Source organism: Adelges cooleyi, unplaced genomic scaffold (genome assembly GCF_023614345.1).
Source record: "Adelges cooleyi isolate 19-005CV unplaced genomic scaffold, UGA_ACOO_1.1 ACOO_flye_CR_arks_rails_tigmint_CR_PRNA_376, whole genome shotgun sequence".
NCBI classification, from domain to species: Eukaryota; Metazoa; Arthropoda; class Insecta; order Hemiptera; family Adelgidae; genus Adelges; species Adelges cooleyi.
Genome location: NW_026096053.1, coordinates 12,123,491 through 12,187,110, shown reverse-complemented (window position 1 = coordinate 12,187,110; position 63,620 = coordinate 12,123,491). Strand labels below are relative to the sequence as shown.

The window sequence follows — 63,620 nt, the reverse complement described above, 5'->3', positions numbered from 1 at the left end:
AACGCCAACTTGTATCACACTATGTTACGTTAAATAGTAAATATCGTTTAATTGTCTAAGAAGGGGAAATGGATGTTCTACAGATCTGATAAAAAGTAGACATACTGATTTTTACAGTCACAGCATGTTGTTGTTGGGTAAACGGCATTTAACAAAATTCAATAAAACAGAGCCCTTGTGTTTTACGCTCTTGATTTTTATATTTTATTACATAGTCTTTCTAAAATATATGTTACACCTAATTGATTTCAAAAGCTGTTTCTTCCATTCATGATATTGGCAACTGTACAGCCATCAGACAACCAGACGTCCACCCTCATTAGACCTTTTTAATTTTTTCTCTGTAGCTTTATTATGTAAAATGTATTCGTTAGAACGGTGTATTGTTGACTATTTTTCTTGTTTATTATTCGTTTTAGATGCGACTTAACTATGTTGTACAAAAACGAGAAAAAAAACAGAGTACATCACTGTGAGTGTTTTTTTTTTTTTTGGTTTCAAAAAACCTTAAACATAGAAGATTAGCTATAAAACGAAAGGGAGAGTTGCGAAAATGATCCACCGGTTCCCGTATTGATTATGACGGTTTTCTTAACACTATAATTTATCTTTTCTTCGAACGTCGTACTTACATACTTAATTATTTTCTTCTTAATAAATCAATACTTAAACAATTACACCACACCGGCATTTCCTCGTACCCACATGGAACGGACAAAACTCTTACTCGTGACCTCGCGTACATTTTTGCTTTTTTATTTTCATTATATTACAAAATAGTGTTAATATAATTATGTTTGGTCTATGAATTGCTAGCATGTAAAATAGAAACACACGCCGCGCACACATAGTTATAATTCAAAGTATACACACTATTCTTTTACCGCGACGAATTTCTGGTTTTTTTTTTTCCGTAACACCTACAATGAATGCCCCACAGTGGAAGTGTTTGTGCAGTTTTTTACCGTTTTTCTGTCGGCGGTGCATCGTCCACATTACAGCTGAGTAAAAATAAAAATAAAATAATAACAATAATAATATGTATTTTATTATATAACGTTGAATTAGCAAAAGAAAGTTATGCCAATAACAATAATATTAATCAAAATGTGCGTTACTTGTACTAGTATGAAACTAGATGCATTGTCCAGCTAGTGTAGGGCCTAATTATTACGAAATCCGACCTCCGGAGCCTTAACATTTTTCTGGAATTCAGAAAAACAATACGTTTAATCAAAGCGCAAATATTGCCCAGTCGTGTTTCGTCACGCCATTAATAAGTGTGCGTATAAATATTATCAATTTCATGCTAGATCGGTGGTGGTGTGTACGCGTACCTACTTGTCAAGGCTACATCATTATTATTATTTTTCTAATAATTATTACTGTTTCTTACATTATAATACACACTGTCATGCAGCCGATATACACCGTCTTGTACACCTATACAACGGTTTAACGCCAAGCAAATTTTAAATAGCCCTACTAACCCGATTAATATCCAGAACAACGACACGACTTAAATTTTATTTTGTTTTACTTAAAAACGAAAAACCTTCCAACGGTGACGTTAATTGCATTAGATAATAATATAACACCTATTGATTATTATTATAATCAATTTCGGAATCGCTGCAGGTAATAATAATAATTTTTTTTCAAATAGTTGTACACTTATAATATGCAAAAAAATCAAACTGTAATTTTCGTATATTAGCTTTTAAACCAAATTTGTTTTGTCCACGCGTTAAAATAATCGGGGAGAGCTTTTTGTTCGTTATTTTGCAGCTAATATATATTTAAAAATATTGTTACAATATTTTCAAATACTGTCAAAATATTTTCGTATTAAGATTTTACCAGAAAATAATATATTGTACATTTAATAGTTATACGAATTATTTTCAACCATCCTCAATAAATGTTTTCGAAAATATTAATGTTTTTTTATTTTCATGTGGGTTGTTATGATTTGTCGAAGAAATTAGTTTTGTTTTTAAGGTACAAGTAGTGCATACAAAAAAATGTTGTTTTTCATATTACAATTAATTTTGAACCCTACGCTATACATTAGCGCAAATAAGTATAATTTCTTTAATGGTTCGTTGCAAGGGATACAAAGGGTAAGAAAAATGACAAAAACCCGTATTCAGTTAAGGTTGAAAACGATTCTTTATTGACACATATTATGTTTCTATTATTACACGGTGTGTTCTCAAACAGAGAGTGTAAATGTTTGGAGACAAAAAATGTAATTAAATTAGTAATCGAGACTGCAATTTGTTTTTTAATTCTCAGGAGATTATAAAAAATAAAATAAAATTGATTAACTAAGTTCTTAATGACGAATCGCACCATTTGAATTATTAAAACGTAAGTTTCGACATCTTTTAATCTTGGACACGCCGTTCAATGATCTGTCGGTTCGAGTCTATTCCATCGTATTTCGATCGAATTTGTTCTTTTTCTCTCTCTGTCGTGAAGTTCGAGTAACATCATACGGTAACTCAGGGTCTAACGTATAATACACATCCTTGGACACTGTTGCCGGAGTCGAAGACACGGCCGTAACCGACGACATACCTCCTTGAAGATCGGCTGCCGTTTGGGGCGAACTCAGAAACGATTTCATGTTTTCCGGCATGGTCGACAGTAAATTGTCAAAGTTTTCATCGTCCACCGTATCTTCGGGTTCCACTACTTGATAACCGTCGCGAAAATCACCGCCACGCTTGTGTCCGCCTTTAGACGTATGCCTATAGCGGGCACCGTCATAGTCTTGGAAACCGTGACCAGCAGTCTTGTATCCGGGCTTAGTGTGGTCACGATGAGCGACACCGGGCTCGTGTCCGCCTTGGTGCTCGTTCTCGCGGCTGTAATCTCCGCGATGGGATTTGCCTGGGTCATCTTTACCGTGCTTGTACTCAGATTGTTGTTTGTCGTGTCCGCGGTTACGCTTAGGCGTGCGACCACCGTGTTTGTTACCGCCGCGGTGCTTGCCCGAATGGTGATGCGCATGCCCGACGTGCTTACCGCCGTGATACCGACCGTGACCGCGGTTGCGGTTCTGACGACTGTGCAATTCGTGACTATGACCGTGGTTGACGTGGCCGACGTGTACGTGGTGGTGGACTATTTCATCGCCGTGCTCGTTTTTTACCGCTTTGGGCCCGACTTGCTGAGGTTGGGCCATTTTGATTTGATCAGCAACTACCGGCGACCCCTGTTCGGGAGGTTTTTCTAAAATTTTGTAAACGGTTTTCGTGTGATGAGCATGCTTGATGAACATCGGTACAGTAATGATGACTCTTTCGTATCTAAAATAACAACAAAAACGTGTGTTTAATAACTGTATATTTTTGACAATATTGTCAAATGTTTTTACACACTCATAATATGTTGGAAACACTGTGACAACATATTATGTACTTGGACAATATTTTACAACAAACAACGTTATGGACAATAATATTAACAATGTTAAATCGTTGCGTGGAAAACAAATTTGAATGCATCCACACAAATTTTGCTGTATCGGTGATAACAACCTGTCACATGTCAGTCACAACTAATCAGTGTGTGTGTATTGGTGCAGTTGTAATCGTCCACGGATATTACAGGGATTCAAAATGAAAACTAGTTGTCTGTAGATTGGTTTTCAGTTAGCGCTCGTGTCCTGGGGTAGGGGATTTATGGCGCGGTGGTTTCCCGTCGCCAGTCGGGTGGTCATTCCTCTCTCCAGACGGTTACTCGCCTAGCAAGAGAAACGGCCGGTGACCAAGTTTTCGAATAACGGCTAGTGCGTAGAAGCACTGCTGCGTTCACCCACTCGGCTACGACCCAACGACAAGTATAATATTAAACTGTAAATATTATTTTTTTTGTTGTTTTCAGGATTCTTTTCTTTAAATCAAAATATATAAGAAAAAAAAAAAACAATAATAACAAGTTGTCAAAGTATTATACTTAAGTTTATCTGCTTAACACATTAACTACCATTGGTAGTGCCAGCCAGTTCAAGTGGTACCCAAAAAATCGAACTGAATATTGATTACTGGGATCCCTACCCTGACAGCTAAAGTGTTAAAGAATGAATAAGATATTTAAAAATAAAGAACACTTCGCCGCAAATAATAATAAACCTTGGCGGTATTTTTGTAGCAACGCTGCCAAAAATGATCATCATCGTCACCAGCAATCATAACAGATTAAGTATCTGTTTATCAGTTTAATATAAATATTTACCTAGTTTAATTGTATTGTTAATTTTGTATATAATTTGTCGAGCTAAATATTTTATCTAAAAAAAGGTATATAATAAAAAAAAAAATATATTAACTACGTTAAATTATGTTAGACTAAAAACTATTAATTTAAGTAGAAATTAGAGTTAAATATAAATTTCTGTTAATTAAAATGTTACAGAACATAATACTAACTTAGTTAGTATACTTTAAATTAATTTTAAGTATTCTCTTTAAATTATATATATAATAGAGAAATAAATTGGTAATTAATATAGTTAACCCAGACTCTGAGAAATTATGTTTTGGTTAGGTAAATTGTAGTTACACGATAACTAGTCAAAAGTTTTAACTGCGTTAATAAATAAATATTATCGGGTATTTAGCCAACATTTTTTCTAACTGTAACTTTTATAAAACTAAGGATCCTAGTTGAGCCACGAAACCTTTAATATAGGTACCAGCTGAATGACAGGTTAAAAATTAATCTCATTTTTAATCACAACAATAATCCTTATTATTAATAATTTATTGTGGTTATTTTTTCAAAACTATTCTCTTTAATACTTGGTATACGTTCTAGGTTCTATGATATTATTCAGCCTATTTTAAAAATTAAACCAACGTACGTATTTAACACAACATATTTATTTATTGGATAAAGTTGTTTATTTTTTTTATTATATATTATAAATACAATTTTTAAAAACGTCTAGAGTATAGTTTTATAAAATACACCTGTCATAATTTGTTAAATAATTGTGTTACAATATATTCGTATACATTATATGAATATATAACCCCTTTGTTAGTGTAATATGTTGTATGTATAAATGAGTTATTTTTTTATAGATACAAATTATCTATAATTATTATGAGTTCAACTAACCTTTTATACTAAAATATTATTGGCTCTCGAGACAAAAAATTCTTAAAAGGAATAGTTGAAAATGTATAGAAATGTATAATAATAGTTATATATTCTACTAACCCGTTTGTAAGTTTGATCTCTACCATGTAGTTGAATATCAACATCCACCATATCGATAGTGACATCTACAAGTTTGGGGAGGAAACAGAAACAATATTAAAATGTATCTCTAACGCGCTATAAAAATATATTTACACTTTAGAAGTTTAATTTCGAATATTAATATATCTCACAAGACAAGTGGAAAACTTTGAACGCAACGAGATCACTGTCAACGACACAATGTCCAGCATTTCCATCGGGATGTAAGATTTTTCTTCGATTTTTCCCAACTCCCGGAAACGTACAATAATTTCTCTTCCTTACTACGGACTTAGAACAACACAATAGGTAACAATATTTACTGTTATATTTTGTGCGATTGTTTTATTTTTTTATGCTCTGGGCCGACCCATCCTTATTTCGTTGGCTGTGACGAAATCGTAAAAAAAAAGTTTACCGATTTTTTTTTACCGCGCGTCCACCATGGGCTGTGTATACATTATATACATCTAAATAAATATATAAGGCAATATCGAAAAACACCTACCGTCCGACGATCGTGCAAATTCTATATTGCTGTTTTTTTTTTTTTTATTATTGTCATTTTCATTGCACTCGACCAATTATACATAGTGCGTTAAATTTCATTTTATCTTCGATGCGAAAGTAAAATAGTAATGACGATCTCACACATTCTATTTTTAGTTACAACATAATGTGTGTTTTTATATCTGACCACTTAGTTAACTATCAAATACTATTTCTATCAGATTCTATGATTAATTTGCCGCTATGGTGTATTTTGTGTGATTTTCGGAAGAATGTCCAAGGTTTGATTACAAAAAGGCTGAAGTAAATATTGCTTACCTAAATTGTCTATGTAATAAACGGACTTTATGATCGTTTAAATTTTTATAGGGAGGTGGTTAATATGGAATTCACAACCTAAAATACAATGCTGCTTTGATGGCCGAAAAGTTGAAAAAATTCTAAACTAGGGGAACCCTTCGAACAAATTTGCCAATATTTTTAAACTTCAAATTTTATTCAGGCCATGATCCAGCATTCTTATGAGTCATTTATTCCTATATGTGGATTTAACATCATAATCCGAAAATCAAATTTCCTGAAAACCCATTCCCCTTTTGAAGGATACGATTTTTAAACTTTATTTTAGGCATGATTTTAGGGTGTAATAGTTGAAAATCATATATAGACGAGCTGGCATTGTAACATTTCAGTATTTACACATTAAAACACAAACAACATTTACTGAGAAAGAACTGGGATTTTGGTAAGTTTAAAATTCGTCAAGCTGTCATTTTTCTCAAGTAGTCGAATCCAGTCAAAATTATTATGGGATGTCTTTGCGGCATCGATGAAAAGCTTCGATGCGAATCTGTTAGCAGCACACTTTTGTATAGTTGTGCTGGACTTTTTTCGAATTTTGTCTCTTCATCCGTTCAGCGCGGCGCGTTTAAGCGATCGAGGAGATTACTATTATTATCGAGGAGGAGATTTATTAAAAAATTAAGTGCCGGCGCGTTAGCGTTGCGGAAACGGTCGGCGGGGTTCGTTGTTTAGCGAAGATTGTTAAAAAAAAAAAAAAAATCAATCATCGACAAGACGTATCCGACCGGGGGGATTATCAGTTTTGCAACAACCGGGTGCGTTGCAAGCGTTACAGCACCAAATTGACCGTTTTTATCTATAAACAATAACGGTCGGACAGGGTTTAACGTAAAAATTGTATCGGTGGAGATATGTAACAGCGGACAGCAATCTCAACAGCGGCGGTTACGTTCAGCAGACCATACCCCATCTACGGCGGTATTTGCGGTTGCGTAATCGTCGGGACCCGATTGACGCCTCTCGTCGGGTGAAAGTAAAGGTAATTTGCTTCTCCGTTTTTCATTTGGATTTCCCGATATCCGTGTCAAGGTTGACAGTCGGCCAACATATACCCACACGCCTTTACCGCCGGCCAGCACCACCCCGTATATGTGCACTGGTTAGGTCCAGACACAATATTATTATTACCTACGTGGATATATGTGAAAATATAACACATAAAGATAATGTTATGTCGAGACACTAGAACGCGCGTCGCATGCCGGAAAAACGTTACGCTTGCGACATTTGATGTGGCGGCCAATTACGTACAATTAACGGCTGGCACACAGTAGACGTACAGCGCACGTAAGCAAGTACTATGTACATAAGTACACCCGTCGTGTTTCGCCAAAAATCGTTACGCACACGATAGGTACGTTGATCGAGTGTCTGGTCAACGCGTACACATAACATAACAAGAGTAGATGTCGGTACTCGAGTAACGATTTTTTACAATTTTTAATCAACGTTCGACAAATTTGACAACAACGGGATAAAAGGCTGTAAACATTTGGCCGGAAAAACCCACAGACACACCATAAGCATGCAGTTAATAAGTACACCAAGGTGGTGTTCGGATCGTTTTTGTTTTAGAGATAAAAACCGCCCTACTCAGCTGTCCTTTAGCTAAGCTAGCTTAGAAGCGAAGGAGAAAGAGGGGATTGTGGGACAAATGCCACTGAGTCGCTTTCCGTTTTAAGTTATGAGACCGCTATATATTATATTATTATGTTCGCGTTGCGCGGATCGGTTCTATAAAATAAAAATTGGGGATTTTTAAATATTTATTCTGTAGACCGACTTTAAATTTGCCTTCTAAAACAGAACATGTCCAGTCCGCATCTTACGTATGTAATGACTTTATACTATCATTTATAAGCAAGTTAAAAAATTATTCTTATGTTTGTACAATAATTGTTGGTAACAATTACTTAACAATATTCGTTGTATTCTAAATAGTATTAATCTTTATATAGATAGTAAAAAATTAGTTTATTAGTAGTAAGTAATACAATTATAAGTTATTTAAAACTAAAAAAAAAAAATTATTTAAATGTATAACCGCCGTGCGCTTCATGAGCAAAACGCATTTAACGTGATAGTGTAATCATTTAATGAGCTAAATAATGTCCATTTTGTTTAGTTGTAAGATATTAATCATTAATTTATTAGTTATCAACATATGTTAAAAATGTTAACTCATGACCAGAGTACATATTTCAAATAAGATAATAAATAATATATAATATATAATACGACGAATTATGTATTTATGTGTATATAATTAAAAATTTGAATATTCATGAATAATAGCTATAACAGCTAATAATAATAGCTATAATAGCTAATAGCATTTTATTCGATTTATTACTTAACAAAAAAAATTTAAATATAACTTTTCCGTCTACCACTTGATATAATTCACTTTTTCCATCTCCCTTCCGCATTCTTGATACTTAATTTTTATGATGCTAAAATTGTATGCAACATAAACTTTTATAAATATTGATTTATACTCTTTGATTGCTCATCATTTTCAAGGTCTCATTTTAAGCAGTTCTCTGTTTATATTGTTACTCTTCTCCGGATATCTAGCACTATATTTCCCGGTTGTCTCTTGCTTACAAGCTTATAATAAAAGAATTTCTCAAATCTTTCGCGCAACGTAACGGTACTATTGATTGCATAAAAAAAAAGTAATTCCCAAGTGGTTGTACAATGGTTCTGCCTTACGGGTTGTACTTCAACAATAATTATAATAGAAACTGAATAAGCCCTTACCAAATGAGCAAATTTTTAGACTGGCCACAAAATTAAAAAAATATATACGTATTTATCATAGATCTAACAGCTAATTTAATTATACCACATTGTTCCAGAAACCCAAATGGGGGAACGGCCCAGCGACATTTGCCCACCGGTTTGCCGGCCCACGCTGCCCATTGGTCGATAGTCTATTTCCTTAAGAAATAGTTCCTTCTGCAGTTTACGGTAAGCAATTGCTATTATATTAAAAAGTGAGTTCTTAATCTATTACATTAAAAATTGAGTTTTTAATCTATTACATTAAAAAGTGAGTTTTTAATGCCATTATTTTTACACGAGCAAGGATTTTTTTTATAAAAATATTCACAATAGTAACTCTAAAATTTCTATTTTTACCGTTGATATTATTATATTTTAATTTAAACTTGTTTGTACTTTGGATATAAAAAAAATTAAATCACAATTTAGTAACTTAAGGAAATTTAGTATTAAAACATCAATATTTTATGAACTCACTGGGTAAGTTTATAATGTTAAAGAGCATAATTTTTAAAATAATAAACTTAGTGATATGGATTTTTTAGAATATGTACAAAATAAGTTTAACCTAAATCAATTTAGTCAATATTTAATATTGACCCTTTCAGTCTTCCTAGGTATACATGCCAACTAATGCTACTGTATAACATTGTTGGTACTTAAATGTTTTAATTTATGTAAATTTCATTGTTAATATTTTTGTATTTTCAAAATTATAGTATACAGTTATTAAGTAGTAAACCATTGGAAAAATATCACTTATTACTAATCCATTTTCTGTGCATAACAATAATCATAATTACATTTATCATAGTTAAAATTATTTTAACTGAATTTTAAACTGTAAGTATATTTTACATATAGATTATTATACATCAAATCATAATACAGTACACTTATATTGGCAGTTATCTAGATAACAATGTTCTTATTAGTCCCAATGGGGACAGAGTACTGAAATGTTATGCATTGATAAAACTTGCAGATTTAGTTATAAATTTATAACTATCATCAAATTTAGGGGCCAGATAAAGTTTCGAACAGTATATTATATTGGAACTTATATGCTTTGTAGCATCCGTAATTTATTCTTTTATGGATATATTAAAATTTGAGAAGTGATATAACATTACAATGTTCTTATGGTTTATGATGTTTTTTTGAAATAGTTGGTAATATTAGACTAAATAACGTTAAATTACAATTATATCGAACAACGAACACATCAATTATTAAATTAAAATATGTTAATTCCACTTTCAGTGTTAAGTGTCATAGTGGTTAGTTATAGTGGTATTAGAGATAACAATGAAAATAATATAATTAGTTTAAAAAATAGGGTAATGGTTCAATTTTAGTTTTAATTTTTAAAACATATTGGTAATTAACAATTAAATAAAAAAAATAATTTGTTTTAAGACTAAATTTAAAGTTTGGAAAATGAAGTGGACAGCATTTAAAAAAGTCAGACAAATTTGGATTTAACAAATGTTACAAACAGTATATACTTTTAGATATAACTTAATCTAATCTAATCTAAACCTTAATACAAACAAAAATTAATTATTGGTGACTGCAGTGGTAGGTACGATTTTCAAAGTTATTGAAATGATCCGTCATTGCACAAGCACCGCGCTTTGAATATAAACTACAAATCATTTAGTACTCAAGCTTATTTAGTAATTACAATATGTTTGTAATATGTTAACTAACAAAAAAACAATATAATATATTTCATATGGACCTACAAAGCTTAACAGTAGTTTATACAATATTTTATACTTCATCTTTAACTACCAAAAACTGTTTAGATTATAAGACACTTTTATTGTCGGCCTTATCTATGTAAAAATCAACTAGTGTAGGTAACTAAGATCACCGAACCTTTATTTTAGCTCGTTATTTTTGGCTTGAATTTATAAAACCATGATTAAGCATAAAATTTGTCCAAAACAAAACTTTAGAGTATAAAAAAAAATGATTATTTGGTCACATTTTCCATTACACTAATTATATTATTAATTTTTGTTTAGGTTTTTATAGCTTGTATTTTTAACTAATTACTCAACGGCCTTTTTGATTGAACTGTAGATGTATTAGTGATGGGAATCCGAAAATCCGGATATTCACAAAAAACGTTATTTAAACCATACTAAAATCGTATAAATACTAAATATTACTACAATATAATGTACCTAAGTAAAATATTTTGATGAAACTAAAAAACGCTTAGCTTTGACAATAAATTGCTTTCGGATTTCAACAAATCCGATATCCAAAATCAGTTTATCTTTTTGTAGTTGTGTTTTATTTTTACATTTTCATCAGAAAAATTTTATTTGGATACATATTTGTATATTGTTTTTATGCACAGTATTTATAATATTGTCAAATGACTAAAATAGCAATTTTTTTTTAATATCGAATTTCCATCACTGTGATGTATATTATAATGTCTAATCATTAATTAATTAAAACCCTACCACATTTTTTCAATAGTTATTACATAGTCACTGCAGGTGGTTTATAAAAAAAAGAACACAAAATGTATTATACACAAAACGAAATGACCTTATCGATCTTCAAAGTGTAATCTAGCGATAACTTTAGACCTCCTATTTCTGTTTGGCCAAGCGTACGGGGGAACCTGTAAGACAGGCAATTGTCTTGGTGGAGGATAAACCATGACGTTGTTGCTGTTGGTGGGATCGTGTCTCTTGTGTTTTATTGTTTTTCGCTGCTCCGTATAAGAGTAAGGGTTGACGGCGATTGGCGTGTAGTGCTGCTGGCGCTGGTATTCCCGTTGACTGTTTGCAACAGTTTTATGATAGGCCTCGACCATCTGCTTGTCCGAGTGCGGCTTGGCGTGCTTAACCGTCTTTGTCTGGGGGTCCATAAGTACCACATGGTGATGATGGTGGTGGATGGTTTTCACGCGACTCGGAACGTATATGATTATCCTGTAAACGATAATACACTTGTGATTACTGTAATACAATCAGTGTTCGACTGGTACATTGTAATATCTATAGACGAATCGATGTCAATTTTTTAAAACGGATAGAAACATATGACTAAAATGTGTTTCTACTAAGAATGCAGTTTTATAAAAAAGTGACTCGTGTTGTTAGTGCAATCATCCATTCAGGTTTATTGCTTATAAATGTTGTTTTCAGTTATTCGTGAATTTTTTTGTGTCCAAATTTAATTCCAATATTATTAAAACAGTTATTAATCTTTAGAGACCGTTCTAAAAAAAAATATTAGTCCCAAAAATACGTATACTCCCAACCGAAGTATCGACTCACCGATAACGCCTAATCGGTTAAACTAAGTTAATTGGTTATTCATGTGGAAACACAAAAATACTAAATTATAAATTAACCAGAGTGTTTCGATAACTAGAATCCAAAAAAATATTTTCCATAGTTACAACTCAAACAGCATTTTTAAACAACGTTTTTAACTTCTTTTAAAATACTTACTATTAAAATATTGTAAATCTATCTATTTTTGTATAATAATTATTTTTTATTTTTAAGTAACATTTTCGAAATAAGATCTTGAGAATATTACACTTCTGTCGTAAAATAATTATAAAATATTTTTTAAATATTCAAAAAACATTCTAAAAAAGTTAATAATTATGTGTTGTTTGGAAAAGATTAAATCGATTTTGATTTCATACTTAACTGATTAGCTAAATCAATTATCGAGATTCCACTTTTTTTTAGTTTATTAAGTGATTTTTAATAATATATATTTATTTATTTCGCTTTTTATTTTTACTTCTATATGTTCTATTGGTTTGAAACATTGTATAGTTACTTTTGATACTCAAGATATTTATATTTTTTTTTATTGAAAAAATAATGAAATTTCACAAGGTGCAATGATTTAAATATATTCTGATAACTATAATAATATTATTATATTTGTATAGTATTATTAACATTTCTAAAAAAGTAACATTTTTTTAATATAAGATTTTTAATAACATAGTTGGTATAACCGACTTTCACAAACCGATACGCCCTTTAAAATTTTGGCTATTTGTTGAGAAAACTAGAATAACAAAAAATTAATCAAAGATTGAATGAGAGTGCTAGTCGCAAATCAATTTTATTGGATATCCATTGGCCTTAATCAATTGTTAAAACAGAATTTCACTTATGCACAAGGTTTTTTTTTTTGAGTAGTACAATAGGTATAAGCGGGGTAAAAAAATGAAAAACCCTATATTCATTTTTAACAAACGTCCAATGTCAGTCTATGTTATCAACGCGATATTGTGATAACAATGGGTGTATATATTTTATGGTCCATTACTACTTAATTGATATTGAACGATGAAATAATAATAAGAAGGAAATCACTATAATTTGGATTATTATGTTGAACAGTTAGGTTATTTGACGTTTTATGTACCGAAAAACTTTTTCCCGCCGCATAATTTGTATGTTTCAAAAACAAAAGACCACAATGGTCTACGACCGGAAATCTATGATGTATACTATTATAATTTATATGTATCCATTATTTATTATACGTCTCTTGCCATGATAATTATTGTCCATTTTTCAACAATACCGTGTTTCTTGGTCTGACAGAAGCCGATCTTACATAATCGCCTTTGTAATATTGGCACAGTAATTTGCGGTCACGTGTCATTGATTTTCAATCAAGAGGTTGTCGTCGGTGCCGTTTTGCACATAAAATGTATATTTGTCACGAAATTCGTCACACAACAATACATCTTTATCGTTGCCTATGCCGACGCCAGATTTTAGACTAAAAAATATATTTAGAGGTAAACCGTGAATCGCAGAGGTGTCCAATGAATTCAGATTTTACTATTTTAAGCCTCATTGTAGTTGGGGTACTAATTTGACGGCAATTGACCCGAAAAATAAGTGCACTCGATTATTTTGGAATATCAGTGTAAGAAAATATCAGTTAAAAAATCCAATTCAAAATTTCCAGCGTGCTAATAGATATTATGAAATCGTGTATAATATGTAGAAACCAAAAATTCTCAATTTTTAATTACTCTTGAATTATCTTATGATGAAAATCACAATATTTACGAACTAGTGAATCGTACCGTTAAAAATAATTGAATTAAAAGATACAATACAGTAATCATATAGTGTAACTATTTTGTAAATCAAATCTTAAGGAGCAATTTTCTTTAAAAAGATTTTGTGAGTTGATGCATTACCATTCGAGCAGTGCGAAATGTGTTTTTGTTAAAAGGACTTCATCCACTCTACTTATTTAATACTACTCCTCCTTAAGTAATTGGATGGACTTGAAAGAAACACAATAAAATTCATCCAGTTCGTCTAACAAAAAATTATATATTATCGCACAATATATTAATATTTTTGACACTTAATGGTACTCATTATATATTATATATTTTACGTTTTAAACAAATATTCATGTATAACATTTAGGAAATATACAGTACGGATAGTTATTCATTTGAATTAATAATTAAACAAATTATAATACAAAGTTTATATTTTTAAGTAAAATAAAGTACTAGTTTTTAAAAAATGTATAAGGTTGCATAGGTAAAATTGTGTAATGCCAACAGTGTTTTAGTAAACAAGTTAACGTATTTTTTTAGTATACAAACAAATAATACATTGTTCGCTCATTAATTTTTTTTTATGTTGTGTAATTGTTTACATGGGTACCTAATAGATTAAAGCGTTGTTTCTATTTTTTCTTGTATGTCGTATAAAATTACGTTTCCTTACTATCTTATGTTATGTTTATTGATCTGTGAACATTTTAATTACAAAAAAACTTCACTGGGTTTGTTATTTGGAACGAACTAGTTGAAAAAATGACTACATAATAATATGGGCTCTGTGATTAATTTTATAGTTACCATGAGCAAGAGACTTTAACTATAGTTAATAAAAGGGTTTAAATATTTTTATATAATAGTTGTATGTACTCAATCTTTGTAAATATAGTTAAATACATAATTGGACTATTTGAAAAAATTAAGTGTTTGTGTGCTTTTTACATTTACCATGTAACGGGCGATAAAATATTATTCTTTAGTTTAAGTGATAGACAGAGAAAGTAATTTAATTATTTTAGATCTAATTTAAAGGTATGAAATTGTTTAATGTATATTTTAGTAAAGTTCTAATATTTTTAGTTTTTGTCTTTAGATGATAGTTATGTGTACTTTATACCTATTTGGCCTAACCTATTGTAATTATAACAACCGAGGCAAATCGTACTAAACATTTAGTTTTTCTTTAAAACTTTAATAATATAGTATTTTGTTTTAGCTTAAAAAACATTTAAATCTTGTGATTAAAATCTTACATTATGAAAAAAGAAAATTTTAAGATAACAACTGAAAAGGTTATGAAGAGTTTTGTAAACAAATTAACGCAGAGCCTAAGTAAATAAAACTTAAAAGCTCATTAACTAAAACATATAAAATGAAGCGATAATTATTAAGATGTACAAATAATAATGACTTTTGATCGATGTACAACAGTTTCCTTTAACCACATTTATTATTTAACTCATTATGAATCCATAATCGCATAATGTCTTAACATTCTTAATATTAACCAAATATGTAGCCAAACACCTAAAAATCAAATCAAAATAACCTAACATCTAGATAATATATGTATTTAATTTTCGTCTGAGTGATAAAAACTAAAAATTTTATTTGATATGTTATTATTATTTTAACACTTCAACAGTAAAGTCACTAGCTCAAAAATTATATTATATAATATTAATATTTCATAATTTTATTAGAATGAATGTAATGTTATTGTCAAATAAAAGACAAATTCAGAGGTTTGAAACGTGGTAACACTATATTTTTATTTTTATTTACTGGTGTTTGTTAGTGAAAGACCGTTAGCACCAAATATACTAAAAAGTTTGAGGGTATTTACACTATTTACATAGTATTTTTCCGTTACTCCCACATGACCAGACAAGTCAATCTGTTCAAGTGAAAGTAACAGAACAATATGTAAATAGTGTAAATACAATACCCCATTGAAGTTTCAATATATTTTTAGTTTAAGGGTAGTTTTATCGAAGGTATGTGTTTTTTAACTTTGATTCTACATTTTAAGTAAGTATAATTGATGCAAAGGTTCATTAATCACTAATTTTATTAATTTTTGATTTGAGTGATCGAAAATGTAATAAAACTTTTGAACGGTTGAACGTATTGTAACCAAAGTAATTGTTTAGTACATAACATCATATTACTATCTTGTTAATATGCTGCTTTATCAATTACCATTTAGTTTAACTATGTTTAATAATACATAGTATAATAACTAACTAAACAGAAGCACCAAGTAGGTACTGTGTGTTATCACTTACTTACCTTTTGTTTTCTTCGCATTCTACCGAACGTAATAGATTTATAGCTGCCACGATCTATATTAACAGTTAAAACACAGGCATAGTTTAATATAATACACGAAGTTATGAGATTTATAAGGGTATAAGTGACTTTTATCAAATTGGCCAGGAGAGCGTACAAGAAATTATTTTTTCTAAAAATTCTTATCAGTGATGTTGTTTAGTTTTCTAGAGAATATCTCTTTCGGAAATTGATGAAATACTTAAAAAAAACGCAGATACCGATAGGATTTATTGACAAATAACGTGAGTTCAAAAAATATATCACTTGCACCCTTTTGATTGTAATTACTTCACATAACGTCATTATAAATGTACGGTTACGTTTAAATACTCGAAAGGAGGGAAAGCACAAAAACTCGTTTGACAAAAAGCAGACTTTGACGTGTGTACGACTTACGAGAATGGCAAAAAATAGATGAGACCCACGCCGTTCCATCGCGTCGACCGAATACTTGTGAGAGACTCAAATCAACATTTGACTGACTGCGACACGACGATTACTTCACTGATTAAAATCCGTCTTGATTTACATTTAACCATCGTCGGTCTAGATGGTGTCACGGACCAGTAACCAAAGAAATCTAACACTTCCACCACTACACCGGTGTCTACTCGGTTAAGAGACTTCTTCTGCGGTACCGCGACTACCACCGCATATACATACATACATACACGCCTTATTGTTTTTGTTCGGATGATTTTTTGTCTATCTCATTTCTCTAGTCACACTTTATTAAGTGCGGTATTTGCGTCGATACTTTTTTTACGTGTAACCCCCCCCCCCCCGTGTAGTCCCCCCTCACACATGCAAACAAATCATATATAATAGTTATATTATGTATACACTGGGCCTTCTAGGTTTTGTTACATCCATACGTACCGTTGTCCGTTCCTTATTTCCCCTGAATTGATAACGCTCCGTCGATTACTTTCTTTTTGTCGTTTATCTGATGTACATATAATACATAACACGTTTAATATTATTTACAACGGTAATAGCTAAGAATTTTTTTTTTAATAAACGGCCGCACTGTAAATCTACCACTAACGTGGGATCGATGAGATTAATGTTTTGGACGTGGTTAAATTGGAAAGTGATTAAATCATTTTAAATCATGTAAAATTTGATTCGTCGTGGTTAGTTTAAACATTCAATTTTTAACTAAACACCTCGATGCATCGAAGTAACCTTTTTGTGGACTGTGAATGGCATTTACCGCGCCAGTTGTTGCTTTTGTCTATTGATTATTATATTGAACATTTCCGGACGAAAAAATAGTAGGTGCTTTCTCATAATACCGGATTCCGGATTCCTATCACTACTGCATACCATATTGGTCACTTGGACACCCTCTTCCCTGCGAGATACCTGTTATTAAAATGAGTTAAAATGTAAATTATGTTGTTTACTATAGAAAATAGACTTCTGATGAAGACCCACAGCCAGACTAGTAGTTGGTATTAGATTGGGAAAATACTAAATTATTACAATAATATATCTAGTAATTGAAGATTGTTATTTGAGATTTGTTCAAAACTAATAATTAATAAATAAATTCATATTACATATTCAAACACTGCTCTACTGATAATGTTCTTTACTATACATCGTGAGAATTTGGTAAATGTACTGTGTTAATACTGGCCTCACATACTTGTCTCGCGTAAAACAGTTTTGATGGGAAAAAAATTATAATTTATCCTAAAGAAAATGACTGTGATAGTCCAACAAAAAAAAAATGACAATCATTATTAAAGTATCCTCATGACTGTATTAATGAGTATACACAATATCAATCTCTAAATTAAAATTATTATAATTTATTAATATTTATTAAATATTAGTTATATTACATCTACGCTCCTGTCATCTGTAACGGATATTCTTTACTTTCTTGAAAATTGAGCAGTTATATTTAAGGGGTTTTGTATAGGCAATTTGTTTTAGAAACAAAATTATTCGTAAATAAAAAATATTGTTTATATTCTTCTTAAATATAGTTTTTAATCTTTTGTATTTTTATTATGGGAATATTTAAATGAAAATTAGAATGGTGAAAAAAAGTTGGGATTACAATTAGTTTTGTTTTTTAATTGCCTATACAAATACTCCTTTAGAAATTTCCGTCTATTTAGCTAAACATTTTTTTGCTAAATACACTTGGTGTGTTAACAAATTTGGATTATTATAAATCCAGCAATCTATATAATTTTAAGTATGTCAAAATTGCTTTAAAGTTGATGAATTATTAGGACAACCAATGGAGATCATTTACTATTAAATAACAAGAGTTCGTGAAATAAAATATGAATCTACCTTTTTTTAAACTATTGAAATAAAAAAACATATGAAGTTTTGACAAACTCTAAAACTTCATTAAACGAATAAATATATTTGATGTCAATTTAAAATAAGTGTTGCATTTGAAGTTTTAATTTTATTGAATAAAAATGACGATTTTTTGTTAAGGCACTACGTGTAGATACAAAAAAAGCTATTTTTGTGCATTAATGTATATTAAGTTGCATACTCACATTTTAAGGCGCAAGAATGTATAGTGCAGAATTAATGTGTAAGGGTGATATTTATTAAGGGGCTAAGGATAGGCATATTCAAACAACATGTGATCTATTAACTATTTTAAATACATATGATTAATTTTAACGAGAAAAAATATTGGGTTTTTTCTAGTTATGAAGCTTTTAAAGTTATTTTCGCCGAGTTATGACGAAAGTTTGATAAAAAATTACAAGTCATTTGGAGGCGTATCTATTAGACGGATTTCAATTTGTTTTATGTGAAGCATACTTTTTTTTCTATGGCGGCTAAAAGGTCGATTTTGGATTTAGGTATTAGAAAATTAGTTTCATACATATAAAATATACACAATGAACATATAACATAAGTATATATTATATCCATACAATATACAAAATGTATTGTACCATAAAATAATAATTATATATTGTTTTTGAATGATTAGGAAAATTCTTAAGAAATTAACACATTACATAATACTTTATGATGAACAGAATAATTTATGTGCCCAAGTTCTTTCTTCATTATTTTATAAAACTGACGGATGGAAGTGTGAATTGAAGTATTATTTTTATCTAAATTACTCAAACGCACACAACCTTTAGGAAATTATTTTTAATTTAAAATGTTAAATATATACGTTACCATTTAAGTTTTAAAAGTTGATAAAGCACTGGAAAATACTATAAAAGTTAAATATTTATTAATTTTATAATAGTGTAAAATAAAAATGCACAAATACAAATGTTTTTCAAGGAAAAAACTATAAAAATATTATCACTTTCCGAGAAAATTAGCGTCTTATGTTAAATTGATCATCTTGTATAGATGACCTTAACACAATTTTTGCTGATTTATTCATGTGTTCACTGTACTGGCACATTGTGAAAAATTTAAAAAATTCTCAAACATGAGTAGCAACACTATATTATATGAATAATAATCAAAAACAATAATATACGCTGTACTTGATGTTATTTCACGTATTAGGTGTATAAATAATATTGTTTTGAATTATGAATATTGCAATACATAATTGCACAGGGTGATTGTTTAACTATGACCTAGGCATTATGTTATAAGGTATTCGACTTTTTGTAAATTATTTATTTTCATACTTTTATAGATATTAGACTAGTCGATAACCATTTTTGAATAATTACATTTGAAGTTAATAATTCAGGAAGATAAGGGTGAAGTGTAGTATTATTGTTATCTGCTCGAGTTACTCACTTTGGGTAAAGTAAATGCAAGTTTATTATAATATGTATATGTTTGTATTTTAATAATGATCATTCAGATTAAATTATTGCTAAGTATAAATATAAGTATAAATTAATATAAGTTGTATAATGTTGTCTGCTGTGCCGATTTGTAAATGGTAAAGGAGAAAGCACAAATTTGATATTACAAAAGTGAACAGAGGGAAGCAAACTTTCTATAAGTACTATTTAATTACATTCTAATGTGTTGTTTCGTAGGAGTTGATGTCATCTATTTTGTTTAAAATAGGTTCTGTAACTTTTGTACATGAAAACATGTTGACTAAGAAAAATAAAATCATAATATTGAAGGTATATAATACACATGATTCAATGACGCCATATTATAATTATTATTATTATAACAACTGTAAAATACATTTTTAAATGCATATTTTAATTTTTAGCTTTTCAACAGTTCGTGTACTAACTTATACTCTCTCTCTTTGTTGTAACGGTCACGGTTTGTACATTTTATTGATTTAGGCACCTTAGAATAATTACATTTAAATATGGATAGATATATTTTTAAGAAAATTAATATCAAGATGGTTATTTAAATAACAGCAATACCTATAAATTTGTGTGTCAGGCACAAGCATGAGCAATATTTATTAATCTCAAAATGCAATAAACTTTGATTTTTAAAATATGGTATGATTCTTATTTTAGTACTAGCCTAATGCTTACACTGTTATTTTAATCCAGAACTCGATTGTCGTTATAACTATTAACGTAGTTCTTAATCGATTACTTATCTATGTAGTGTATAATGCGGTAAGTCTGAAGTTTCCCTTCAGTTCCTGACCCAGTTTTCCCGGATGCCAATTGACCGTGTTTAAAATAAAAAATGTATACTTTTTAATAAGACGGCGAAGCGATAATTACATTTTGCTGAATAAAATAAGCAAAATACAACAGTTATTAAAATAATATTATTTGTGCGTGCAATTCAGACTATTTTATTATGAGTTTTATAAAAAAAAAATACTACATTAGAAAGGGCAATTATGAGATATAAGGGTACACCCAAATTAGTAAATATCCATTAGGCACATTCGCTTGTCATTTATCAAGTACAAATCTATTTTGGTGAAAAAAAAATAAGACTCTCGACTTCAACACGTGTTTATAGTTAAAAACAAAAATTCACTCGAAATACTAAACCTTGATTGTTTTGAGTTTTTTAATGCATTTAACTATTCATTTATAATAACGATTAAGTAACTATGAGTTAATTCTGAAAGTAAAATTTGACAAGTTAATATGATCAAATTTCTACGTTACAATCAATATAAATAACTTGTAAGTAATTGGCTAATACTTTGATGTTAAGCTATATTTAGTCTAATCTTTTTGGGGGATATTTAAAAGATCTCGGCCTAAAATCAGGCCTAGGCGGTGTGAATGTTAATGCCATTAAAAAAAAAATAGAAAAATACCAACAAAACTTGTGTTTTTTTTATATTGTAACACCTATCAATGTAAACCTTTTGTTTTAAAGTCTAAGTATACTGTATAATGGTTCTTGGAACCCATTATAGAGATAACTATTAGATGGAAATTATGTTATATTTTATTAATAAAAATGGTTTTTCTATTTAGAACGCTATGTTGAGATTAATAATTAACATAATGTAACGTGTAATGTGTGTGATTATGTTAAATAAAACAAGTGTAATTATTATCCTCACCGTTTTCACACACCGGACAAGCTAATAACAGTCTGTATACAAATCTAAATTATAGCCTCGGCGATAATGTCGATACACATAAATGCACCCAACAGGTCCATATTCTATGTTATACTCTATATGAGCGAACTTAGATCATTAATCTAACTATGTAACATAGCTAACATCACAATGTAATAAGCAAACTGTAGAGTTATATTTGTAGGTATGTATTAATAATTTACAGGCGATCTCTATCCTCTTGTGCTTGTAAATTGCGTATGTTATTCTGTACTTTTACTATCTCTCGTGACATCAGAAAATGACAAAAAAAAAAAAAAGTAGAAGGATTATCATTTCCTTTCGCCTCCGTTCGTTTCACTTTGAACTTTTCTATTTTCTGCGCGCGTTAACTTCATAGCGGTCCGTAGGTAGGTATGTAGGTATTAATATAAGACAGTGTTATTTGTATACACGGACACAAGCAAGCGGGCAAGTCATAGGTACATAGGTATGGATTTCGATTTTTCTCGTTTCTTTGTTTCGGTTCTGTATTACTCGACCGTGCTCTCGGCGCGCGTTGCTGTTTCACGGCTTGCAAATAATTTTAATTTATGTACACACTCACAGTCTTGCGTACAACAACAATTAACTAACCAAAACGGCATGTATAGTTCCTACGATTCGTTTATGCAGTTTCAGGTGTTTACCATGGTCGGATACCCTTAACTCGCAACGCCCGGGGACATTACCCTTGTTCGATTTTAGCGAATCCAAACGTTACTATAGGTACTGCAAAATTGTTTAACACGACGATCACGATTTTTTTTAAATTATGTTTGCTAAAAAGTCATCAAGGTATATAGCGGTATTGTTTCTCATATTATTCCGATTCACAATTGATTGGATCCGCTATGATCACTACGACACTCTAAAATCGCTAGACTACAAAGAACGGGTTTTGTCTGATCCTTGATGGTTTTAGAGCTGGTATGTTTAAACCGTTATGCCTATAATGAAATTTACAGGGGATGGTTTTTTGGAGGAGACGACAAATAAAATGCATTCTGGCTGTTATGGTAAGATGAGGAAAAAGTAAAAAAAAGTCGTCAAGGTCTTCTTGTAGTAGGACGCCGTACCTATCAATTACTAAGGGGTTCGGTGTAGGCAAAAAGTAGCTGAATGTTAAAATACAAATTAATTTGTTTATTTACCATACTGTACTGAGGAGTCTTTATAAATAATATGTTATCAGCAATACTATCATAACGTGTCTATTTATAACATTTTTCACTATTTTGTTTTATCCTTGTTGGTCATTCTATATTTTTTAATTTTGTAGACAATTTAAAAACAACATTTTTCCATACGATTTTTTATTATAATATATTCTCTAAACTTTAGAGTCTAAAGTAATAACAAATAGTGGGATTAATAAAAACCGACCAGTTAATATGATAAAGAATACTTTTTTTTTTATATTTCTCCATTTCTAACCTTAAGATTATAAACAAAACACTAACTAATTTTATTAAATAGTTTCCTGTACAGTGTATAACGAAGACTAATAGTTATATATGTTAATATATACTTAAATCGGCATGATATGTAAATTTGACAACTGTAGTCGATTAATTAAAATTATATTAATAGTGTTTTGTGAAGTTCTTTGCAGTTTTCGGAATGGTGATTTAATTTATTGCGTTTTGCTTAATATACTTAGCTTTATAGTATTATAAATAATTTTAATTAGGCCAATTATTACTTTCATCCGGATTCAGTGAAAATGATCTATTAGCGCGCAGTGTAAAGCCGTGTAGTATAATAATAAAACTATACACTCGACTATATACCTAGATAGTAAAATTATTATTAATATATGTATAAAAAAACTAAATATAGGTACGTATAAGTTATTTTTTTCCATCTTCACTAAAAGCGGGTTTTACGTATGTATTTAATTAACATTTAAATGTTTGGCTAGTTTCGAAGTTAAACGAAAAACAATTGAATAACATACCACTCAAATCAGATATAATTTGTAAAACGTATCACCTCGCGCATCCTTGTGACAAGCCGACGTTTCACTTTTTAAACGTTATTAGAGCGGACTCGCCATAAATAACTTGTAGAGATCAACCATATAGATATAAGGATAATATATAATAAGGCACTCGTTCCGTGCCGTACGTTTCGAGCTCCTTGCATGGTGATATGATTTATAGTAAATATAATATAATTGCTGGTTTCGATTCGCTAGTTATGTAAATATATATAAAAAAAAAAAAACAACGCTAGTGTTTAAATGTATTAATTATGTTTTTTATATGTATATATTTTCTTTATGGAAATAATAGCTGACGCGGCGCCTACTAGAAAACAAGACGGCTAATAAAATAAGTTGTTTAAACCCTGACCAGCAGCAAAGCGCGTCTATGCGGATAATTATTTGAAATTATTTAGTTTTGAACTAAAACAAAATAACTTTAAGCTATAAGATTTTGCCAAAAAGTTGCTCCCGTTTAATTAAACACTTAGTCATCATGTTGTCCGTAGGGACCATACAAAGAGTCCTGGTTCTTACAATATAAGGAGTCGGATTGGATTTGTTTTGAAATGCTCAAATGAGAAAAGGAAAATGAAAAGTCAACTTCATACTAAAAGTCATACTTAAGTTTAAAAAAAAGTACTATGTGTATACATAAACAGATATTTCTAGTGGTAACACTTTAATTATTGTAGCAAATGAATCACACCGACCTCAAGCAAAATAAAAAGGAGAAGACATTTGTTCTGATCATTTTTTAGGAAATATTACCAATGACTAGTTAAACAACAGAAGTCACTTTTAGGGGAATAATTGTATCTTTGAGTATGATGTTCAATAAGTGGCGTTCCTATATTTTTAAACTTGTCTCGCAGCTGTAGATAAGTTGTGACAGATCCACTGCAAAACATATATATATATATTCTATGCTACAATCATAGTAATTATTATTATTATTTATAATGAAAGTTACATTTATACAACTAATTTATTAGAAATGCAGTCACAACCACAAGTACTCAATTATTTTGAAAGTATAGTATTCTCGTAAACGTGTAACCATTACACGAGCCGGATGATAATTTTTCCCTCGAACGTCATTGACACTGTTTAAAACCTATTGTTGTCGGATATCACATTAACCTTACACGTTCAAATAATAAGTAATAATATCATAAAATATAAACACAGTTTATATATGAAATATTGTCAAAGTATATATGCCAGGTATAATTTTCTCTAAAATCACAACATTTCTATGCGTCATTAAGGCCGTCTCACGGTTAAGTTTTATCTATTCGATTCACAGAGGCCACTTTATATTGTCCAATTATATTTTTTAGTGTTAACAACATCTGGGTTACAAAAAAAAAAAAATGGGTTTTACTTTTCATTTTTGGTGCTACAAAAAATGTCATACTACTGCACTTAAAAATATGTATGCTCAGTAACTGCAACAATTGTTCGCATCATAACAGACCTTAAAATGACCTTAATGTTCCACAAGTAAATATGTGTATTTTGATTGCCCGATATAAAATATTAGCAAAGGATATTTTTTTGGTTTTAGACACCGAACGTTTTAGTCGTAAATTTTTAATATTTAATAACGCTTCACTACGTTGTTATTCCTAATTTGAGCACTGTTGCACGTGATAATTAAATCACATTTATTAGATTTAAACAATTTAGCATGAAACCGAAAGGAAAACTTTGTTTACATATAAAGGTAATTATAAAAAGTAGGAGAAATTAATTGCTAGCCTTGAACTAAATCATTAAGAGAATAGGCCGGCCATTAGGTTTTTTATTACACTAAATCAGTACCACACTTCTCATTTAGTTGTCATCAAACAATGTATAAATCGGAGACCTATCTGAATCGTATACACATCATTAATTAAGCACTACCGTTTCTTTTTTGCACTAGAAAATTGCATGCGATAATTACAGAACAATAAAAGCAGACATAAAATAATCTAATTACACACTTATAGTATCTTAGTTGATAGTTATTGATTAACGTACCTATTGATGTTTTTATACCTGTTATTTAATAATTTGTACACTCTAGAGTTCAGTCATTACATGATCCTTATGAAGCGCTAAACCATTTTTATTTTGATATAAATGATAAATGATAATATGTAATACGAGACAAAAAGTTGTACGTTTCAAAAGTATAAACAAAAAACCAGTCCAAAAAATTTGTCACCGTTCTTCTCTTAGTTAGTTATTATCTACAATAGTATCGCCTATAATCAAGGTTTCTCCACTTGGGGTTTCTAAAATAATTGGCGTCAAATAAAGGACTAGTGTATATTTGTATTAACAATAATATTTTATTAAATACCAGTTTTAATGAAAAACGTATTTTTTACCAAATAAAATACCTTAGAACGTAATAATATTATGTTTTCATATTATGTTATATTATCAGCTAGAATCTCTAGACTATATTAGGATATAGATAGTAATACAAACGGTTAGAAAGTTATATATTTTATCATAACATGAAAAAAAATTAGCTCTAGGTAATGGAGACGCCTTAATTGCACATAGTCTGGCGTTTGTATGTAGTATGTACTTATAATAAAAGCAAAATATATATAGGCCGAGTTTTCGATTGTAAATTAGGAATCACAACGTGATGTTGTCATTAGTTTATATTGTATATGACGCATTCGATTTTTTTTTTTGTAAGCATATCATTTTACAGAGAAAGGATTTCAACAAGTCGAATAATACTTATATACCAAACACAAATATTGTAGTAGTATGTTTCAGTTTTACCGAATACTTTCCTCTGCATTTGTAATTTTCCGGAAATTAGTCAACTTGATTTAGCTCAATAAATTAATTAAAATTTACCATTTTTCTATAATTTATAATTTACTGTTTTATATAAAAACCACAATAGCCAATTAGTTGCTTTTAATAGTATTTTGGAACTAGCTTGAGTTGCTTGGAATCTTCCTTAATGAAAATACTTGAAAACTAGAGTGAATACTAGTTATTGTATTATAAAATGGTGTAGACATGTTAACTTAAATAGGATACATTATAACGAATGAGAATGGTATGAGTTCAACTAGTGTGTGTGTGTCTCTGGAAATGACTTAACATAGATCTGGTTAACGGTAGCTGATATAGTTAGTCCATCCAAGGGACATTAGAAACTAATGTTAGAAATACTAAGATTTCAGAATTTTTGATTATATTAAAGGGTTATCCAAAAATTTATTTTCTTTCTTTTACCTAAGTTCAATAATAAAATTACGTTTTTAAGTAAATAATATAAGCAATCCACAGTAAATCATTGTAACTAATTATTTTCATTGTGCCATCTTTAACACAGAAGTCAAAAAGTCTAGCGTTTAAAATAATTCATAATGAAAGGTAAATTAACCATATTTTTTTTATATTAGAGGATTAGAGTATAATTTTGCAAATTTTTTTTTTTGTTGTCCTCTAGTCAGAAATATGACAAACAAAAATGTTATATTTTGTAATAAGGTATTTTTTTTCATTATCTCCAAATAAAAATAAACCACAAACATCTAAAAATATATTTTATTTTTAAATAATTTGGTTAAGTAAATGTTGAAAAAACATACTGATCTAATTACGTTTATTTAGAAAAATAATCATTAAGGGATCCATTTTGTCATCTTGCTCAGTGACCAACTAATAGATTATTTTTAAAAAAAAATTAAAAATATTATGATATTTTAATTATGAATAGTTAAAAATAGTAATAGACGATAGTTCATATTATGAAGACCATTATTATGACTTATATCTATAACATTAACTACCTATTATATTAATTTGCAATTTTTGAATAGCTAAAATTAAATACCAGCTCTGAACCCAACCGATCAAATCATACACGTTTTCAAAACAAAACTATCAACACAGTACGTGAACAGCCAATTATCCAATTTACTTGTGGTAGCCTTGTCATTTAGAGAGATAGAGATAGGTATAGAGACTTATGAAAATCACATTGACAAACGCTAGCAATATGTTGTAAATCCTTGGCTATCAATTACTGTATAATATAAATATTACTATAGAACACATATATAAACAACCGCAAAAACAATGCGTCGATCACGATCTGTGTGCTAAACCCGACGATTTTTAATTAAATACTATTTGCTCGCAGTTTTCTTTCTGGTGTGATGTCTTCCACTGTGAATTACCGTGAGTACTTACAAGGCAAATATTGTTACTGATTTAGGTTAACGACCGTCATAAAACGCGTTTGGGCCGCGTAAAAACTTGACTTTTATCATTTTGACTCATATTAAACGCGCGCTTACAGTGTTCTCAGTTAAAAACATTTTATACTATTGCAGTTTCTCGAAGGGACGTCCTCACGCCTTCTCGACTAAGAAGGTTTTCTAGTCACGAACGTGTAAACGATGACAAAATAATAAAAATAGTCCCCTTTTAAAATGAACTTATAATAACTTACACAGCAATAATATATTTTATTGAAAAATTATAATAATAGTTATCAAAATATGTTTATATTTTCTCTATTTTTATTTTTTAAATAATTTGTTTAAATACAAATAAAGAGTATTATAAGTAGCGTTGTCCGGTATTAATTAAAAATAAATAATAAAAAAATATTTTTAATATACTACCTATTAGAGGGATGTGACTTGAAAATACGATAGATTCTTCTACTTTAAAGTCATGGAGTTTACAATTATAATAATAATAAAAAAAAACAAAGTGTAACGTTGTACGAACAACATTTGTTAAAAACAACATTGAAAAAAATGTTTTTAAAAGTTATCGGTTTTAGAATTCTACTAACTTTTAACTAATATTTATTAGAAATTAGACTAAGGTAAAAATAATCATTTTTTTGGAGGAAACCCCTTTTTTTGTGGTCATATCCCTACTATAGTTACCTAACGGATGTTTTAAATTATAATTTAAAAAATGTATACGTACTAATTATTTGTCGTGTGCGATTATAATTTTTTTTTTTTTTATCAGACTCACCCTCCTCGTGTCGGCAGTTAGAAAATAAAGTCAACACTTTTTTTTTTTTTAAATCCGTCTAACCATTTTTCATAATATATAGGTTTTTTTTATAGTTATCGATCTTGCGATAATGGTAATTATTATTGTAAATATAACACGGCACCCGGCATCCGCGAAGGGGAAAGTGTCGGACAGTCGAGAGGTTGTAGCCGGTGAAAAAAACACTCACACACACGCACAGCTCTTTGGGAGGGAAGTAAAAAGCGTTGACGCCGACACACAAGTGCAAGTTCCCGGCTGAGTCGTGGGTGGAGGGGAGGCGACGGGTAAAAACTAGGATGGCGCACCGAGCCGGCTATCATTCCGACATGAACAATTGACGGCGGTATAGGCCAAGTGCTCCCCAATGATAACGCACGTGAGAGCATCTTATTATCATTCTTGTTATTATAATCCACCTTCGTCGACGACCGCTTGTTTCTGAACACCGTCCTTAGCCGCCGCCGCCACCGCAGTGTCTGGACTTATACGCCGACGCCACATTTTACACAGAGCCTCGTGCACCGTTCAGCCGAATCCAGGTACGTTTTCCATATTGTCGGTTTTCTATATCTCTGCATATAGGTATACAACGATAGTGTAGACCGTGTAGAGTATAATATAATTATCTTGTATTATGTGGTCTTTTTTTTCCGAGTATGTTTTCTAACTTGCGCGTTAGAAATCTCGTTTGTTTTCCGCCGAAATAACGAAAAAAAAAAAAACCATATTATATTATTCCATTGCACAACGGACCCCGAATTACCTTTTAACGACTGCCGTCCTGTAGTTGTTCATATACGTTTTTCGGTTAAAAAAAACCTTTTATGATTTTCTAACGCACGTGTACACTTAGGCAGGACGAGGTACCGAGTTTTGAATACATTGCTCTCGGTACAACTTGGGCGGGTACGATCCGGCATTTCCTCTAAAAAAGTTTAAAATCAAACGCCTTGCAATTTATAATATGTCTCACGTGTAAGAGCAGCCGATGCTATGCCCTTTTACGTTTACAACAATATTAACAATATTTTATAGCTGTATTTGTACTTTCTGTAAACAGCAAATATAGTTGAACAAAAGCAATTAAATAATTTTTACAATTTATATTGATATTATGGCAATTATATTTCGAAATAAATAAATTAGTCTTTTACTGCAGCTATGTTATAGCAAAAATACAAATCATTTAATTTACACAGTTTTGCTCAAGGTTTTAATAAGTTGTCGTTAAACCGAATGATTCGAATACCAAATTACTATATTAATGATGATGACATTTTATTAATTATATATAGAGACTTGTAAGGTTAGGTTATTAGTTTTTTTTTATCTAACTTCCACTTTCAAATAAATGGTTTAATAATTATTACTATAATTCACGTGGTAAACAATTTGCCTGATTTTCTTTTTTTAATCGCGGAGAAAATGCAATGCTTAATAAGTCGAATCTCGTTAACTACGCTAAACAAACATACCGACTAAAAAAACCTGCTGATCTTAGATAATCTAACTGAAATACAATAATATTATAGCTAAACGCTGCATTGTTTCTTGACATTAGAGAAAGGGTTGTAAAGTAAAAGTAATCTAATTATTAGTAATCAATTACACAGCTAATTATTTTATTTTCATAAGTAATACCTAGATATTATATCGTAATATTTTCTATTCATATTTTTAGAGTTGTCTAGGATTTTTTCCTGTACTCACTAATGTTAATTTAAAAAAAAAACATAATACAATGTATAATATAATTCACCTCAAAACAGTATTAAATAATTTATTATAAATTGATATACTTAATAATATTGATTCCATAAACGATAATTATTTAACAAGTTTTATTTATTGTAGCGTTGATATTTTGGCGATGCATATCTAATCGTAGCTGTTTAATTTTTATGAGTTGTCGTTAATTTGGTGATGCCACTAATTCCTTTCGGTATAAAAAATGTTTGATAAATCACAAAACAAATACAGATACAAAAGGGGTTTCATTGGCAAATGTTAAATGATCAAAATATTGCCACTTTATATTGTTTAAATGGAAATGTAATGAACAACGTTCAGCTGAAGTTTAGTGAACCGAATCAGTCAACATTTTAATTCTCACTAATTATTATTTTTTTGTCCGTGGAAAACACGTTTGTAATTAATTTTGTAGCGACAAACATATTATACTGAAATGGGATTTCCAGGCGTGTTTTAATTAACTAAAACGAACGCATAAAACAGTACCCATCTTATTTGCACATTTATTAATATAAACTGTAACACCGCAGTGGCTTGTTAGATCCGCTTCGGATGTCCGATTAATTACAGTGCGTTTAAAAACATGTACTGATTGTGAGTGTATCATGCGGCCACTTTTAAGTCGCCATCGCCGAGCATAGGAAAACTATAACAATTAAATATTGTATTATTTTATATACTTAGCTGGTGGGCAGAACTGGATTTTTAAATTCGAAATTCATATTTATTCACATTTCGAACGTCCGTCAATGCAATTCGAATCACTACATTGTATTTTCCCACCTGTGCAGCATGTATATTATGTATGTACCACTGTGTACGATTCTTATTATTTTATTCTGATGAGATACCTATATGACTTTTTTTCTCTCTTCTCGCTAGATTTTTTTTCTATATACACCGTGTCCAAACGTCTATTCATATTGATTTTCTATGTATTTTTAATATTACAGTGTCATTCCACTCACACCACAAATTGTATTAAGATCTCTTCTGTTTCAGTAGAACGCTCGTGATCGTTTCGATCCAAATAATAATAATTGATAATGGCGATGATGTGTACAGAGTACGGTACATGTAGGTATATATGATATTACTATAAAGCGTTTCGCCCACAGCATCTACAGTTGTTTAAACACAACAACGTGCAAAAACGTTTTATGAAACAAAAATTGAACGGTAATGCCACTATAAAAAGCTAAGGGACTTGCTTTTTTTTTTTTGAATGCATTAAACATTTGTAATCAGGCGAGGATCTAAAGAATGATATTCCACGTGCCACCTTGATTCGGAGGGGGGGTTGTTATTTATAATTTAAACCCACACCTATCAGCAGGGATGAGTAAAATACAGTATTTTAAATTACAAATACATAATTAGTCATGCCCTCCCCCTCACAGAAGACCGACTGTATCACATGTCCGTATGTTACATTATACGGCTTATATTGTTTTTTAAATATTTTGATATACCTAAGTATGGAAACGGCCAAGAGGGTGGTTGTTACTTATGAAACTTGTTCGGTAGACTTCCAATGGCGTAGCTCCTTCAGTCGTTGGCAATGAAAAGTGTGCGCTAGACGCGATGCGATGGCGGGTCTAATCACAGTGCATCTAACCGTAATTATGTATTGCGTTAATTTTGTCCAACAAGAAAATAGTGATGAGATCCGCGTAAGTACTCAATATTGCCAGACATAGGTATAACGCGTTATGTATTGTTGTAATGATAAAGTAAATAATTCTTTGTGTATGCGGACTTGTTTATTTTTTGCGCACAAGCTTGCACCCGAGACATTTGGAAAATATAATATATATGTATAGTAGTATAAGTTTTCGCATCAGTAGCCCAAATGTGAAAGTATATATATATATATATATAATATTATTTTCGCTTTTCAAGTTTCACGCTATCATTGTACCGCGGTATAACTATTATTAAACAGCTTTACGGGCACTATTTTTAATGGCTGTCTTACTATAACAATAAAAACAACAATGGATTTTAATTGCTTTAACTTTTTTTTTATTATCGATCGTTCGCCATGTTTTATGTTACCGCCCACATATAAAAATATATAAATTAAATACCATTGAAAAATATAAAATTGTATAATCATTGTCGCAGTATTTTTACATAACATTTATTAATGTTTCATAAATATGTTATATTTAAAAATTATACGTGTAATATTGTTAATGTTTCACGCAAATACTATTGCACTTATTCCGGTTCGGAAGTTGGTCTAAAAACGCTTTTTTTTAAAACAATGAATATCAAAACAAATATTAAAACAAAAAATATGTCTTAAGAAAAATCTCAATACATAAGCTCAATTAATTCGATCGATTTAATGAAAATATTGACACAAAATTCATCAACGTGGAATTGGAACCTTGTCGCATCTATACCGACGTACTTGCTATGTTCCATGGTGGTCGTGATTCGTGTGCAGCTAGCTAGTGAACGATTGATTGTAGTTTACGCATGCCACAGGATCCGGTTAGGCCGATGAGTTTTCCGTCTCGCGCGGGTGCATCGATACTTTTGGGGCTAAGCGAACGAAAAATTATGCGGAATCATATTAACATTATAATAGGGAATTAGAAAAAAAAAAACAACAACGGAATCATACAAAGGTATTATATATCTTTCGCGGTCAGGTGGATCTAGTTTTGTAAATCCACTCGATTTTCCTAGTGAAAGTATAATAGCGCATTCTGTTTATCCCGTACACGCATATTGTCGTTATTATATTATATATTAGCCGTGTATACACGGTGCAATTGTGTACCGTGATTCATGTGTGTCCGAACACCCATGAATATATCCATTTACACTCTCTAATTGCATTATAACTCAAACGAATTTTCCATACGAGTAAATGTCGTCGAGCACATGTACACGTACAACACGGTTGGTATTATTGCACAACTATATTTATTCATTTATTATATTATATTATTATTGTTTTCCTCGGTGATCATTTCACTTTCGACGACAACCGGCCTATTCGCCCTTAACTGGCAAACCGACCGTAGCTTTCTACATATTTAAATTGTATTTTATTCATACTTTTGTAACTTAACACTTGGTATTCACGCAGAGTATACAAGACACTCGTTTTCTCTGAAAATAATTACAAAATTGTATTTTTTGTTTTTGGACACATTTTAGTTGTTATTTTACAGTATCAAGCTATATTCGAATTTTTATATTTATCGGTAAATCCTATAAACTCTTTTGGTAATCTTTATCTTTTGAAACCTTAATTTTAAAGTTTATAGTCAATTAACTTTTTAATTTAATAATTCACAAACATGTTGACTAGACATTAATCATTTTAATAAGCATATTATTCTTAATTTAAAAAGTTAACAAACTATATACGTTACCTTTAAAAGTTTTAAAAGTTGATAGAGCTCTGGAAAACACTAGGTAAATATTTAATAATTTTATAATATTCTAAATTAACATAAACATTTTTTCCCCCGAAGAAAAACTACAAAATTTAAATTATTTTAAAAGATACTGAGTGTTTTACGTTGAATGGATCATTTCGTAGATATACTAGGATATTGTTGTCGGGTTTTGTTTTTGGCGGTTTAAGTCACCTCTGTAATAATATCGTTTTGCTTAGCTGGGAAATATTCAGCCTATTGTGTCAACCCGTCTGAAACAATAATTTACACGTTTTAGGTTTTTTTTCCTTTTAATTTTAACTGTGAGAATTTCAAAAGTAATGGTAGTAGTATTTAAGTATTTGACCCAAATATTCAGGGAAAAAAACACATAATAGTAAATAGCATGTGAAATGCATACGCGCTGATCCCGTGTCGATTACCATATTAATCATTGTAATTATGCATGTCTCCTATTTAAGATTATAATGTCAGATGAATGGTATCCGCTATTTGTTTCGGTCGTTGTGTGCGGTTCCGCCGACGACAAGAACAGAATTATAATAATAATAATAAATAAGTACATTACACGCACTGAGTGAGACTTCTAGTGTAAACTATAGCCGTCGAACCGGACATATAGGTATTATTGCTGAAATCCTCTAATGCTAAACCGACGTCATTGTTCAGATACCGTGTACGGTCAACGCGGTCTTGGCTCTTGCACATTTTTTTCCGAGTGGTTAATATGTAGAACTGATGAACAACAAATGAGTACATCAATATGGGCCGTATACGGTTCACCGTAAAGAAAGGACATCTTTTTTCCGGTCGTGAGCAAGTATAGTTTTTTGGAATTTCAAAACGCCACACTCTCGCGCACAGCAAAAATATATTTTCGACATATAGGGCTTGTCAGCTTAAAAATTCTCCACTCCAAAATATCGTTTGGTTTCTATTGGCCTAAGCGATCCGAATGACAATATTTACTCTTTCACAGGCTGATCGGCAAGTCACCAAAGTGATTTTTTTTGTACACAGTAAATATGATTATCCTAACGGCCAGCTGGCCCCAACCGACTCATTAATGTTTTTTTTTAATATATCCTGTACTATACTATGCACACATATACCTGTTAAACTATATTGAACAAATAAGAAATAATTGTTGTTTTCCTCGTGACCACAAATGACTAAAGTTAGGTTAGGTTACGTTGTATCATATAAATGATACTTCTTACTTAAATAAATGTACATATTATATTCTTTTTGTTATTAAAAAATAAGTTAGCCCCTTTTATCAATTTTTATTTCTTCTCTTACACCCTGTGTAATGCGTTTGATAACTTATAAAAATAAAGCTTGGTATTTTTTTTCTTATAATATTACTTCTTTTTGAACTGACCATTAATCGCATTAATTTATTATTACTAGAATGCGGATTTTTATGTAAAGACAAATTTAATTGGATGTATACACAACAGATATGTCCATGATTCGTAGAGCCTAGATTATAAAAACAAACAATTGTTTTGCATAAATAAATGCATATTTTGATGTTAAGAAAATAAATATATATTTATGTATAAGCATATTTCACTAATTAAAAGTATGTAAATTTAAATATTTACAATTTACTAACTTACCGAATTGTTTACTTAGAGTTTTACTATATTATCGTATACTACATAATATTATTCTGACAGTAATTATTATTATGTTCGCCAACCGAATTATGGCTAATATCCTATAAATGGTGTAACGTTCTCAGTGCTGTCACAGCAGTGCATAAATCCTTAACTGTATTATACATAATACAAATGATTATGTTGTCAGCCGCGGTATTTGCGATACAGCATGTTGCCAGGATGGTATTATAGGTGGGCCAAGCGTATAGGAGAACCGTACCAACTATTTACGTTTTTGGAATAGCTAATTTTTTTCTTCTTGCTTTTACTACTTTTATTTTTTTATCAAACGTAATACAGTAGTAGCAGTGAGTCCAGCTTGACGTGTCACATGGACGATTTGTCAGGTATCCCGCCGGGGTTGTTGACCATATTTTAAGAGTCGTACGGGCGACGACGGTTCGATATGGAATAGCTGTTTGAATAAAACCGCGTGTCAGGATAATTGAATATAACGCATAATAATATAATACAACTGGTATATAGTGCGGAATAATAATATTTACACCACTCCTTTATTGCCGTCAACCGATGTGACAGCCCGACCCGTCGGTGAAGTGCAAATATACACTTTTGACTAATACGTGGTTAAGACACCCTGGGATCATCGGCGGGGAGAAAGGAGGGGGCAGTTAAATTTTTTACAAGCCGGTTAAGGAAAAGCAACGGGTTTTTTGTCTGATCTCCGGACCTCGCGTATGCCTGTAATACTCTTCTAAAATATAGCTATATTATACTCGTCTAAGTACAACAATAATAATAATATGTAATTGTCATCGTTTTGCACTTTTGAGCGTTGTACCCAAGCTGATTATTGCGATTACAATGCGCGCTAAATGGTGACTGCAGAACGCAATAAAACATACAAGAAACGTCGGGCGAAAAATGTATAGTATACTTTAATCGAAATTTATTACACCGGTCATGATTAACGATGATAATTATTGTGTGTTATAGTTTGGATGGTTGTATAAACTATTTACAGCTGGTCGTCCACGAGCTAGTCTAAGCTTTTATTCAAACATACTTATTTTATGTAAAATTTCAAATCATTAAAAATGTAGTTTGTATATAGGTTATGTGTAAGTATTACAGGAAACAACATTAAATATAAAATGCTTTATATTAGACTATTTGCCGAGCAAAATAGACCGAGCACGTTCGCGATTATAGAACAACTTACATTGCATAATTATAAAAATGAACCAATTGGAATTCAGTATTTGCAAATAAAATCGGTTTTTTATTCGGAAAAATTCAAATGGAACCGACCAGCCACGCCACTTCAGTTTTGCTCAGTGTTGTCTATACTATAACAAACATTTATGTGCACGTTTTGTGGTGGGGAGGATTGGAAATCGTCGAGCCGAAACCACAAGACCCGAAATTGCTGTTTAAATCAATTTGAAATTTATTTTGGGAAACAGTTAATAATGTGTTCAATTTCTAACGAAAAAATTATATTTTACAAATGTCGAGGTGCGCCGTTCCCCAATTATTTGGTTACAATACATATGCGAGTATTTCTATGTAATCTTTATAAATACACCATTACACATTTGACTGCGGTATTTTTTACGGATAAAAATTCTATACAAACGCGGACGCAATCACGTGAAATCATTTAAACATATGTTTTCCCTTTTACACCATAATAACATTATCTCGAAAGTTCCTAAAAAAAAAAAAAAACACAGAAATGTTCATGACGATTTCTCATATATTTAATCGAATTGTCCTGAGAATTTGTTACACATGTGGTAAACAGCTTTAACCTCCTACAATACTTTCTTGCAAAAAAAATAGATATAGAAAATCATTTTAAACGCTATCACAGTTACGGTAAAAATGTCTCATTCGAGTTCTGTACCAATTACTAATTATATTTTTTTACACTTAACTACTGCTAGAGATATCTCTTTCGGTCACGTATCGTGTCCTGTGTATGTGTCAGTTATAGATAATCATATATATTTTCGCAGTTCCAAAGAAAACTACTTGTATGAAAAAGAAATTGCGACGGATAATTTTTTTTAAAAAATTACACATAAATCCATATTATTAAGTGTATTGAATGTACTGCTTGGATGGAATTATAAATATTGATATTAAAAAAAAAAACATATTGAGATTGAGCAAGTCAAAAATAGAACACCTAAGGAAAGACGAGAGAGAATAGCTGAATAGTTAATGTTAAAAGAAGTTGCTATAGACACCATCAGGGTCGGATTCCCCATAACGACATTAGACATACTCCATAACGTATGTCTTTTTACATGTCTTTATATAAAGATTAATCTAAAATGTTTAATGCCCCTACCAAAAAACTATTTCTTTTCCCTTTTTATGCAAAAAATAACATGTCTAGCCGTATTGAGGTTTTATATTACTTCAAAGCTTTACCACTAAATGTCATAAGTATGACAGAATATGTGCCAGCTGTTACTATCGTTAGTCGTAGGGCCCTGTGTTTCTTAGGCCATGGGCGCTGTGACCAACTATACTAGCCACTGTACCTATTTAAGCCCATATGCGCTTTGTACCTATATTGTAATTTTTAGGCGGCTCGATCGTTATTTTTCAGTTCATCAGTATATTTATTTATTTGAGTTCTGAAAACAACAGTCGGGCACGGCTGAGGTACCGCGCTTAGGTACTTATTCTCTGATTGTCCACTTCGGAGTCTTAATGAGTATTAAAATATATGAATTCAACACGGGTCAATAACGCTTAATAGCGGCAATGTCCGGCACGCATTCCACGACCGAGATTGGTCAGCTTTATCTACTGCGCTTTAACCCTAATAATTAATGGGAGATATAATCGTGTATCGCCGGGATACTGCGAGGCGAGGGACACACAGTGAAACTGTACAAAACGCCCCTTTCACCGTCTCGTTTTTTTTTCTCCCTTTGGACAATTTCCAAAACGTTTTTTTGTGGGCGAATGCGGCAGCTTTCTATAATAATATAGTATATGTACCTGCATGAAGTCTGAAGAATCAAACTGCACGTCCAATCCTTGGCGCTCGCCAGAAAAAAACCGCAACTGATTATCGCTAAAGGTCGAGGTCGCTAATATTATTATTGTACATTCGGCGGTTGAAAAAAATGTTTAAAACACTTCGTTCTAAGCTCGTGTATGTAACAATAATGATTTAAACGACTCGGGTAAACACATGTTTTTTTACTCATTTAGTTCACTTACACTTAGTTCTTGTTGAATAATAAGTCATATGTATAATAATTGTTTGGCGTTTAGAAAATAAACCATTTGTGTTGTTAATATGGGATTTCTTGTCGAAAACTTAAATGTAAGCATATCATACCATTAGGATGTAAACGCGATCGAACCGTCCGAACCGCGTTTAAAACAGTTCTAAAAGTACCTACGGCTAAAGCGTTTTAAAGCTGAGGAGGTATGTTTTCTTTAATCGCGTTTTTTCATCAACCCCGCTAGTCACTCGTTGGTGTGTGTACAGATGAAAAAAAAACCGAATGACGGTGATTCCATGTAAGTATACCTACTTACATGCGCTCATGCCGCCGGTCCCGGTTTTCCGTCAATTAAACCCAATCAAACTATAGCTGTTGTCCGCGTGTTTTGCCTACACCGCATTATTATTATAATTTATAATATATAATAATATCTCTTCCTCGTTGTGTCGCTTATGCGTCCGTTTCCACTGTTGTGTACCTACACGCAAACGACCGTTCGTGTATAATAATGACCTAGTAACGACACGGTTTGTGTGTGTAAATGATAGGAAGCGGGCGGCGGAGATGTTATCCGCCCGAGACGGAGACGACCGAAGGGGTTAACTTGAGTTTCTTAACGGTCCCGGCGCGCTCGCAACAGGATCTTGTTATAATAAGTATCCTTTTTTTTTTTTTTTTTTTAATTCTTTTTCCTCTCCTCGGACCAAACTCCGCGGCGATGCACCGAGTGGCAATTGCTTTACTTATTATCTTAAATAATATAATATAAATATTATGTACTTTCGAAACATTATGCCGATCATATAAACATATACGTATAATGTAATATATATATATATATATATATGAATAGGATGTAATCTCCGCGATGGCCAGTCAACCGATACGAAACACTCCCAGTCACGTTTCCAAAGTCACCTATAGGTTTTTATTATAAACCCATTCTGTCGGCATAAGTGTACGACGGAGTCACTGCGCGCACAACCGTTCCATAAAATAGCCAATTATGCGTATTTTGGCAATAATTGAAAGTGTATAATCGCAATAGTGTACAATCGGCTTGGCGACATCACATTGTTCCTATTTAGAAGTACAATGATGTATCGACTACCTTATAGCATTTAACACTAGTGCACTATACTACATATAATGTTATGTTATACCAAACGCAGTACGACGCGTATAATTATTAGTACGGGTTCTTTTTTTTTGCAATAAGGGAAATGTAAAAAACCCCAAAACATTAATAATTTCCAAAGCCTTTCTTATAAATAATGACACTTCATTAAGTATAAATATACCAGTCCCATAGGTCATAACGTAAGATACGAGCGGCCCAATGGACACTAGGCCACCTGCTCAGTCCGCATCTGAATTTATACATGAATGTGTATAACCGGTAATTATACTCAATAATTAAATGTCTTGATTATTATAGCTGACTTCTATTACTGAAATAATTTTCTTATAGAAAAATTCGCTTAATCGTATAATTTAAGGGGCTTTAACATATTTAAATGATAATAAATTTGGGCTCTACTGAACACTATAGGCTCCGAGACAGTTACCGTCCGTATAGGAGTATTTTCATTTCTTTAGATAGGTCCATCCGTTCACTGTACATTCATAATATAATATGTTAGGATCCAAAGATGGAAAAAAACAAAAAATATTAGCCTGTAGCACGTGTGGTCTATGCGGCAGACCGGTAGACATGGACCTATATCATGTTTGTATCTACAATAATAACAATGTATAATATGATTATGTTAATTCGGCGAGGTCGCTCCTGTGTGCCGCCAACCGTTTTCCCCATTAGGTTTCCCACAGGTGCAGCGTTTCTTAATTGAACCGCACAAACGTACAAACTGCAGTGAAAGCACACGCGAGTGTAAATCGAAACCGAATTATAAATATTAAAAAAAAAAAAAAAACAAAAAAGAACAAAAGACGTGTTATTCTTAGTCTCGTGTAAAAGCGAATGCATTTTTTCCACGTGGTAATTAGAAAACGCGCTTCCTGTTATACCGCGCTCGGATCCGTTCTCAAGGCGCCGCCGATCCCTTGGATATCGATACTGGCGCCGCTTATGCACCTCTCCCCCTTGCCCCCTGTCTCGGCCGGAACAAGGTTAACTCCGGTAAACATCAGCATCCGGAATGATTAGTTTTTTTTTTTTTTACATTCGGTATTTTTTATCAGTCGTCATCGCGTCGCCTATCTGTTGGCGCAATTAATTAAACGATGATTATTTTCACTAGCACTTTCGCACACGAAATAGGTATAACCGTACACCGTGTAAATGCTAATACATTAGCGATTTGAGGTAATCGACGAGTAGCACCATCACGATGCTTCCCAATAATTGCCATCGATGAATCATTTTATTAGTCATCCGTGGCGGCCACGACGCGACGGTTTAAAGTTTAAACCCTATATTATAATGCACACACTCTGTTAGTTTGTGGTCGGCTATTAAACTCTCCATTAATAATATTATACTTTAAATAAGTATAACATCAAAATACGGCTCTATTTTTTCAACCGTATAATATACAACGCTTGGACGTTTAAAAAGGCCTTTCTAAAAAATATCGAGCACATAAAAAACGAGTTTATTCCAAATTACTATTAAACTTAAAATACGAGTCAATATTTTGTAGTTTAACATTTTTATTATGCGATCAAATTGAATATTATATTATAATATAGTTAAAGGTAATTCGGGCTCGAAAGAAGAAGCTTTCTGCAATAAGCAAGGTATATTTTCCGTTTGCAGTTGTATACTTAAAGTATTCAAAATAAGAATTTCGCTTTTTAAACGTTTTCAAGGTTTATTGGTAACATAACATCATATTTTAAATGAAATACACCGATTCCCAAGGGTATGGGCTATGTGATTTATAGTTCATGCAAGAATTTTTTTTTTCACGAGTCAAAGGTGAGAGTCCCATGTAATAGTATATAGTATGTGCTCAGGGCTAAAGATAGGATAAATACCCACTATATAGGGCTTAACGACTGCGTTTTACAGCTGACTGTCAACGTACCTACGTTTGACTTCCAGTCTTATAATGATGATTCAATTACGATTGATTTTACAGTGGCCCATAATAATTGTCTTCGAGAACATGCATACGCATATGTATAGGATGCAGCGTACTTCGCACAAGATAATAATATTATTGTTGTTTGATGTAGGTACACGTTTTATTTATATGGCCGATAAAATATCCATTATTTTGTACATATAATATTATTATATAGGCACGACCTCGCGTGCCTGTACGTACTAAAACACCGAGTGCATTCGATTTACATATAGCAGTCACAGATGATTCCCGGAGTATCATTATAGATAATATATATATATACATATATAGTACATTTTGAGGTCAACACTGAGAATATAGACATTTTATTCGATTATATTTAAATCGCGAGAGTCGATTAAGTTTGCACAAGCGAATAAACTGCAATTGCTTTTAGTACCAAAACCAGAATGGTACTGCGGTAGACGTTGAGAAACGATCAGTACAGATAATATTATTGTTCATACTGCAAGCAATATTATACGTTGCAAATTTTCGATCTGACCGAAAACCGAATAACAATAGTACCATCCCCTCTAATTAAAATTCACCAATACAGTAGAAAGTATATCTAAATATAGTTTTTGATCAATTTCGATTCGTGAATCCAATAAATTCCAGTAAGAGTCCTTTTTTTTAAACGACAAAACTACTTAAAATTTAAATAAGTTAAAACCAAAGTAAATTAAAAACCATCCAAAATACTATTTTGCATACATTTCGCCAAAGCCGTTAACATATTACTTTAGAAATTTTGCACGTGCCCATTAAAAAAAGTCAATTAAAAATTATAATAAATATTTAATACTGATGGACAGCGCACACGAAAGAACGTTGAGTTTTACATATTCAATTAATTGATACAGCGCACGAGACTTACCACGGTGTAACGGTCACATTTAGTCGCCTCCGAATATGATTTATTTGCATTTTCTCCCAATTAGCACGTTAGACGGTAGGGGAGACAGCGGACACAATGCTCCAAGGTACCGCGATACGTCTAATCAGTTGACATACTACATATCTTCGGACCGCGACCTAATTAATCTCATGCCATTACCTATTATTTTGTGTTACTTGAACATTTTATATTTCTTTTAACTTTATCCGTACTCGTGTGTCCGTTCAATTCCGCCATTACTTGGACTAACTACAGGAAACGCTATTTAGGACCCAGGTAGAGGTGTAATACAATATATTTACATAGATTTATTTATTAAACAAACCGGTTTCCTTTTCGTTGCACACTTAAGAGCTAAGTTATTTAGCGGTATGTCCGCCTGTTAAGCTCCTCAGACCTCAGTAGACATATCAAATATCTCAAGGAGACTTAAGGGATATTTAAGTGTAGATATCCGTCCTGTCTTCGAGTCTACTAACCAAACAGTTAGCCAAACAGACACGCCACAATTTAGCGGAGGCGCTGGGCATTTCCCATAAAAATGGAAATACAATAAATTGCATACAAAAACGAAAACAGTTTGAGTGAGTTCATTTTGTACAAAAAATAATATTCCGAAATTAATAATTAGCTTTTCGGTCTTGGCTCTTGACCAATGACCCTTACAAGGGTAATAAATGAGCAATTATAATTGTTATTGGCTATCTGTTGCTCGGATAATAAAAATGTATACAAAATATAATACAGAATACATACTGTTCGTGTGTTATGCATATTAAACTACTACTACTATAATAATATATGTTCTGTAGACTAATAATGTTATTACGAAATACATTCTTAGAAAGTTGACATCAATCTTGTTTGATAAAAGTATAATATACCGCGCGCATTCTTTAACATAATATTATTATAATTTGTTTTTTTTCTCTCTTTTTTTTTTTTTTTTGGTCGAATAGTCATCCTTATAATCCGTTAACATATTTAACAAATCACCTGTAAAATGTTACAAGTAGTAAGAGGTACATTAAATGCAGGTATTTTTTGACATATCTCAGAGAGCGCGTGCGTTTATATCCACCAAAATATACGACAATAATACAGAAAAACATGTTAATCTTTTTGTTTTCTATTCAGCTGGCACATGTCGAGAATGCTTTGTTGTGCTAATCCTGTATAAAACTCGATTTGAATTTTCACGGATGTTTTATACTCTAACGTACATTTTTATTATTCTAAAAACTAGCGTTTTTGTGTTAAAAATAAAAAATTAGTTCGAGCTAATTTTTCGAATTTATTGTTGTAAAAAACATTTATAAACGTGTGTTTATTGAAATAATATTATAATCGACACTCCCCTAATGTGCGTTTAGTATACTATTGTATTCATGTTACCTTGTAATTTTAAAGGATAAGTAAACCTATACTTAAAAGTAAGTACCGCCTATTTATCCGTTTCTCGGCTGCATAGTGCATAATATAATAATAAATCATCATACAAGTCTCTTAATAATATCATCTTTAGCCATATATAGGGTCAAAATAAAACACCTTTTTAATTACACTGTTTTAGTAGGCAAATGGCTGATGAAGTCATTAAGTGAAATGCGCACGGTCTGTATAGAGGAGTGACTAGTGATTTTTTTTTTTTTTTAACTACACACATGCAAATATACTAATTATCCCGTTATTATGACCAAACTCCAACAGAATAGTTAATAGTTATTATACAACGTTGTACTGTTTAAATGGAGCATCTAACCGCGGGTAAAATTTTGTAATAACTAATTACAAAATTAACTATAACTATTTGTTTAGTTATTCCATCTATAAATGTATTGTGTCCCTATATTAACCATAATTTTAGTTTATCGGACTATTTTTTCTCATGTTACTGCACTTATTGTATATAGCTTAAGTCACGATTTTTTTCAATGCATAAGGTCTATAGCGCCACCGCTGTTAAAATATAATACAACAACAATTATTATTTCCGATTGAATGTCCCACCGCGACAAGAGAGCCAATTTGCCGTCAATGCAGTCTATATATAGTACACGATATACTACCAGTTATAGGTACTTTTTCAATAAACGCCTTGTTTTTGTAATTTTATGTTTTCATTGATGCAAGCGCCATAAACGTGTCGTCGTCGGCAGAAAAAAAAACGCTCAAGTCATTGTTGGCCCATAAGTGTAATACAACGTAGCTATTATTATTATCATCATCGTTATTATTGGTTCTGTCTCGTCTCGGAAGTGACCATCGATTTGTCTGCCGGTACCAAATGCACAACGGGTTAACGGTGGCGTATATAATATAATAATAATAATAATAATAACGATGATACACATTTTAATATCAAGTCAGACGTCTCAATTCCGGTCGTTGTCACAGCGGAGTGATTCGGGTAGAGATGGTGCCTTGTCGCATGTCTTATTATACTGTAATAATCTATATAAATGTGTACATAGAAGACAACGCGAAAAGCCGATGTTCGACGCGATGACGATGATTTTAATATAAATATATATATATATATATAAATCAAATCGATTAACGAGACCGTTAAAATACTCAACTGGTTTTCGTGTGCTTGGACGCACACATAATGACAAGCACGTTCCGCAGACGACATGTGTACCTGCCAATGGGTACACGGCCTACGGGCAAGTATACCTATACTTGGAGTGCTCGGCATGGTATTAATATATAAAATCCTCCTCGGGCCAAAACCAGTAGCCGTCAACGGTTGCTGCTTCCATAACTGAATAGGGATTAGCTTTTCTACTACTATGTATAGTACCTATATAGATGACCGAAAAAAAAAATTATAATAATGATAATTGACGTTTACAACAAATAGTTAAACATAAGTAGTTTTAAATAATAACAACCTATTAACCGTTAATTATTATTATCTAATAATATAATATAATCATAAAACTGGTTCGTTTCCAATGTCAGTCGACTCGGACACACGATGCGCGTTGTTTTGTTTTGTTTTTTTTTTAAATTATAAATACAAACGTTCATCGTTTTCACTATATTATTATACTCACAAACGATCTAGATTATTAACTATTATAACATAGCTGCAACGACCCGTTTCCCGAAGCTGTCCGCTGTCCGAGTTGGTATTATTGGTTTTAATTTTCCCGTTTACATTATGTAGGTACATTTTACTCGTTTTACATTTTTGCTGCTATTCAGCAAAGTCACAACGCCCGACTGTTTTCCAGAGTTGACCTTCTGTACACGGTACACGGCTACAACAGAACAAGTGGGACAGACACATATAATATACACAATATAGGACTGACCGACGCGTTTATAAAGCACCTTGGAGTTTTCCGACAGAACGATTTACCGTAAAAATCCAAATAACGATTATAGTAGGCTAAGCGGAGTTTTTTTTCACAACTTTTTTTTTTCGTTTACCGTGAGAACTATTTTTACAGTAACGCTCACGAAAATAGCACGTATCGAGTTACACGGGTTTTAAGATGTCAATTTAAAAAAAAAGAAAAAGAAAAACCTAAAGTTAATATCAACGCTGATTCGGTTAACATACCGACATAATATTATTTGTAATTATCCAATCGGAACACGCTACAGTGTAGGTACACAATACCTAGACCTAAGATGGTATTATGGATTTTTTTTTCTTTTTAAACAATTTTGTTTTCGATTGTTTCTAAATTTTTCCGATTTTATTTTAACCGTTTGAAAATATATTGTTTGTGTTTAGTTATGTTAATAGGTACTTGGTAAAAAAATGGAATAACGATTGTAAGTCTAATGAACTTGAAACTTGTAATGCACAAGAATAATACGTACGCAAGTCGCAACTTCATTTTTAGTATTAAAATTAATACAAATACACGGTAAAACCAAAAACACTCGGTTTCGGTGGTTAATGAGTTTATTCGCTTTCGACAAAACACTTCAAAGCGGATCTGTGGTCAGTTTTCGGGATATAATATATACCTACTTTATGAAGTAGTGCACATGAAACCTAAATGTACCTAATAAAAAAAAAATTAATTTTTAACGTGCTTTTTTTTTTAAAAGAAATTTGTTTTAACACTTACCACAAATTTGAGTAGAAACCAATGTTATTGACCACGCTTGTGAAAACCTGTGCACCAATCGCTCCGGAAGCGGAATTATTACCAGCTATTTTAGTTGTATCGAAGTTACCACACAAGTTGTCCTAAACACTAAATGGGACAGCCGAATTTTACAATATTGTTTTTTCGAACACCAAAAATCGATTGTGGTGTTTTTCAAAAATTACACGATAGTACAGTACTATGTTAACTAATACAATAAAAGCTCCAACCGCTCTAACACATTTAGTCACTTCATTAATATATTTAACCGTTTAAAATCACATTACGTTGAATGGGCGAGCATAAATAATAAATCATTGGCGATTAGTATCGCATCGCGTGCGTTAACCCGATGATTGTAAATACTTTGGTTCATTATCCACTTATCCCAGGTATCTTACCAGGACTCCAGTTCTCTACCAGGACTTAAGTCCATACAGCATTTATGATTAAAACAAAGCTATGCGGGTAACCGTCGTTAGTTCGTCGCTACGTCCACTTTAGATATTATAATAATATATGCTCATTTATAAAAATACACATATATTATAATGGTCTCCTTGTAATAAGCTTAGACTTGTTATCACATGCATTGGTACAGCAGGTGACCTACCGAAGACTATGGGACCCGAGTCTATATCGATTAACATTAATTTTTTTTTTTTTTTAATGTTCTAAACTCAATAATCACTTTTATCGATGACATACGGAAATACAATAACAATAGGGGCCTAACGCTTTTATATTTAAACGTCATAATATTAAAGGATAATATTTTACTAGGATTTATATTATATTATACTTACTCCGAAGTACAGCGTAACAGTTAATTAGCGTGAAATTCGCTTGAACGTGCACAACAAAATATTATAAAAAAAAAAAAAAAAACAGAAAACTAGTTTAATATGAAAATATAATACATCTGTGCCTGAGACAATCGTAGTGTTCCAGTTATAACACTTTCATTTTTTTTTTTTTTTTAGCTACCTCGCGTGGTTGAGTACAAATTGTACCGAGAAATAGTGCTTGTGCCTAACCCAACTGCGCTGTTGCTTATGTTCTCTATATCGAATACATTCTTCGTTTCAGTTCCATTATTTTGTAGGCGGTACCCAACCTTAAATTAATTTATTGTCGTCCAAAAAAAAACGACGATGACATAGACCATAGTATGTGCCAATTTATTTTTCCCTGACAAATTTTATCACTATTTGAAATTGTTGCTATAGTATTTTCTAAAATAGAGATCTGGGATTACGGAAAGAGGTTATTTACTATACTCGATTAACACTACAAACACGTTTTAAGGCTTAATTAATGTACATAGTAATTAAATAAAAAAATTAGGCCAGGTATTATTATATTACCTGTTTTAATGATTTCGCCACTCATTAGTAATTATTTGTTTTCTAAACATCAGATTTTAATAATTATAGAATATTTTATGCGTTAAAATCCAATCAAAGCCACACGTTTTTTCACTGTTTAAAGTTTAAACAATTACATTAAAATAAAAAAAATATATACAATACAAAATAAAAATATTTTGATTATACAAAATTGAATTAAATTTGTATGTTTTTTCTTATATTTAATGTAAGAACTAAAAATATGTGCAATATTATAAAAACGAAAATTGTTTACATTCTGTTGGTTTTACCTCTACTTTTCAATTTTCTTCGTAAAATAGAAACGCCTGTTTTATGTCGTGTATGCAACAACTATTGCACTTATGCTACTTAATACAACAAGTTACATTATACAGGAGGCGCAAATGATCATTCTCATAATTTGCTCAACAACAATAAATGAACTATTACGGTGAATGTTTTTTTTTATATTAACCAATTATATCCAACCAGCAATTAAAAAAAATTGATTGTTCATTGAACGGTTTATGATTTATCCAAAATGCATTCTTGGAAATAATATTATAATAAATTATTATACTATTATAAAAGAGTCACGAGGTCTACTTAAAAAAACAAACATGGATAAACTTTACATAACTTATTTCACTAACTTAAGTATCAAGGCTTAAGTCAAAGTATTATTTTTTTAAATTAGTATTTTTATCTTAAAGCTGTGTTAAAGATAAAGTGATTGATTTAAAGTTTTTAAAATGATAAAATGTGAAAAACCACTTGAATTATTTTTTTGGATAGTTTTTGTTACTTTTTATTTTAAAACATTATTTTGCGGGTTTGGTTTTACAGTTTAGTATTACTTACTCATTCATCGTTATACCTAATATAACAACAAAAAAAAAAATCATAATTTTGTTGATTTCTCTCACACAATAGATTTGTGAGTTATAAGTACACACTGCGCACGCTTTTAATGCACTTACAGAAAATCACATTGAGGTCATTGGAAAGTGATATTAAAGAAGAAGGTCCGTGTAAGAAACGGGATGTTTGTTTATTTGTAGTTACTGAATTATTCTTGAAGGAACTTGGTGTGAAAAACATATTAAATTATTAACTCGCGGAATACATTAAACAATAATCACATTTAATTGTTATCTAATTTAATATAGAAATAAAATTAATTACTTGCAATCATTAACACATTTTTAATGATGTTCACCTATACATATGTATTTTATGTTTAAATGTAAATAAATTATTTTATAACATTCATTTTTTTCTTTTTGAATAATAAGCCTTGGCAACAAAGGCCATGGGCTGACGAGTAAGTGTATAAGAATAAATTATGTAAATAAATTGTGTTTATAAAGGTCGTCTAATTATCGAATATCTTAAAAATGAGCACTCAATAACACTGCAGAAGGACTTCTATAAAATTAAGAAATAATGATTATATTATTGTTATAGTTTTAAACGCCAAAAATAATTATTTCAATAATGAAAGGTAAACAAAATACTTATAATAGTATTCACAACAGGTGTGACTGTTAACGAGAAATGTATACAAACAAATTGTAATTATGTACCCACCACATCATCATCATCAAACATAAAGTATTTATAGTTAGATTATACATAAGTATAAATGGGTATATATTATATACACATTTATATAAAAATAAATCTGTACTGAAGTTACATAGCACATAAGTAAAACATAATAACAATGCAGCAGTGTTTAATCAGAACCAAATTGACAAATAGGCATTATAAGAACAGTGCTTATACACAGGCTACCAACCAGAGAGAAAATAATACATATATTGTTATGTTTAAATTAAATAATGTGTTATATTATGTTATTTATGATTAAATATAATACTATTTTAAAATTATTTTAATTCGAAGGTCACGTTCATCCATTTCTATTATTTGACTTATAAATATTGTTTGTTAATAGTACAAATGAATAGACGTTATCATAATAAAAAAAACGTTTGTACATTAAAAAGTAATATTAAAAATGATAGGAAGCCCTCTGTCGCCTTATTTTCAACAGAATAATAACATGGTAATGGAATAATTCAATGGAGTAAAATAATATTTTTAATACAATAATGATAACTATTATTATTACTCATGTTTTAAAAATATTATCATCATGTCGGTCAGTTATTGCAGACAGTGGTGTATTTATCGCTCATGTTCGGAGTAAAATTTATCACATTATCTAGTTGATTATCGTGTACAAATAATTGCCCAATAATTTATTTAATTATACTTTATGGAATTTAGTTGACACAACGCAAAACCAAATATTTAGATCAGCTGATAATCAAAGCAACCGTTCGATGACAATAATTTCGGAGGAATGAGCTTAGTTATTGAGACAATAATCATAAATAACATTAATGACCGTGTTTAACTTTTTAACATTCTACACGGTGTGCCACGTGGTTTATATAAACACGGCTAATATAAAACATATTACAATAAATATGTAAGTTATAAAATATTGTACCTCCGTTTTCGGTTAAGTTCATTCGAAAATATTATTATGTGTGGAATCAAATAAATTAAACAATCCGGGTGATTTTTTTGTAAATGATAAAAAAGAATTATTTAAAAAAATGTTTTATTGTCTAAATATTATTATACACAAATTCCATGGGTTTAAAATATTTAAAACAAATCGTTTAAGAGTCGTAAAACATGTTATCAGACATGTTAAACATGTATATTCATGTCATCAGCTGTTTATATGTTTGTCGTCATCACTTAAGAATAGGTTGAATAACATATTAATATTTTATTGGCTGTTAGAATGTTTTGTTGAAATATTGCCTATAGCCAACTCCTTACAGCTACCGAAATCTGAATCTGTTCAGGTAAACAAACAGTCAATTCGTTTTTAAATTATCTATTAAATCTTTTCAACAAGGATAAGTTCAAGTTTATTTTAACAATGTGACGTCGTTGTTGGTTTTAACTTTAAAAGATTATTTATATGCGTTTTTTGCAGATATATTAAAAGTTGTGTTTAACTCAGGCATTATATCTAGGTATACAGTTAATAAGTATTTACTCTTCAAACGTTATAACATAGTACTACTATTATTATGTTTTGTCATAAGTAGGTATAATTTAAAATAAATAATAATATGTTACGTGCCTAAGACTGTGCGTGTGGTTTTAGTATTTTATTCCAATAGTGAACGGTTTTATGTAAGTCCATGGTCTTTATTGGAAGATTAAACTATCAGTTTTCCCTGTAGGGAGCATACAAAAATTCCAAGCAGCTCGTGTGCTTGATTTGTGCTACATATCTTCGTCGCTTGCTGGTGTAATCAAATCATCCCACATATTATAATACATTATTATTATTTGCTCATTGGTGTAGAGATCTTAAAACTAAACATTGTACACCTAGTTATCTTTCAAAGAGAAAAATTCAAAATAAATACTTAAATTTTTGAAATGTATGTATCCTAAAATAAGTATTTTTTATTTTGTTATTAATTCTGTTATTACTTATAACATACTTATTACTATTTTTGAACAACACGAATTTCGATCATGTCAATGACCGTTTCTCAAAATAGAAATAATAAAAACGTTATAAAAAATACGTTTGACCGATAACCTAACACGTCTTTTGACGATGCCGAGTGTTTGGAATAGTAAACTTTATAAGTACCTCCTATATTTATAATATAATATAAACCGGAGAGCGGACAAACGAACGGTTTGTACAATTTCGAATTGATATAAAGTCATTAAAATTCGACCAACGTTATAACATAGTAGGACCGTCATTAGGTCGCTCGTACACTAAACGCAATGATTATCATTGACAATTATTATTGTGGCAGTAGTGTAATTTAGGTAAACCCCTATATGTTTAGTCGCATGTGAACTGCCTCCATTTCTTATCCGGGGCTACTAGTTGCTTTCCATGCCAGATAGTCAATATTTTCCATCCGAGTTTCCTCCTAATGATATCCGGATTCCCCCCCCCCCCAACGATCCTCTTTTTATAAGCCAGGTAAACGGTATAAGTTAAAGTGTATGTATTTTTTTTTTTTTTTTTATAGTTTTACACTTGCAAACCGCATACTAACAAGTTGCAGATTATTTTAGAATAATAATTAATCATAGTGTAAATCGGTGTACTGTTTTCAGCCTAACCGAACATTAATTCTCACAGATAACTATTATGACGACAGCCGTCTAACGTGGTTGCTTTGTTGGGTTAAAAATGATTAAAGCGTAAAATCTGTAGTAGAGAGCTACAAACTGATTGTACAAAAAGTGTACTATTCAGGAGAGTAATTTAAAATTTTCAGTAACTATACAAATCGTTTTGACACAAGGAAATATACACCTTTAACTATTCATAACATATAAAACCTCAAAATAATTGAATTGGGAATTTCGAAAAGGGCTCATATCGGAAAATTAAAATTGTTCAGGAAACTCAAAAAACTGATTTTCTTTTTAATTATGTTAAATAGGATGTGTTTTTTTCATCACAATAGAAAACAGATTTGGGCTCTTTTCGCTCATAAAATATCGGTCTATATGTGTAAATGAAAAAAACGCGGAAAATCAATTTTGATCAAAACTCGAGATGGGCCATTTTCGAAATTTACAGTTTAATTGAATTTTCTGCACAAATCAGCTTTTGGCTTTCGTCCACAGAAGTTACATTGTTATGTCAACCACTTATGTAACTTATCACAATTAACCATTATAGCAAGTTGTTCGTTGTAGTACAATAGAGGCATACTTGCCGATTGTCATTGTCGATAATATTTTTTTTTGGCAAGCAGAAATATTTTATTTTCTTTGATAACAAGTTTTGTTTGTGTTAGGTAGGGCGGAAGCGGACAATCGCATTGTTTGGTAGAGAATGCGGAAATCAAATTTGGAACTTTTCTTGAATAAGTTATATAATATTCCTGTTATCGAATTATGGATTGTATTTGGTAATATTATATTACACATACGGTATCCTAATTACAATGTATTTAACTCGGAAACTACAACAGAAACTGTTGTTGCATTATTAGTAATAAAAAGCAGTTTTGACTTTTACTGTCATGTCAGAAATAGCTTACGCTTTGTGGTTAAAAAACAACTGGTCGTCTAAACAATGGCATATGGGGTGTAGGTGTAAATTTTGAATTAATTTATTTTCTTAACGTTAACAATTGCAATTATTCATTAAAAAAGATTACGGCGGAACGACGAGGAAATAATAACACTGTACAGTGTGTACTGCTATATATGTATATAATAATAATTGTTGTTTTTTGCCGCGTCTAAGCTCCTACCTCCTCCCACGATAATTATTAATTATTATCGTTGTTGGCGCATAAAATTATGAGGTATAAATATATATATATATATATATTTTTGTTTGGTATTTAAAATTATCTATTTGGAATATCGTAGTTTTACAAAATCCTTACACTATACTATACCTAAGAGTACAGTGTAAGGATACTCTTAGATACTAGCTAACATGACGAATGATAATTTGCGACATGATTAACCGTTATCGGGAAACGTGACGTGTGACTCGGTAGCAAATGTACACGGAAAAAGAGAAAACAATCAATGATAATATTATATACCTATAGGCTACAGGCTCTCTATATATATATATATATATATTATAAAGTATTCGAACTCGATGCGACAGACGACGTCTAATGTGTGTTGAGAATAAATGATCGGTTCGACGGGTACAACGACATTATTTTAGTAGCTGTCAATACATCAAACAGTGTCGATAGTATCTCGTCTGTGTCAAAATATTTGTTTGGTATATTACTATTATTTTGTCAGCAAACGTGTAAAATAGTCGGTTTTCGACTATTGGCCGTCGGTTTTTTGATTTTTCCCAAGATTCGAAAAGTTTGCCGTGACACCTGATGTGAGCGTCAAGTCAAATATCAAACGATTGCCGGCTAGCATAGTACAGACTTTAATAATATGGTATTGTCCAATACCGACGACGGCCAACCGGATCAAGGCGTGAAAACCTTGTTCAGTCCGAATGACCGTGTTTCTGCACATTTTTTTTTTTTTTTTGAACCGTCTCGACGGTTCCAGGCTAATTCTTTGGTAAATTGAATTCCAAACTTAATATGCCATCAAGCCCGGAGGCGGTAAACACACCACACCGGTGGACTTACATCAATTATGACAATCGGCCGAGACCTTGGACGATCGTTGTGTGATTCTGGCAATCGAACCACCACTATACCTATATAATATTTGGATCACAATAATTACATTACTTAGCTAGGTGTAAGGCGCGGAACGTCGTTGAATGCAAGTTTCACTCGATTTCATTTGTTAGGTACACACAACGCGATTCCCCGTGGCCATTCGAGGCGTGTGTTATTATCATGTTACTCTACGTTATTAACGTCATCCCGTGCATATATGTATGTAATGGTTTAGTAAATTTCGGTTTAACGCCCAACCGACACTCAAAAAGCGATCGCAGTTGCAGCAATTTCAAAATCTTAAAAATTCCCCATTTTTCCCAACTTCTAACCACTCGATTCGGTAACTTCCTATCGCTTCCCACACTTCCACGGACAACTCATCCGGCTCTTTGCGTTGCTTTATCAGCGTTATTAAAAATTAGACTACATATCGGAGGCATTCCGGAACAATCGATAATTTTAACATTCGACTGTTGAACAACTGATTTCCTCCTTATTAAAAGATACTATGAACATTACCTACGATGTTGTTTTGTTTTGGGAATTCGGCTTATTTACTTAATATATTGAACTGTTAATTAATATGAGAACAATACATGGGGCCGATTCTGTCGTTATAATATTATTACCGTTAACTTCCGATTTGGTCGTTGGACATCGTCCGTCCGGAATGACTCCAAATGCAATTCCGTAGATCAGGTGTATCTATTTTTTTTTTTTTTTAATAAGAAAACCGTTTGTTTACTCTCACGTAGTACCGAAAATCGACATAGGTACCCGTTATCCGTAGTAGGTAGGCGGTAGGCCTGTATAACACATTGTAATATATTCCCATTGTCCGTCCAATGTCCATATCATCACCTTGTCGGGCATTAATCCGATATCCGGACGGTGGTTGTTGTTATTTTTTTTTTTTCGGGTAATATATTAATAAAACAACAGCAGCGGAACGCTAATGTCTGTAATAAACTCTTGGCGGGTCTCGAGACGCGTGCAGACGTTGAACTTTATATTTTTTTCCCAATCCAGATTTTCCCGTTGTTTATACACACACGGCATGTCCGTTCGGAGAAAACCAGCTTATTAGAAATCGCCATTGTGCATATACAAGTACCATGTGTGTGTGTGTGTGCTTGTATACTTACGAGCTGACGGTCAGTCGACGTTACTAGAGCTGCCCATATATAATATATATGATGTATCATATAAACACAATCACACTTATGCACGAACGCGTGTACGGGATAATATCGTTAGTATTATGATGGCGATGAAGTTGATGTCCGGACAATATATGTATACATATATTACGACGATTATTACCAGAGTATAAGATTATCATATTCTTCTTATTGTGTTATCGGTCGTGGAGAAGAAACACGATCGATTCTTTCGGATAACACCGTGACCGAATAATATATTCTTCAATAATTAATAATGTAAGCAAATCGAATCTGCCGGATTCAACGAGTCGGCCCGCCGCTTCGATTAACTGCCAATATTTGACATCATAAATAAGTCATAATAATCAAGTCATAGGTATACATTTATTTGTACTTGGCGACAGTGGCATACGCAGTCCACAGACTTCTGTGATGGCGGATGAACGATAACAAGAGCCAGGTTGACCCTGTCGGGATCTCCGTCGAGAGAGCACATATAATATTCCGTTTACACTTCTTAAAAATTATATACAGAATAGCCACATGTAAAATTACTAGTTTAAACTTGATCGAAAACCTGTTTTGAAAAAAGTAATTTTCTAGTTATTTTCGTTAATAAGGAAAAACCTTTTGGTCAATATTCAACTGATTAAAAAAATCTTGAACTTACAGTAGCTACTTTTAAATTTAGAAAAAAGTGAGTTTAGTGATAATATAGACCCCTAATGAAAAAACAATATTTTTAAATCATGGCCTAAGGAAAAATAATTGCATGGTTAGAAAAATAATTCACCTGTGTAAGTCAATGATCTTTTTTGAAACTATTTTTGGTTGTAGTGATTGAAAAAAATAATTTGTTTATTTTGTCTGTTGGACCAATTTACATTGGTCGTTTTTCCATTGCAGTTTTGATCCATCAGGTACGGTGTAAGTAGTTAGTGTTTAATGTTTTTTTTATTCGCATATAATCTCATTGACAGCTGATGTTTTAACATTTTTCGGGGGCTCAGGACCTATGTATGTATACAAGGTGATAAGATACTAATTTTTCTTAAAATAATAAATTCCAATTTCGCAGTATAACCTCCCGTCCTAAATTTTAAACTTGGTAACTTTAAAATTAATTATTATTCCAAACGGGTTATCAACCAAAAAATGTCCGCATATTATTAATTAATTTTCAAAGTCAATTGAATATAATTATACGTAACTATTTAAGTTTATAAAGTCAGCAGATCTCTGAAAAAAAAAGAAAACGTTTTTTTTTTTTGAAAACTATTTAGAATTGTAAAATAACATAAATTAAAATGGTGTTTCCAAAAAGCAAAACTATTATATTACAGTTGTTTCATGAGCAACCCAGCGTCTTATCCTTGACCTTTTTATGGTATTTAAAATTTGTCGACTCGTCCAGACCAACAGCGGCAGTTTTAAATCCGTTTTTCGTCGCTCTAGCAAGTCATCGCCACGGTTATCTAACGTTTTCACGTTTTTTCGGGCCGTTATCTAAGTACGACGTGCGTACGTCAAAGGGGTTGACATTATTATTATGATTATCATCATGGTCGCCTCTTCGTTTACAACACAAGCGTGTAGGACCGCGTGTTGTCATAATATTGTATATTTTATATGTTTATCATTATCGCGATTACACGTCGACCGGGATAGGCGTGAGCGAGTCAGGTTACGGCTGTCTTACTTGCTTTTTAAAAAAAAAAAAAAAAATCCCCAAGAAACGTTGTTGTGCCGATCGGTGGACGTGATTTCCAGAAAAAGAATTCGACCTTGCAAGGCCGTCGGGCCAGTGCACTCGTTTGACCCGACCTACCTATAATAATAATAATAATAATAAATATATACATATATATATATATATATGTACTTACTGATAAATATCTAGCATGATCTGCAATTAGCGAATCGTCTATGAAACCACCGTCGTCGACTCTATCCGTATATTATTATAATACCGTTTGCGCAGATATGCGAGATATATGATATATTATAAATGGCTAATTACATCATATCGATTAGAGGTGTAGTATACACCGGTTTGACCGATTGCACGTCGAAAAACACAAAATCAGATAGGTGTGTAGAAGCTCCGGGATCGGCGCCGTTGGTTTGACGGAATTAGGTACACATGATAAATGTAAACATTTTTACTGATTTCGAAAGCGCAACACCATAGAGTTTTTTTAATGGATCAAACTGGCGTGAACAACTATAACACCGGTCGTGTGTGTTCTACAATGAAAATGTAACACTGTATAGCCACTGACTATATGCTATTATTATTATTATTATTATTTATTATGATATATATATAATCAGTGGTATTCCTTCATCCGTCACGAAAAAGAAACCGTACAGCCCCGTTTGTTCGTTAAGGTGGTCTTATTATTGTCTAAATTAGCACCTCGATGGGTTTTTCATTTGAAAAAAAAAACCGTTTTCAAAATGTATTACTTAGTAATGTCGATATTTGTTTTATGTTTGTGTCGTTCAGAATCCACTGTGGAATAAGATTTGATTTCCAACTATATTCGACATTAAATATTGAAATTGTTAGCTGGAAAAGGTATTAGTTCAAACTCGTTGCTAACATGCAATCAATTACCCCCAAAATGGTTAATACCAAACATCCGGGTATAGGTTGTGGTATGTAGTTATTATGTGCTTTCACGTTCCGAATCACTTTTTTAAATTTTGTTGAAAACAATGTAGCCGGGCCATTAATAAACGTTATTGAAATATAGGTAAACGATTGTTCAGGGCCATTGTGGGCACCTAGAAATTACACTAATTATACAACCGAATGAAAAATGTTAAAATTAATAATAATCTTAATAATAATAATCTATGCTAAAACTATTATCTTAATTTAAAAAATTGTGTCATTGTTAATTTTTATAAATAATATAGTAATCATGTGTCCGCGACAGTTTCTTTTAGAAAATACTATAGTTATTTTCTTAATGTGCTGAAAGAAAATACCAACAAGAGAGTGTACTAAGAAAGTGGTTTATTATTATTTATATTCATAAAAAAGTATTTTGAGGTATTTTACAAACCTTACGGTGTCCTATAGCATTTAAAAAATATGTTATCGTGTGTTTTATGAGAAAGTTGTAAAGAACGCTAAACGTGTATCGCTTATAATCATGCCATTTTAATAATTCAAGTCAATCAATCAAAATTTGTAATAAGATTATCTTTTTTTTCATTTATATTATCGTATAAACGAAAAGCGTTGCAAAAATAAATCAAAAGATTAACATTAAATAAATTATACACGATCTCTTTGCTAATCTTCATCGCGTCCATTCCAAGTATTTAAAATAAAATAGTAAGATTAATATGAATTTTTCTCTCTTGGAAATTTCTTTTTGTGTTACTGCTTTTCTATAACATAAAAGTTATCATACTAGCATGCGTATATTATCATGTTTTTAAATATTAATTTAATTGATTAAATGTTATGTATTATTTGACGTAATAATCATTTAAAAAAAATTGAAATAATTAAATTAATAATGACAAAAATGTGAATAGTGTAACATCGATATTTTTTAGTTATTCAACTGTTATCTACTAATGTTATGAACTAAATATATAACTAAGTTGGCTAGACTAACAGTAACCGAGTTTGTTGAAGAATAATTTGTAATTACTAATTTCCCACAATTTTGTTAATTGTAAGTCGGTTCAGTTGAAATTTGAAATCTCAACCCGTGAAAAGTATAATAATAATTGTAATTTTGCGTTTGGCTAGCCGCTAATTACATATTGTGGAGCTAAAGACCGTTTAATTCGACATTTATAACGCCGTTATTTTAACTTTTGTCGACGATTGCACGTGTTATAAACATTATTAACCTAACCGGCGTTGCAAAACTTATGTTTGCGCGTGGATTAGCCAAAATTACAATCGTTTGCAACTTTGTACATCAAATAAGACAATTGAAACAAACTTTTGCGCGGGTCAACACTTTTTCACATTATCAATTAACAATATTAATAATGTTTTTTTTTAAATGGACATTTATTTTGATTTTATTGTACACTTCATATCGAGAACATAAATCCAATTGAAATACTAACAGCTTGTGTTGTTAAATTCTAGGTCGGTCAATGGTTATCATGGATCTCACGTGCTTGATGGTGGCCATGTTCGTCGTATCTCCGTGCTTATCGTTGCCGGCCCCGGGACTAACCTCGACAGTCAAGCCGTCGCCCGACGGTAAGAAAGCCCGATCGCTGTTCGACCAGTCGCCCTACCTGGACGGCGAGTACAACGCGCTGCAGTACAGCGATGACGAAGACGACGGGTCGTATCGGCCTATCGGCGGACTGGACGAAGACGAGGAACTGTTGTCCGGCCGAGCGCGGCCCGTCAAGCCCGACTCGCCCGTGTACTTTATCCGGTTACCGCCGCAGCCGTACATGTACGTGCCCGGTTACGGCTACGTCAGCCAGCCGACCAGGCTGGAACCGCCGCCGTTCATGCAACGGCCCACGTCGCCGTTCCTCAACCTGCCGCTGGAATACATGTCCAACGCCAAGCCCGTCGGCGTGTATACGTTACCGCAGCAGGCCCGGCCCAAACCGCAGCGACGGCCGCAACCGGCGATCCAGTCGCAGCCCCAGCACCAGTCCAACGTGTACAATCTCAACAAAGGCCCGTACGAGTTCAACGGCAGGCCCACCGACGTGTTTTTGTTGCAGAACGCCTACGACAACCTGTACTCCGAAGTGTTGCAGAACATTTACCCGTAATAAAAATGTGACAAACGTACAAGTGTGATTCCGTTCAACGCTTGTAAACATTCAAATCAAAACTAAATCCACACGATTATAATATCTATAATAATACTTTATTATTATATAGATACATCTACTTAAAACGCGGCTTACTTTATTTAATTTTTTTTTTATATTTATTAATTTATTTAATGTTGTTATTGTTAATTTTATTTATAAATATATTTTTTTTTAATTTGTAATTTTATATTAAAAGAAAAAATTGAATTATTTGCAAAAATTATTTATTACAAAAAAAAAATCCTAATCTTATAAGTATGCAAACAAATTTATGGATTTATAGGTCATCCAATGAGGAAAATACAGCTTAAACATTTTAAATATGTGCCTAGTATTTAGTAAACAATACAATACTTACGAAACGTAAATTATGTTTTTTTGCTAATGACAATAGAAAAAAAGCACTTACACGACTTCAGTTAATTAATAATGTATTAGTTTAGTTTGAATTTTTAACACGCTTATATTATTAGTTTATATCATATTAGTTTAGACTTTAGTTACAAGCTAAGATTAACTTAAATGAATTAATTTGAGTATTGTAAAGAAAACAATGTCTTTTATTTGTTCTATTGGCATCATCTCTGTCCGTGGCCACCTTATACAGTAAGCATACTTTTTACTGCAATGACGTACCAGTAAATTAACAAAAACTATAATATAAATACTTTTATATTTATTAATATACATAAATAAAATATTTTAATGGTTGTTGTTGAAAACATTGTTTTTGAAAAAGTTGGTAGGGTATTGAAAATTTGTTTATTATTAAATTACCTATACTTTACTCCTCAATAAATTACTTGCGTTAAAAAACCCCTATTTATTAGGGGTTCTGTATAGGCAATTTTTCGCACATTTTTAATTAATTAAGCTACACATTTAATCTGCATCTATTTTTTTTTAGTACAGTCATTCGATTTTTTTTTATTCAGAGTTAATGAGCGCTACATATCTATGGCGCAAGATAAGAGGATAATTTTTTTGAGCTGGATCCTTGGATTTTCTTTACAAACACAATATTATATGATAACAAAAATATAATTAGTAACTATTTGGAATTAAATTTCATTTTTCAGCATCGTTGACCCACAGGATAGAAGGCGAGCTACGCTGGCATAAACTCCTGTAAAACAAGTAGTTTTTGTCGACTAATACTATAATTAGAAATTCTGCTCGCTTCTAATGTAATTGATCGAGCTCCGGACGAAATTCAATGCCAAAACCGCCACGGGGCACTACGATGAGCTGGAAAAAAACGTTATTTTTAATTATTTTTCCCAATACAATGTCTTATGGGTGTTTTATGTGTACAGCCGAAGGGATTGACAATAGCCACAGCCCAAACGTATTACATGTATTTTTTATTTTTTGTGTTGAAAACACATAACGTTATACTATTATTTTTTATTCCTCGCGCACAACACTAGAGCCGTGCAAAATAATACCTATTGCTGCTTTTTTTTTCTTTTTTCTATACCTATATTCTTTTCCCATTAACAGCTATAAGCCGGCCCAATAGACAGGCCACCGATCCGGTCTTCTATATGCATAGTGTGTAAATATATACAAGGTATTTCGAACGCGCGTGTAGTACCACTAGAATGATTGATCGACGCGTTGGATCAGACGGCAGACGCACACGCACTGCACTATACAACCGCGGGTATTATGTAGCTATGCGTTTCTTATAGATCTTAGATAATATTATTATATACCTACTCTAGCAAACACGTTTGCCGTACAATAATAATATAGTAATACACCGTCTTGCCGTTCTCGAGATCCTCGCCACTGTTGTACGGGTATAGGTATGTTATATATATATATATATATATAAAAAAAAGGCAATTAACTAAATGTGTGTGTAATGTTTTTAGTGTGCATTACACACTAACCGGTGTAAACGAACTGCATATGTGTGTGTGTGCATATTACTCGGGAGAAAACAATAAAAATCCGTTTAAAAAACAATACATTTTTTTTTTTTTATAAAACAATCACAGAGTCTCTGATCGAACATTCCACCAATACATTATAACTGGGAGAACAATCGAAAAGGTTACATGTTCAAACAAACATTGATGTCTATAGAATTTTTAGAAACTCTCTGAAACCGCTGGCTTAAATTCGTTTTGGAGTTTGCTAATTTACTTTAATAATGACAATCGTTGAAATTAAAACTTAAAAAAGTACATAATTTACAAGAATTTAGCATACAAAATATACCTATCACTGTTAATTCTATAATCTTAAATAATAATAATTACAATGTATTACAATATAAAACTCTATTAATACCAAAACCCATAATAAATTGCCAAGACAATGAAAATTAAAATACAATTTAATAATAAGGTTTACAAATTGTCTGATCACATTAAACAATGGCGTAATTGTAATACAATGTTAAAACATTTCTCGGCTAAATTTAGTTATTAAGTTCTAAAAACTACAAGACTTGCATCGAAGCATTTTGCATAGTGGTTTACTAGTAATTATAACACCTAATACATTGTTTTTGATTTGAACATAAACATGTAAATTCAACCATTAAAATAATACAATTAAATCAAATTATTTTCATATAGATTTTCTTAAGTAAGGTTTTATGGCCATTGTGAAAAAAAAAACCTGTCGACTTGTGTGGCGTAGTGAGTAAGGCGTTTTACTTGTTATGTTGGCTTGTCTACTTAGTAATGTCCAGTTTGATTCCCACACACAACGGCGCTAAAGAAGTTGTCCGCTCTCATTAGTCATCATTTATCAGTCATCTCACACAATTCATAAGCTTTGTTTATTTGGACTATACATTTATATTATTTATACAGAATTTTAAATCTGCGGGTATACCAGTCCATTTATCTAAATAACATAATGTACGCTTGTTTGTGTACATCGTTGTAAAACATGATAAACCAAAATTTGTAATTT

General features: G+C 31.5%; 3 protein-coding genes across 3 annotated transcripts; 1 reads left to right on the top strand and 2 right to left on the bottom strand.

The window, feature by feature from the left end:
- Nucleotides 1-2,431: 2,431 nt before the first annotated feature.
- LOC126840774 (histidine-rich glycoprotein-like) lies at nucleotides 2,432-3,289 on the bottom strand. The gene has a single exon (XM_050576713.1). It carries the CDS (start codon nucleotides 3,287-3,289, stop codon nucleotides 2,432-2,434), a length of 858 nt encoding a protein of 285 aa, XP_050432670.1.
- An 8,148-nt stretch (nucleotides 3,290-11,437) lies between these two features.
- Nucleotides 11,438-16,840, bottom strand: LOC126841025 (uncharacterized). The gene is made up of 3 exons (XM_050577213.1): nucleotides 16,748-16,840; nucleotides 16,310-16,362; nucleotides 11,438-11,876 (listed from the first exon to the last, which is right to left on the bottom strand). The coding sequence occupies exons 1-3, from the start codon at nucleotides 16,784-16,786 to the stop codon at nucleotides 11,489-11,491; spliced, it is 480 nt and encodes a 159-aa protein (XP_050433170.1). The 5' UTR covers nucleotides 16,787-16,840; the 3' UTR covers nucleotides 11,438-11,488.
- A 12,405-nt stretch (nucleotides 16,841-29,245) lies between these two features.
- Nucleotides 29,246-61,359, top strand: LOC126841024 (uncharacterized). Its single transcript, XM_050577212.1, has 2 exons — nucleotides 29,246-29,459; nucleotides 59,989-61,359. Exon 2 carries the CDS (start codon nucleotides 59,997-59,999, stop codon nucleotides 60,639-60,641), a length of 645 nt encoding a protein of 214 aa, XP_050433169.1. The 5' UTR covers nucleotides 29,246-29,459; nucleotides 59,989-59,996; the 3' UTR covers nucleotides 60,642-61,359.
- Nucleotides 61,360-63,620: the final 2,261 nt, after the last annotated feature.

Bases quoted from the DNA above. Each gene is read 5' to 3' on its own strand.
- LOC126840774 (XM_050576713.1), bottom strand. From the start codon at position 3,289: ATGTTCATCAAGCATGCTCATCACACGAAAACCGTTTACAAAATTTTA.
- LOC126841025 (XM_050577213.1), bottom strand. From the start codon at position 16,786: ATGGAACGGCGTGGGTCTCATCTATTTTTTGCCATTCTC. The intron at 16,363-16,747 runs GTAAGTCGTACA...CTGTTAATATAG, and splicing joins ATCTATTTTTTGCCATTCTC to ATCGTGGCAGCTATAAATCT. The intron at 11,877-16,309 runs GTAAGTAAGTGA...TATCGTTTACAG, and splicing joins GAATGCGAAGAAAACAAAAG to GATAATCATATACGTTCCGA.
- LOC126841024 (XM_050577212.1), top strand. From the start codon at position 59,997: ATGGTTATCATGGATCTCACGTGCTTGATGGTGGCCATGTTCGTCGTA.